The 67,951-nt window shown below is 44.0% G+C and overlaps 1 protein-coding gene across 1 annotated transcript; it reads left to right on the top strand.

Moving 5' to 3' along the window:
* Nucleotides 1-8,667: 8,667 nt before the first annotated feature.
* Nucleotides 8,668-57,926, top strand: LOC139578299 (uncharacterized). The gene is given in 23 exon segments (XM_071405706.1): nucleotides 8,668-8,869; nucleotides 14,398-14,496; nucleotides 14,608-15,455; nucleotides 15,563-15,696; nucleotides 22,636-22,822; nucleotides 28,667-28,816; nucleotides 29,706-29,867; nucleotides 30,691-30,798; nucleotides 31,256-31,495; nucleotides 32,971-36,586; nucleotides 36,589-36,959; nucleotides 37,114-37,236; nucleotides 37,779-37,901; nucleotides 38,793-38,972; nucleotides 40,514-40,593; nucleotides 41,745-41,865; nucleotides 43,407-43,453; nucleotides 45,046-45,144; nucleotides 45,427-45,499; nucleotides 46,696-46,787; nucleotides 50,080-50,153; nucleotides 52,582-52,597; nucleotides 52,599-57,926. Coding segments are annotated over 23 exon segments (7,110 nt in total). The 5' UTR covers nucleotides 8,668-8,727; the 3' UTR covers nucleotides 52,624-57,926.
* Nucleotides 57,927-67,951: the final 10,025 nt, after the last annotated feature.

The following is a 67,951-nucleotide window of genomic DNA, read 5'->3' as shown; positions in this document are numbered from 1 at the left end:
TGACTATAGACCTACAGTATCCTTAGCTATTGAAGTTGGATACATTATTGAATAGGTAGAATATGAATGACCCTAAATAGAGCTGTCTGGATATTTCCAGGAGGATATGGTGCTTGAAAGAATGTTGTATTGTTCAATTATTTTATCATATTTAACCAGAACCCTGTATATTTATCACTGTGCTTTATTCTCAGTTACCAGTGCAAGACATACTAGAATGACACATGCAGTATAGATTTAAATACAGTACGCCTACATGACATAATCCAAGTCCATTCAAGACTTTAGTCAATGTGATGATCATTAAGAACAAAGCACATTAATACCCTATCCTAAAATACGAGGCAAACGCTAAACTCAGAGATCAGTAACAGGTGGGGGGCCCTCTGGTGTGACGCAGCTCTCTCTCCAAATGAGAAAGGGCTGACTTTTTGGTAGTTTGAGCCCCCCCACCCTCTCTCCTCTCCCCTGCAGAAGGCTTTCAGTCAGCTCCCACGTTGCGTCTCCCGGCCAGGGTGCGCCCTGAGCAGAGAAAGCTCTTCAGCCCGGGCACCAGAGGAGGATGTTCACAAGCAAAGGAACCTAATCTTTCCCAGCAGGGATCCAAGCGGCTCTGTAAGTGTATGAATGGAGATAATATCTCTGTAATGAGTCCTGTTTGTACCCTCAAAGTCTTCAAAAAGGCCTGAAACTCGACCTCCCTCTTAGCACTGACAATCCCTCAGTAATAGATCCTATTATTAATTGTTTTCTCTCTCTTGCTAACTCCACTGACTCACTCCCTGTTTCTGTACTCTTTCTCTTTCTCTCTCTCCCTCTCTCTCTCCCTGATCTCCTTTCAGTTGATCACCCCTGACCTCTTGCTTTTTAAGCATATGATCATTCTGCTCTTTTGTTATTTATTCAAATATTAAAAGACAGATTTACATTCGTAGTATATAAGTCTCTTCACATTGCTCTAGTTAGCATATTTTTGTAGGCCTACCAGATTTAGGGATATGTACGAAATTCACAAAAGGGAAATACTGTTAAAATACAATGCCATGCCAATACATTATTACAACTTCTATGTTTATGCAATTAGTCTGTCGTCACTTGTCGACTTCCTGCCAGTTTGGACCAATGCAGGTGTTCTTGATATCTCTGTGCTGCACACCGTGGGTGACTGTGTAAACATCCGGGACTCATTCAGGAACTGACCAGACCACCACCATCACTGTGCCCTGGCCTAGTCAGAGCACGTTTCATTTGCATATCCTGCTTCATGACTATTGTCTATTGTCGGTGGCCTGGAGATAAGTGGGGCACGTATCTGATGGACTTTACTGTTCTGAGAGATCCAGATGGCGGGAGCAGATCCCGAGCGATACCACAAACTGCGGCTTTTTTAAGGAAAAAAAAGAGACATGCCAGGTGTGATTAAGTAGCCATGATTTTGCGCGTCAGTGATTCCAAAGCAGATAATCAGAACACTGATAAAGTGAGAGACAGAGATAGCAGTATGTAGACGTGGTTACTGTAAAGACCTCTGCTGGCTCAGCATTTTACAACCCCTCAAAGGGTTTGGACTAGAACCAAAAGGATGTTTTGAGTCTAGCATCAAATACAGTGATGGAAATAACTAAGCATCACAAAGGCTAACTGCTACAGTACATGTGGCTCTGTAGTCAGAGCCATTATTCCATTAAGTAGCACTTGTAAATACCAGCATGAAAAATCATTACAATATTTTCTTAGATGACTCCATCATTCAAGTCGTCTTAATGTACCTTCCCTCTCTGTGTGAGAAACCCTGTGAGAGTGGTATGAGTCAGTCAGAATGGTCAATATGTTTGTATTAATTCCCTGTTGACACTCATACTTTAAATATTTGCTCAATCTGTGTGGCAAACAACGAATCAAATAAAGTTCTGTCATTAAAACATTATTTATGGCAGTGTTGGCAAATAATCATGCAGGACCAGAGGTTAGGTAGAAATACTGATGTAATGTGACCGACAAAAACATAATTCCTACTGTATGTGGCTATGCATACGGTACATATACTGTCCAGTACACACAATCATTTCCTAAATATGTTTTCTTGACCATTTCAACATGATGACTAATATCTGACATGTCCAAGAACAACTCCTCTAGGATGTCATGCAGTTGGACAGCCGAAAGCATGCAGCTGTCTCTTAAAACACTAGCTTCTTTCCACAGGGGGAATGTCACATGATCCATCTGAGAGGCACACACATATATGCTCAAAGCATTTACCAACACAAGTCTTTCACAAAGCACCTCCGTCAAGTCTTCTTGGCCAGGTGAACTTTCAAAACAGCGTCCATCTGTAAAACAAAAAGGGAGCCCCTACAGAGGTGTGCAAAGAATCCATATGATCAAAGTCTGTGAGAATGGCAGCCTTGTCCTGGCCTGGCTATTATCAGGGCCATGAATGGCTGTCTTCTCCCCTTTTGTTGGCTCAGGCATTGACAGTCACTCACCCGGCAATGACTGTCACCAGCGCAAAGAGCCAGCCGCCAACAGAGGCCGACCACATCAAACGAGCTTGTCGAGGGGCCCTGCTCGTGAACCATAGCAACAAACACCTCCTGATCCTCACCTACATCTCAGCAGCAGACACCAACCGATGTGACTGTGATCCCAGCCACCACCTCCATTGAGAAAATATATACTGCCTGGACCTCATTTCCCAGCCTGACCTCTCAAGTAGTACTTATGTTAACTTCCAGCGCCTCACACAAAAGGCTGTACAAGTCTTTAGGAATGCTTTAGAGGTGACAAGCGGAATCTGACACTTGTTAGGTCAAACAGCATGCATGCTATTAGAACGATGTAGAATTTATGTTCTGCATTACTTAAATGTAGGATACAATGAAAAGGGCCTATGAAAAAAGATACCATTCAGTTTCATTTTAATTGTATTGTACTCCAGAAAGCACTGTGCATTTGTTTAAAATGGTATGCTGAGCATACTATTGAATAAACAATATTCAATTTTCCAAAGATGATATCTTGTAGACCTTCCGCTTCTAAAAATGACAAGACTCACAAGAGTATTTTGCAGTGCATAGTAGAGACTGGACAGTTTATATGAATCTCAAAAGACCAGACAATGTATCCTATTGGTTCCCTAACTAATTAGGAAGCTCAAATGAGCCAGATAAGGTTCACGCGCATCATTCATAATATGAAGTTATTTACCAGCAGAGATAATATGATTATTTTCCATAGTATCAGGTCAACATGGTAGCCCTATTAGGTTGTGTCAGAGGAAGACCCTAAAAATGTCTAAAGACTACAGCCACCCAAGTCATAGACTGTTCTCTCTGCTACTGCACGGGAAGAGGTACTGATGCACCAAGTCTGGAACCAACAGGACCCTGAACAGTTTTTACCCCCAAGCCATAAGACTGCTAAACAGTTCATTAAATAGTTAACCAAATAGCTACCCGGACTATATTCATTGACCCTTTTTGCACTAACTGTTTTGACTCATCACAGACACTGCTGCTACCGTTTACTATCTGTCACTTTATTCCTAGTTATATGTACATATCTACCTCAGTTACCTCATACCCCTGCACATAGACTCAGTACTGATGCCCCTTGTATATAGCCAAGTTATTACCTCGTACCCCTGTACATCGACTCAGTACTGGTGCCCCTTATATATAGCCAAGTTATTACCTCGTACCCCTGTACATTGACTCAGTACTGGTACCCCTTGTATAAGTTATTGTTTCTCATTATGTATCTATTATTACGTGTTTAACGTTCCTATTATTTCTCTATTTTCTTTATCTCTGCATTGTTGGGAAGGGACCTTTTTGTAAGCATTTCACTGTTCGTGTACACCTGTTGTTTGCGAAGTATATGACAAATACAATTTTATTTTATTTATTACATTGTAATTACACACTGACAACATGGAGAGTCAGTTCAAATGTGTTTTAAAAGTTGACCAGTGGCGGTTGGAAGCCATCCAAAAGGTTGTTAGTCTTTATATTATGTGGCAATTTCTCACTCAAACCAAGACATGAGAGTACCAGCAAGACCACTTATGTATGACCTCTAGTTTGACCTTTGTTCTACTTATTTTATGGTAAGGCTGCCACCTATAGGTGATATAGGTCACACACACATGTCACACACACCTTGTCCTTAGTTTTTTTCAGTGGTGTTCATAATTTCGATATTTGATAAGATATTCTTAAATAATGATAAAATAGAAATCTGACCAAACATAAAAGTTATTATTCTCCCTAGAGAATAAATGATACAGGTTAAATGCCCAATGCAGCCATTTTTACCTCAATATCAAATCATTTCTGGGTAACAATTAAGTACCTTACTGTGATTGTTTTCAATTAAAATGGTCAAAAATAAACAAAAATATCTTCTTAGCAAAGAGCAATTTCTCAAGCAAGAATTTAGCTAGAACTGTCTGGTAGTGGTCTGAGTGGGGAGGGGAAAACTGAAAACTAGCTGTTATTAGCAGCGAGGTTTGAAATTCTCTTTCTTATTGGTAAATCAACTAATTTACCGCCTGGTGATGTCAGCAGGCAGGCCAAAACTCCATCCCACCAAAAACTGTAATGTCTTATGTTTCACCGAGCCGTGGCTGAACGACGACACGGATAATATAGAGCTGACTGGGATTTCTGTGCATCAGTAGGACAGAACAGCTACGTCTGGTAAGACGGGGGGTACGGGTGTGTGTCTACGTGTCAATAAGAGCTGGTGCGCCATGTATAATATTAAAAAGTCTCAAGGTATTTCTCGCCTGAGGTAGAGTACCTCATGATATGCTGTAGACCACACTATCTACCAAGAGAGTTTTCATCTATATTATTCGTAGCTGTCTATTTACAAACCGATGCTGGCACTAAGACCGCACCCAACGAGCTGTATAAGGCCATAAGCAAACAAGAAAATGCTCATCCAGAAGCGTTAGTGGCCGGGGACTTTAATGCAGGCAAACTTAAATCAGTTTTACCTAATTTCTACCAGCATGTCACATGTGCAACCAGAGGGGGAAAAACTCTAGACCACCTTTACTCCATACACAGAGATGCATACAAACCTCTCCCTTGCACTCCATTTGGAAAATCTGACCATAATTCTACCCTCCTGATTCCTTCTTACAAGAAAAAATAAAGCAGGAAGTACCAGTGACTCGCTCAATACGGAAGTGGTCAGATGACGCGGATGCTATGTTACAGGACTGTTTTGCTAGCACAGACTGGAATATGTTCCGATTCATCCAATGGCATTGAGGAGTATACCACCTCAGTCACCGGCTTCATCAATAAGTGCATCAATGACGTTTTCCCCACAGTGACCGTGCATAAATATCCCAACTAGAAGCCATGGATTACAGGCAACATCCACACCGAGCTAAAGGCTAGAGCTGCTGCTTTCAAGGGCCAGGACACTAATCTGGACGTTTATTTGAAATCCTGCTCTCAGATGAACCATCAAACAGGCAAAGCCTCAATACAGGACAAAGATTGAATCCTACTACACCGGCTCTGACGCTCATCGGATATGGTAGAGATTGCAAACTATTATGGACTACAAAGGGAAACCCAGCCGCGAGCTGCCCAGTGAATCGAGCCTACCAAACGAGCTAAATGCCTTTTATGCTCGCTTCGAGGCAAGCAACACTGAAGCATGCATGAGAGCACCAACTGTTCTGGAGGACTGTGTGATCACGCTCTCCGTAGTCGATGTGAACAAGACCTTTAAACAGGTCAACATTCACAAGGCCGCGTGGCCAGATGGATTACCAGGACATGTACTCAGAGCATGCGCTGACCAACTGGCAAGTGTCTTCACTGACATTTTCAAACTCTCCCTGACTGAGTCTGTAATACCTGTATGTTTCAAGCAGACCACCATAGTCCCTATGTCCACCGCGCCATAGCATTCACGCCGGTAGCCATTAAGTGCTTTGAAAGGCTGGTCATGACTCACATCAACACCATCATCCCGGAAACACTAGACCCACTCCAATTTGCATATCGGCCCAACAGATCCACTGATGACGCAATCTCAATCGCACTCCACGCTGCCCTTTCCCACCTGGACAAAAGGAACACATATGTGGGAATTCTGTTCATTGACTACAGCTCAGCATTCAACACCATAGTGCCCACAAAGCTCATCACGAAGCTAAGGACCCTGGGACTAAACACCGTCCTCTGCATCCGGATCCTGGACTTCCTGACGGGCAGTCCCCAGGTGGTAAGGGTAGGCAACAACACATCTGCCACACTGATCCTCAACACTGGGGCCCCTCATGGTTGCGTGCTTAGTCCCCTCCTGTACTCCCTCTTCACCCACGACTAAGTGGCCAAGCACGACTCCAACACCATCATTAGGTTTTCTGACAACACAACAGTGGTAGGCCTGACAGCCTATAGGGAGGAGGTCAGAGACCTGGCAGTGTGATGCCAGGACAACAACCTCTCCCTCAATGTGAGCAAGACAAAGGAGCTCATCGTGGTCTATAGGAAAAGGAGGCCCGAACAGGCCCCCATTAACATTGATGGAGCTATAGTGGAGCGGGTTGAGAGTTTCAAGTTCCTTGCTGTCCACACTATCATTGTCCAAACACACCAAGACAGTTGTGAAGAGGGGACGACAATTATTTTTCCCCCTCAGGAGACTGAAAAGATTTGGCATGGGTCCCCAGATCCTCAAAGTTTTACAGCTGCTCCATCGAGAGCATCCTGACCGGTTGCATTACTCCTGGTATGGCAACTGCTCGGCATCCAACGATAAGGTGCTACAGAGGGTAGTACGTACTGCCCAGTACATCACTGGGGACAAGCTTCCTGCCATCCAGGACCTACATACTAGGCAGTGTCAAATGAAGGCCCAAAAAATTGTCAGAGACCAGTCACCCAAGTCATAGACTGTTCTCTCTGCTACCACACGGCAAGCGGTACCGGAGTGCCAACTCTAGGTCCAAAACGCTCCTTAAACCTGTTTGGGTGCATGAACCGCTAGCGGGACACCTACGACAACATCCGGTGAAATTGCAGAGCGCGAAATTCAAAATACAAAAATCGTAATATTAAACATTCATGAAAATACAAGTGTCATACATCATTTAAAAGCTTAACTTATTGTTAATCCAACCCCGTTGTCAGATTTCAAAAAGGCTTTACGGCGAAAGCATACCATGCGATTATCTGAGGACAGCGCCCCACATCAAAATACTTTTTCAACCAGCACAGGCGTCACAAAATCACAAATAGCGATTAAATAAATCCCTTACCTTTGAAGATCTTCATCTGTTTGCAATCCCAAGGGTCCCAGCTACACAATGAATGGTCGCTTTGTTCGATAAAGTCCTTCTTTATATCCAAAGTCTGTTTAGTTGGTGCCAATTATCTCAGTAATCCACTCGTTCAACATGCATACAAACGAATCCAGAAAGTTACCGGTAAAGTTAGTCCAAACAAGTCAAACGATGTTTCTAATTAATCCTCAGGTACTCTAATATCTAAAAAACGATAATATTTAAGACGGAGAGTAGTATGTTCAATAGGGAAGATAAATAACGAGGAGCGCACACCTCATTCACGCTTCAACAACACTACGTTTCTAATGAGAGACACCTTGGAAAAACTACTACTTGCTCATTTTTCAAAAAACAGGCCTGAAACCCTTTCTAAAGATTGTTGACATCTAGTGGAAGCCATAGGTACTGCAATCTGGATCCTATCTATTTGTATATCCCATAGGCTAGCATTGAAATGGCCTGTGACCTAAAAAAAGCTTCTACCCTCAAGCCATAAGACTGCTGAACAACTAATCAAATGGCCACCCAGACTATTTACATTGCACCCATACCTACATGTACAGATTACCTCGACTAACCTGTACTCCTGCATATTGACTCTGTACTGGTAACACCTGTATATAGCCTCGTTATTGTTACTTTACTGTGTTACTTTTTATTTGATTTTTTACTTTAGTTTATTTAGTAAATATTTTCTTAACTCTATTTCTTGAACTGTATTGTTGTAAGGAAGCATTTCACGGTAATGTCTACACCTGTTGTATTCGGCGCATGTGACAAATATTGATGTCATCTGTTAAAACCACTTCAATCAGTATATAGATGAAGGGAAGGAGACAGGTTAAAGAAGGATTTTTAAGCCTTGAAACATGGATTGTGTATCATTCAGAGGGTGACTGGGCAAGACAAAATATTTAAGTGACTTTGAACTGAGTATGGTAGTAGGTGCGAGGTGCACTGGTTTGGGTGTGTCATGAACTGCAACACTGCCGGGTATTCAAGCTCAGCAGTTCCCCATGTGTATCGAGAATGGTCCACCACCCAACGGACATCTAGCCAACTTGACACAACTGTTTCGACACCTTGTAGAGTCAATGCCCCAACGAATTGAGACTGTTCTGAGGGCCAAAGGGTGTTCAACGCAATATTAGGAAGGTGTTCCTAATGTTTTGTGCACTCAGTACAAATTGCACAAATATTATGTTTACTATTATATTTCCTTAACAAATAATGTTCTACACTCCTTTCAATACATAAAAAACCTAATTGTCTTGTTTCTAAATCGACTCTTCGATTAATTAGTAGTCGTCTATCCTTGCCTATACTCTGCTCCTTTCTGTTCGATTAGCTTTGTCTTTTTCAAGATGGCCGCCTAGCGTGCAGAAGTGTTGTGCAGTTATGTAAACATGTCACTATTGAGACTGTGTGCCTTATCGAAGTGTCTGAGTGGTCGAATATTGTTTGAAAGAAGTCTTCGTCGTGTGTCAAATGCTGGCCATTGCCACTACTTTCTTACACTCCGGAATAACGTTGAAAGACGAATATCAGGTAAATGTTGTTGTCCCTTGCGCTAGCTAACTTGTTAAGTCAACGGGACGAGTGCTCAAGCATGCAGGATTCATATTTCAGACAGTGTTGTCAGACCTGGAAAGCGCACAGAATATCACTTGTGATATGTCTCAATGTATACAGCTTGTTTGTAATGATGCATGATAAACGTTAGATAAATTAACTGACCAGCCACCCCCTAAATCCTGTCTTGATTTTTGTAGCCATGCAGCTAGCTAACGTTAGTTAGTGAACTTTGAAACAGTTAGCTAGCTATCATCATGGGTAACGTTACATTACTTAGACATCAGAGGTCGTTGGCTGATAAATGCCAATATATACATTTATTTTTAAGACGTTGCTAATCCATACTAAATGGCAAATGAATTGACTCAAGTCAACCATTTACCTATGAGTTGGAATGTTTTGAAATGGCACATTTTGTCCATGAGCCAGATCCCCCAGATTTGGGGCGTCATGTCTCATAGTGATTTTTTTTAAAGGTCCATGTCCCTAGAGTTGGAAAATGTGTGATAGCAGTGCAGCAATGGTAGCTTTCTGTGTTAACACTCTTTCATACCTCCATCCCATTCATTTTTCCAATAGGGATTTTAACCTATGAGAAAATGTCAGTATACAACAAGTTATTGCTCGCTTATTATACCCTTTAATCATTGGGCATTTTTTATTCACAACTATCCATCAGACACATTTTCAGGTAATTTCAGGTTAACAGAACTTTGACCTCTAGGGTATATACACAGTTGAAATCTGAAGTTTACATACACCTTAGCCAAATACATTTTAACTCAGTTTTTCACAATTCCTAACACTTAATCCTAGTAAAAATTCCCTGTCTTAGGTCAGTTAGGATCACCACTTTTTTTTTAAGAATGTGAAATGTCAGAATAATAGATTTATTTAATTCAGCTTTTCTTTCATCACATTCCCAGTGGGTCAGAAGTTTACATACACTCAATTAGTATTTGGTACCGTTGCCTTTAAATTGTTTAACTTGGGTCAAAAATTTCAGGTAGCATTCCACAAGCTTCCCACAATAAGTTGTGTGAATTTTGGCCCATTCCTCCTGACAGAGCTGGTGTAACGGAGTCAGGTTGTAGGCCTCCATGGTCGCACACACTTTTTCAGTTCTGCCCACAAATTTTCTATAGGATCGAGGTCAGGGCTTTTTTAGACATTTTGCCACAACTTTGGAAGTATGCTTGGGGTCATTGTCCATTTGGAAGACCAAGCTTTAACTTCCTGACTGATGTCTTGAGATGTTGCTTCAATATATCCACATCATTTTCCTCCCTCATGATGCCATCTATTTTGTGAAGTGCACCAGTCCCTCCTGCAGCAAAGCACCCCCACAACATGATGCTGCCACCCCCGTGCTTCACAATTCGGATGGTGTTCTTTGGCTTGCAAGCCTCCCCCTTTTTCCTCCAAACATAAAGATGGTCATTATGGTCAAACAGTTCTATTTTTGTTTCATCAGACCAGAGGACATTTCTCCAAAAAGTACGATCTTTGTCCCCATGTGCAGTTGCAAACCGTAGTCTGGCTTTTTTATTGCGGTTTTGTAGCAGTGGCTTCTTCCGTGCTGAGCGGAATTTCGGGTTATGTCGATATAGGACTCGTTTTACTGTGGATATAGATACTTTTGTACCTGTTTCCTTCAGCATCTTCACAAGGTCCTTTGCTGTTGTTCTGGGATTGATTTGCACTTTTCGCACCGAAGTACGTTCATCTCTAGGAGAAAGAACACATCTCCTTCCTGAGCGGTATGACGGCTACGTGGTCCCATGGTGTTTATACTTGCGTACTGTTGTTTGTACAGATGAACGTGGTACCTTCAGGCGTTTGGAAATTGCTCCCAAGGATGAACCAGACTTGTGGAGGTCTACAATTGTTTTCTGGGGTCTTGGCTGATTTCTTTTCATTTTCCCATGATGTCAATGCAAAGAGGCACTGAGTTTGAAGGTAGGCCTTGAAACACATCCACAGGTACACCTCCAATTGACTCAAATGATGTTTATTAGCCTATCAGAAGCTTCTAAAGCCATTAGATAATTTTCTGGAATTTTCCAAGCTGTTTAAAGGCACAGTCAACTTAGTGTATGTAAACTTCTGACCCACTGGAATTGTGATGCAGTGAGTTATATATTAAATAATCTGTCTGTAAACAATTGTTGGAAAAATTACTTGTCATGCACAAAGTAGATGTCCTAACTGACTTGCCAAAACTATAGTTTGTTTACAAGGAATTTGTGGAGTGGTTGAAAAATTAGTTTTAATGACTCCAACCTAAGTGTATGTAAACTCCCGACTTCAACTGTATCAGAATTACCTGTTTAAATGGCTTTAAATCAGAAACCCTGATACATTTTAAACGTATAACAAGTGGTTCCGAAAGGTCATGAAATCACATTTGAAATGATATGTATTATAACCAACTTTGATAGCACCAGCTACAACTATTGTTTTGTAAAATCACCCATATTGTGCCATTTAATATTAGAATGTTTGGAGCTTAGCCATAGAAATCCATGTAATGAGGCAGCTATGTTTTTGGATTGTAACTTGTGTGCAATTTGGTGCTTATTTCACTTAAGTTACAATCCAAAAACATAGCTGCCTCATTACATGGATTTCTATGGCTACACTTCAAACATTCTAATATTAATGGCACAATATGGGTACCATTTTGTATGGGTGCTCCAGCTCCTTCAAGTTGGATGGGTCCCGCTGGTGTACAGCAGTCTTTAAGTCATACCACAGATTCTCAATTGGATTGAGGTCTGGGCTTTGACTAGCCATTCCAAGACATTTAAATGTTTCCCCTTAAACCAGTTGAGTGTTGCTTTAGAAGTATGCTTATGGTCATTGTCCTGCTGGAAGGTGAACCTCCGTCCCAGTCTGAAATCTCTGGAAGAGTGAAACCGGTTTCCCTCAAGAATTTCCCTGTATTTAGCACCATCATTCCTTCAATTCTGACCAGTTTCCCAGTCCCTGCCAATGGAAAAACACCCCCCACAGCATGATGCTGCCACCACCATGCTTCACTGTTGTGATGGTGTTCTCGCGGTGATGAGTAGTCTTGGGTTTGCGCCAGACATAGCTCAATTTTAGTCTCATCTGACCAGAGTACCTATTCCCATATGTTTGGGGAGTCTCCCACATGTCTTTTGGCGAACACCAAACGTGTTTGCTTATTTTCTTCTTTAACCAATGGCTTTTTTCTGGCCACTTTTCCGTAAAGCCAAGCTCTGTGGAGTGTACGGCTTAATGTAGTCCTATGGACAGATACTCCAATCTCTGCTGTGGAGCTTTGCAGCACCTTCAGGGTTATCTTTGGTCTCTTTGATGCATCTCTGATTAATGCCCTCCTTGCCTGGTCTGTGAGTTTTGGTGGGCGGCTCTCTCTTGGCAGGTTTGTTGTGGTGCCATATTCTTTTTGGAGAGCTCCTTGGTATTCATGGTGCCGCTTGCTTAGTGATGTTGCAGACTCTGGGGCCTTTCAGAACAGGTGTATGTATACTGAGATCATGTGACAGATCATGTGACACTTAGATTGCACACAGGTGGACTTTATTTAACTAATTATGTGACCTTTAAAGGTAATTGGTTGCACCAGATCTTATTTAGGGACTTCAGAGCGTAGGGGGTGAATACATATGCACACCCCACTTTTCCATTTTTTATTTTTTTAGAATTTTTATTATTCTTATTTATTTCACTTCACCGATTTGGACTATTTTGCGTATGTCCATTATAGAGGTCGACCGATTAATCGGAATGGCCGATTAATTAGGGCCGATTTCAAGTTTCCATAACAATCAGAAATCTGTATTTTTGGACACCGATTTGGCCGTTTTTTTTTTTTACTCCTTTATTTAACTAGTCAAGTCAGTTAAGAACACATTCTTATTTTCAATGACGGCCTAGGAACGGTGGGTTAACTGCCTTGTTCAGGGGCAGAACGACAGATTTTTACCTTGTCAGCTCGGGATTCAATCTTGCAACCTTACAGTTAACTAGTCCAATGCTCTAACCACCTACCTCTCATTGCTCTCCACGAGGAGCCTGCCTGTTACGCGAATGCAGTAGAAGCCAAGGTAAGTTGCTAGCTAGCATTAAACTTATCTTATAAAAAACAATCAATCAATCATAAATACTAGTTAACTACACATGATTGATGATATTACTAGTTTATCTAGCGTGTCCTGCGTTGCATATAATTGATGCAGTGCGCATTCGTGAAAAAGGACTGTCGTTGCTCCAACGTGTACCTAACCATAAACATCAATGCCTTTCTTAAAATCAATACACATAAGTATACATTTTTAAACCTGCATATTTAGCTAAAAGAAATCCAGGTTAGCAGGCAATATTAACCAGATGAAATTGTGTCACTTCTCTTGCGTTCATTGCACGCAGAGTCAGGGTATATGCGATAATAATAAACGTTTTGTTTTCGAAATGATAGTTTCCGGATTCGACCATATTAATGACCAAAGGCTCATATTTCTGTGTGTTATTATGTTATAATTAAGTCTATGATTTGATATTTGATAGAGTAGTCTGACTGAGCGATGGTAGGCAGCAGCAGGCTTGTAAGCATTCATTCAAACAGCACTTTCGTGCGTTTTGCCAGCAGCTCTTCACTGTGCTTCAAGCATTGCGCTGTTTATGACTTCAAGCCTATCAACTCCCGAGATTAGGCTGGTGTAACCAATGTGAAATGGCTAGCTAGTTAGTGAGGTGCGCGCTAATAGCGTTTCAAACGTCACTCGCTCTGAGACTTGGAGTAGTTGTTCCCCTTGCTCTGCATGGGTAATGCTGCTTCGAGGGTGGCTGTTGTCGATGTGTTCCTCGTTCGAGCCCAGGTAGGAGCGAGGAAAGGGACGGAAGCTATACTGTTACACTGGCAATACTAAAGTGCCTATAAGAACAACCAATAGTCAAAGGTATATGGAATACAAATGGTATAGAGAGAAATAGTCCTATAAATACTATTTTAACTACAACCTAAAACCTCTTACCTTGGAATATTGAAGTCTCATGTTAAAAGGAACTACCAGCTTTCATGTTCTGAGCAAGGAACTTAAACGTTAGCTTTTTTACATGACACATATTGCACTTTTACTTTCTTCTTCAACACTTTGTTTTTGCATTATTTAAACCAAATTGAAGATGTTTCATTATTTATTTGAGGCTAAATGGATTTTTATTGATGTATTATATTAAGTTAAAATAAGTGTTCATTCAGTATTGTTGTAATTGTCATTATTACAAATAAAAATAAAATCGGCCGATTAATTGGTATCGGCCTTTTTTGGTCCTCCAAGTATCGGTATCGGCGTTGAAAAATCATAATCGGTCGACCTCTAGTCCATTACATGAAATCCCTTTACAAACCATTTAAATTACAGGTTGTAATGCAACATAATAGGAAAAACTCCAAGGGGGATGAATACTTTTGCAAGGCACTGTATATAGTAATTCTCACAACAATCTTACAGATCCTCCATGGACATCACAACGAAGCCATTTCTCAGCTCTGATCCCAAAGAAAGAGGGTGGGAAAAAACGAGTATGGGAACCATATCAGCTGTTAGATGGTATGTAATAAATTCCTTTCATCATGCATGTGATCCCTCAAATGCTTTTACATGTTTGTTTTCTATTATATCACAATGCTAGTATTTTCTCTGTCTCGTTCTTTTTTCCAGTGCTTGAAGCCAGAATCCAGCAACTCCAATCTGACATTGTTTTAGATGTCCAACATGCAAAGGTACAATTTGTCAACGCTTCCAAGTCGGGGAGAGGGGCTTCTTCAGGGCAGAGTCACAAAAATGTTTCTGGGGTGAGGACTGAGTTGCCCAAGGTGGGACAGACTATTAGTAAGGGAGGGGGCAAAGATGCTTCAGCCTCCAAATCCCGCTGGATGGAGAAACTGATTCAGGAGAAGACGACTAAAACAAAGAAACTGAACCTGAAGCTAGGCATAGAAGATAAACCTGTGAAAAGCAGAAAAGGAAAACTGATGCTACCAGGTACCGCACAAAAAAACATATCGACAAAAGCAGGAAAAAAGACTGCATCGACCTCTAAAAAGAGCAAGACTCTGAAAAACCAAGAGCCAACTGCAAACCAAGCACACACTATGGCAGATGCACCGGTTGCTGCTGCAACTGTGCCTATTAGAAAAGCCAAAGGAAAGGGGAAAGCCTCAAAGGAGCCGGCTCCTGAGTTGTCTGAGGCCAGGGACCAGGAGCTGGCCGAGGTGGAGAGGAAGGCGGAGGCCAAGGCCCAGGAGCTGTCTGAGATGGAGAAGTTGGAGAGGAAGCTTAACCAGTGGGCTATGTCGGCCAGCCCGGAGCTCGTGCAGGATAACAGCGAGGCCAGGATGTACGAGGGTGTCCAGCTTAGTGTGCATTGCTACCTGGAGGCCTGTGTGGTCTGTGGCGACATTGACCGAGCCCAGCGCCTCCTGCTCACTCACCACCGCATGATCAGCCGACGCAACCTGCTCAACATAGGACTCTACAACGTCATGATGAGGGTCTGGGCCAAGAAGGTAAGTGCTGCTCACTCTTGTATTAGAATTCTACAATTCTAATACTTTGTCTACACAAGTCTCTAAATTCTGCATTACCTCCTTATTCTCCATGTGGACAACTGCAGGGCTCTTTGAACCAGATTGGACGTATGTTCATTCTGGTAGAAGAGGCAGGTCTGAAGCCTAACCTCACCTCCTACTCTGCTGCACTGGAGTGTATGGGTCAAACCCATAACTGTTCTCCAAAGGTCATCAACAGGTAGGCTAACCCACAGACAGCCATTTACAGAACCTAACTTATAACTGTAACTCTAGGTTCATCTGGAACTTGTTGACATTAGGTAAATATGATAATATTTGACTGTTAAACAAAACAATGCCTAGACTGCTTTAAATGTGTATGAGAATTCGTTGTGGTCTTGGATGATTTATTACTAGATGGCCAGTGCATTTGTAGCCTGTGTTTCCCACTAGATGTCAGACTCTCCTATTAGCTTTGCGGTTAATATTTCTCTTTATTCTAGCCGCCTCTGTGATCCAGTGTTAACGAGCGTGTCTAGAGATACTGGGATTTCAACACTGTTTAAATATGAGATCATCGCTATTTCTACCCAGTCAAGCACCAGGCCACTCAATACCCTCTAGTCTAGAGGATGCTGCCATTATATTTCCTGTAATACGTTGTTGCGTGGGGCATTTTTTGAGGGCTGAGCACGTAGGCCAGCTGTATGTGGAGAGGTGTTATGGGTGCCAGCGAAGCGTCTTTCCTGGAAGTGAGGAGGCGCTAGGCAGGCATCCTGAATGAGAAGTCTCCATTGATGAGTGATATTGCATTTAGGCCAGTGGTGGTGTCGGTGACTGCATGCTTCCTCCAGACAGATTTATTGCATGACATTTAGCATGGCGGCACACATTGTGTATACTGATATGTGTATTGATGTGTTTACAGGGCTCATCTGTGAAAGAGACCATGGTCTCAGCATGACTCACTGTCAAAATAAATGTTAATATAGACCTAGTCCTGGAAGAGGGAGAGAGATCTCGCTATATCTTAATGAATGTCCCTATCTGATGTAGGCCAGGACAATCTGCTGGCTGACTATACAGAGACCGGGCCAAATGGATTTCAGTCAGGCCAAATGGATTGTGATTGATACTGTATGTGTTTGTATGTGTTAACTTCTCTAGGGTAGGGGGCAGCATTTGGAATTTTGGATGAAAAGCATGCCCAAATTAAACTGCCTGCTACTCGGGCCCAGAAGATATGATATGCATACTGATTTGGCAGGCGAAAACCTGAGAAAAATCCATTCAGGAATTAGTTTTATTTTTGGTTTTGTGGTTTTCTATGCATTGCCATGACAGTATCCATTGACTTATGACTCAAATTGCACGTCCTGTGGCTTCCACTAGATGTCAACAGTCTTTAGAAATGGTTTCAGGCTTGTATTCTGAAAAATTAGGGAATAAGAGCAGTCTGAATGACTGGACCTGCAGTGTCACAGAGATTTTTCATGCGCGCGACCAGATAGAGTGCCTTTCTTGTTTATCTTTTATATTGACAACGTTATTGTCCGGTTGAAATATTATCGATTATTTAGGCTAATAACAACCTGAGGGTTGAATATAAACATCGTTCGACATGTTTCTATGAACTTTACGGATACATTTGTCTGCCTGTTTTGACTGCGTTTGAGCCTGTGGATTACTGAAGAAAAGGTTTTCAAACCTGAGGTTTTTGGAACATTTATTGAGTAAATGAATGTCTTCTGAGTGCACCCATATGAAGATCATTAAAGGTAAGGGATACATTTTATCTCTATTTCTGACTTGTGTAACTCTTCTACTTGGCTGGTTACTGTTTGTAATGATTTGTCTGCTGGGCTATGTTCTCAAATAATCGTAAGGTATGCTTTCGCCGTAAAGCATTTTTTAAATCTGACACCGTGGTTGGATTCACAAGAAGTTAATCTTTAAACCTATGTAAAATATGTTTTGTTTTCTGAATTTTTACAATTAGTATTTTTGTATTTGAATTTGGCGCCCTGCAGTTTCACTGGCTGTTGAAGAGGTGGGACGCTAACGTCTCACGTACCCTAGAGAGGTTTTAACAACCTGCTGTCAGTAATTTGATTATGCTTATTGGACAAGGAAATAACAGTCTGTTTGGAGGCTTGGTGGAACTCAATTTGTCAATGTCAATATGCTGACTAGAACGTTAGGCTAATTCATTCAAAAGAAGATTTAAAAAAATATCTGCAAAAACTGGCTGGTAATGGATTCATGACACAGACTGTTCTATCAGATTTGGTTTCTAGCCTTGTTGTGTAGAACTGCAGGTTGTTTGAATACAGAGTCACGGCAGAGAATCCTGAGTCAGTCTTGGTCAGTATGCGGTTGTGGTGAAAGTGATTTCCTTTCGAGTGGTCTTTCAGACTATCATGACGCTGACCCTCTTGTCTCTGGCTATCCCGCCCTACTCTGCTGTCCCCCCTGAGGATGTCACCCTATGCAGTGTGGCCCAATGACAGAGCATGTTGCAGAGCAGTAGGGGTGGATAGGGCCAGCTGGTTGGTCCATCGATCACTGTATCGTGATACCAATGACATTGTCAAATCAAATCAAATCAAATTTTATTAGTCACATACACATGGTTAGCAGATGTTAATGCGAGTGTAGCGAAATGCTTGTGCTTCTAGTTCCGACAATGCAGTAATAACAACAAGTAATCTAACCTAACAATTCCACAACTACTACCTTATACACACAAGTGTAAAGGGATAAAGAATATGTACATAAAGATATATGAATGAGTGATGGTACAGAACGGCATAGGCAAGATGCAGTAGATGGTATAGAGTACGGTATATACATATGAGATGAGTACTGTAGGGTATGTAAACATAAAGTGGCATAGTTTAAAGTGGCTAGTGGTACATGTATTACATAAAGATGGCAAGATGCAGTAGATGATATAGAGTACAGTATATACATATACATATGAGATGGGTAATGTAGGGTATGTAAACATTATATTAAGTGGCATTGTTTAAAGTGGCTAGTGGTACATTTTTACATAATTTCCATCAATTCCCATTTTTAAAGTGGCTGGAGTTGAGTCAATATGTTGGCAGTGGCCGCTAAATGTTAGTGGTGGCTGTTTAACAGTCTGATGGCCTTGAGATAGAAGCTGTTTTTCAGTCTCTCGGTCCCTGCTTTGATGCACCTGTACTGACCTCGCCTTCTGGATGATAGCGGGGTGAACAGGCAGTGGCTTGGGTGGTTGTTGTCCTTGATGATCTTTATGGCCTTCCTGTGACATCGGGTGGTGTAGGTGTCCTGGAGGGCAGGTAGTTTGCCCCCGGTGATGCGTTCTGCAGACCTCACTACCCTCTGGAGAGCCTTACGGTTGTGGGCGGAGCAGTTGCCGTACCAGGCGGTGATACAGCCCGACAGGATGCTCTCGATTGTGCATCTGTAGAAGTTTGTGAGTGCTTTTGGTGACAAGCCGAATTTCTTCAGCCTCCTGAGGTTGAAGAGGCGCTGCTGCGCCTTCTTCACAACGCTGTCTGTGTGGGTGGACCAATTCAGTTTGTCCGTGATGTGTACACCGAGGAACTTAAAACTTTCCACCTTCTCCACTACTGACCCGTCGATGTGGATAGGGGGGTGCTCCCTCTGCTGTTTCCTGAAGTCCACAATCATCTCCTTTGTTTTGTTGACGTTGAGTGTGAGGTTATTTTCCTGACACCACACTCCGAGGGCCCTCACCTCCTCCCTGTAGGCCGTCTCGTCGTTGTTGGTAATCAAGCCTACCACTGTAGTGTCATCCGCAAACTTGATGATTGAGTTGGAGGCGTGCATGGCCACGCAGTCGTGGGTGAACAGGGAGTACAGGAGAGGGCTCAGAACGCACCCTTGTGGGGCCCCGGTGTTGAGGATCAGCGGGGTGGAGATGTTGTTACCTACCCTCACCACCTGGGGGCGGCCCGTCAGGAAGTCCAGGACCCAGTTGCACAGGGCGGGGTCGAGACCCAGGGTCTCGAGCTTGATGACGAGTTTGGAGGGTACTATGGTGTTAAATGCTGAGCTGTAATCGATGAACAGCATTCTCACATAGGTATTCCTCTTGTCCAGATGGGTTAGGGCAGTGTGCAGTGTGGTTGCGATTGCGTCGTCTGTGGACCTATTGTGTCGGTAAGCAAATTGGAGTGGGTCTATGGTGTCCGGTAGGGTGGAGGTGATGTGGTCCTTGACTAGTCTCTCAAAGCACTTCATGATGACGGAAGTGAGTGCTACGGGGCGGTAGTCGTTTAGCTCAGTTACCTTAGCTTTCTTGGGAACAGGAACAATGGTGGCCCTCTTGAAGCATGTGGGAACAGCAGACTGGGATAAGGATTGATTGAATATGTCCGTAAACACACCAGCCAGCTGGTCTGCGCATGCTCTGAGGACGCGGCTGGGAATGCCGTCTGGGCCTGCAGCCTTGCGAGGGTTAACACGTTTAAATGTTTTACTCACCTCGGCTGCAGTGACGGAGAGCCCGCAGGTTTTGGTAGCGGGCCGTGTCAGTGGCACTGTATTGTCCTCAAAGCGGGCAAAAAAGTTATTTAGCCTGTCTGGGAGCAAGACATCCTGGTCCGCGACGGGGCTGGTTTTCTTTTTGTAATCCGTGATAGACTGTAGACCCTGCCACATACCTCTTGTGTCTGAGCTGTTGAATTGCGACTCTATTTTGTCTCTGTACTGGGACTTAGCCTGTTTGATTGCCTTGCGGAGAGAATAGCTACACTGTTTGTATTCGGTCATGTTTCCGGTCACCTTGCCCTGGTTAAAAGCAGTGGTTCGCGCTTTCAGTTTCACGCGAATGCTGCCGTCAATCCACGGTTTCTGGTTTGGGAATGTTTTAATCGTTGCTGTGGGTACGACATCGTCAATGCACTTCCTAATGAACTCGCTCACCGAATCAGCATATTCGTCCATGTTGTTGTTGGACGCAATGCGGAACATATTCCAATCCGCGTGATCGAAGCAGTCTTGAAGCGTGGAATCAGATTGGTCGGACCAGCGTTGAACAGACCTGAGCGCGGGAGCTTGTTGTTTTAGTTTCTGTTTGTAGGCTGGAATCAACAAAATGGAGTCGTGGTCAGCTTTTCCGAAAGGAGGGCGGGGGAGGGCCTTATATGCGTCGCGGAAGTTAGTATAACAATGATCCAGGGTTTTACCAGCCCTGGTAGCACAATCGATATGCTGATAGAATTTAGGGAGTTTTGTTTTTAGATTAGCCTTGTTAAAATCCCCAGCTACGATGAATGCAGCCTCAGGGTGTGTGGTTTGTTGTTGTTCTGCACTGGTGCTCTCCTGCTCCCTCTTCAGCCCAGCCATCTCTCTCTCACACTTCTTCCTCCCCTTCCCCTGTTCGTCTCAAGTTCCCCCTCTCTTTCTGTCTCTAGTCATACTGTATCTCCTGGCCTGATGTGGGTTCCATTGTCCACAGTGACACTGTGCCTGGTGGCTAGCATCCTTTTAAAGCACATCTCATTCCTACAGAACTAAAGTTTATCTTCAGCTTGCACAATTCAGCTATGTCGCTCTCTTGCTCGTCATCTCCCTGCGAGCTGATAGCAGTGTAATCCCCGCCCCTGTCTCTTTATTCCTCCAGACCACACTGAGAGAACAAGCCCTAATCTCCTCTTTGTTCAAGAGACACTGAGAAAATGACATGTTAAACAGTACAGGGAGTCTTTAATGGCCATTCCAACCTCTCTCCCGGATTCCGTTTGGTTCTGTGAATGCTATTTAATTACTGTCTTGCAGAAAGCTGTGGAGGGCAAAGGAATACTCTCTCATTGATGACAAATCTTCCCCCCTCCGATACCTCATCCCTTTGTCACTGTCGCAGTATTCTGTTGTTCTCCATTAGAGGGCAGTGCTAACACAAGGCCACCAGGGACCTCTGTTACCTCGGTTACATCGAGGTGTTACACATCACATGCCACAGCATAACTTTTCCTTCCTACTGACAGACGGCATTCATACAGTGCTCTGAAACAGTCACATATAGGAGCAATTGACCTCAACCCCAGAGTAGAGTAGGGTAGACGACTCACCTCATCATGGTCTAAGACACTGCATCTCAGTGCTAGAGGTGTCACTGCAGTACCTGGTTCGAATCCAGGCTGCATCACATCCGGCCGTGATTGGGAGTCCCATAGGGCGGCGCACAATTGGCCCAGCGTCGTCCGGGATTTGCCGGGGTAGGCCGTCATTGTAAATAAGAATTTGTTCTTAACTGACTTGCCTACTTAAATAAAGCTTTTTAAAAAAAAAAATTGTTTAATCCCATGAGTAGAGTAAAATAGATGAATTCTTGAATCTATAGTAACTAGACTGGACTAGAATGAAATAGAACAGAACACTATTTCCAGCATGCCATGCGGCCATGCTGTCTGACACACAACATGCCCTTTCTCAGACATTCAGGTTGACTTAGCTTCGTAGTACACTTCAGCTTTGTCTCTTGCTTAGTTCCCAAAGGCTCCATCGGTTATCCAACGGGCCGCTTTGAATTAGCCAGGCCTTAGGTTCCTCAATCCCTCTTCAGCTTCAGTTGTTGCTCCATACACTACATTTTGTATTCCACTGGCTGTGTGCACATCGCTATCTCCTGAATTCAACAGTCCAGTCATGGCAGGTATGGAGTCTCAGGATGACCATCATTTGAATTAAAATGACACAACGTGCTCTGTGACCGGTCTGTGGACTGCCTGATATTTCCAATGCTTCTGGGGCAAAAATTATGTTTGTTATGCTGGCATTGTCAATCAGCATAATAAAGCCATGCATATGATATCGGAGCCGAGGTGCTTTAAATATAATTAAGTCACCATGGGGCCACAGTAAACTAGATCCGACATTAGGCCTCGTTCACCTTCTGAAGACCAAGGTCAAAAAGTTGACTTCTATGTTTTTTATGCTGATGAAAGTACATGCCTAACTTTTTACTTCAAGCAAATAAGATAATATTACCAGAAGATTATCAACACTTGTAATCCATCCATTGCCTTTATCCGTCCCCAAGGCACTCATCTGTAAGTAATGGCTATTTGAAAGAAATATGCTAAATGCAACTTTGTAGGGAGTACTGACTGAGGTTTGCTATCTTGTCTCTGACATTTTTCCCCCTGTCTGTCCTCAGGGTCCTGCGTCAGATGAAAGAAGATGGCCTGTGTGTGGAAGAGCTGTTCAGATGCTGTGTGTTCAGGCAGGATGAGAGGGACATGGTGCTGAGGGCCATCCACACCGTGGAACCAGACTTTCAACCCAGCATCAACACTGTCCTGCACACTTGCTCCTCACCGCTGGTCAAAGACTTCTACACAGAGGTAGGACACATGTCAACATATGAGTCGAGTAGACAAGTCAACCCATCTGCAGAGGATGCAGAATTCAGAGACTTGGCTTTTATTACTTGATCAGACCTGTCCTTTATGTTAGTGTTTTGCTTATGAAGCGTTTTGAGAGATCTATTGTGAAAAGTGCTATATACATCAAATAAATTATTATTTATTATGAATCGAGTAAAATATAATCATTATTGAATCTATAGTGACTGGACTAGAAAGAAATAGAATAGAACACTCTTTCCATTGTTGGAGACAGAAATGTGTCTCTCTGTCCCTCTCGCTGTCATGCAGCCATGCTGTCTGACACATAACGTGCTTTTTCTCAGTCTAGGGGTGTATACGTCTTGCAACAGAAACTGTTTATGAACCAAACAGAGCAAATTGAACGAAACGTGGAGGGACCTACCTGAATTTGAGCAATATAAACTCGTTTTTGTTGCAAAACGTTTCCGTTTGGAGTAAACGGTTTTGCAACAGACTAAACGTTTCGCAACAATCAGCGTAATAAATTCACCCCAGGCCTGGAGGGTTCTCTGGAAGCAGTGGTTGGACTGTGTCATGTGTTTGTCCTATAACAATCTCTATGTAATCATGGTGCAGTATCCAGCAGCATACCACCCTGCATCCCACTGCTCGCTTGCCTCTGAAGCTAAGCAGAGTTGGTCCCTGGATGGGAGATCAGATACGTCTGGAAGTGGTGTTGGAGGGCCAGTAGGAAGCACTCTTTCCTCTGGTCTAAAAAAATAAAATCCCAATGCCCCATGACAGGGACTGGGGACATGACCCTGCGTAAGGTGCCGTCTTTCGGATGGGACGTTAAACGGGTGTCCTGAATCTCTGTGGTCACTAAGGATCCCATGGCACTTATCATAAGAGTAGAGGTGCCAACCCTGGTGTCCTGGCTAAAATCCCAATCTGGTCCTCCTACCATCATGGCCACCTAATCATCCCCAGCTTCCAATTGGCTCATTCATCCCCCTCCTCTCCCCTGTAACTATTCCCCAGGTTGTTGTTGTAAATGAGAATGTGTTCTCAGTCAACTTACCTGATAATAAGGGTTAAATAAATAAAATACATTTACAGAGCGACTTACAGGAGCAATTACAACCAAATCAAACTTTATTTGTCACATGTGCCGAATACAACATGTGTAGACCTTACTGTGAAATACTTACTTACAAGCCCTTAACCAACAATGCAGTTTGAGAAAGTGTTCAAATATTTACCAACTAAAGTAAAAAATAATAAAAAGTAACACAATAAAATAGCAATAACGAGGCTATATACAGGGGGTACTGAGTCAATGTTCTGGGTTACAGGTTAGTTGAGGTAATTTGTACGTGGAGGTAGGGGTAAAGTGACTATGCATAGATAATAAACAGCGAGTAGCAGAAGTGTTAAAAACAAATGGGGGGATGGCCATTTGATTAATTGTTCAGCAGTCTTATGGCTAGTGGGTAGAAGCTCTTAAGGAGCCTTTTGGTCCTAGACTTGGCGCGGCGCTACCGCTTGGCGTGCGGTAGCAGAGAGAACAGTCTATGACTTGGGTGACTGGAGTCTTTAACACATTTTTGGGGCTTTTTTCTGACACTGCCTAGTATATAGGTCCTGGATGTTGTTGCCTACCCTTACCACCTGGGGGCGACCCATCAGGAAGTCCAGGATCCAGTTGCAGAGGGAGGTGTTTAGTCCCAGAGTCCTTAGCTTAGTGTTGAGCCTTGTGGGCACTATGGTGTCGAACGCTGAGCTGTAGTCAGTGAACAGCATTCTCACATAGGCATTCCTTTTGTCCAGGTGGGAAAGGGCAGTGTGAAGTGCGATTTGAGTCATCTGTGGATCTGTTGGGGCGGTATGTGAATTGGAGTGGGTCTAGGGTATCCGGGATGATGCTGTTGTGAGCCATGACCAGCCTTTCAAAGCACTTCATGGTTACTGACGTGATAACTACGGGGTGGTAATCATTTAGGCAGGTTACCTTCGCTTCCTTGCGCACAGGGACTATGGTGGTCTGCTTGAAACATGTAGGTATTACAGACTCGGTCAGGGAGAGGATGAAAATGTCAGTGAAGACACTTGCCAGTTGGTCAGTGCATTCTTTGAGTACACGTCCTGGTAATCCATCTGGCCCCGCAGCTTTGTGAATGTTGATCTGTGTTAAAGTCTTGCTCACATTGGCTACCGAGAGCGTTATCACACCATTGTCCTGAACAGCTGGTGCTCTCATGCGTGCTTCAGTGTTGCTTGCCGCGAAGTGAGCATAAAAGGCATTTAGCGTGTCTGGTAGGCTTGCGTCACTGGGCAGCTCGCGGCTGGGTTTCCCTTTGTAGTCCGTAATAGTTTTCAAGCCCTGCCACATCCGACGAGAGTCAGAACCGGTGTAGGAGTCAATCTTAATCCTGTATTGACGCTTTGCCTGTTTGATGGTTCGTCTGAGGGCATAGTGGGATTTCTGTTAGGGATAAGTGGTGCTGCTATGCTTTCTCACACGATTCACTTTTTGCCATACAGGATGTATTTTTAGCTGTGCTTGTACCATGGGGAGAGAAGGAGTTGTTTTTTAACTCAGTGCCAAGTTTTCATAACACCGTCTCACGGGAAGTCGAAACTGCACATTAGAATAATATATATACTAGTACTATTTGCAAATTAGATGTGCAGAAATGCAGTTTGATCTAGTGTTAGGAGATGCTGTGTTCTCCTGTGAGGGGGATATTACATTTCTATCATTATGAGCCAACTCATTAATCTTGGTGCCCTACTGCACTTGATCTATGGTTTAGCTGACAGTTCTGCCTTTGCCAGGGGTCCTAGCTAGAAGAGAGAGTGAGAAGGAAAGGGAGGGAAGCTTGGTAGTTGTCCCATTCCGGTCCATGCTGGCTCTGCTCCGTCTCTGGACAATCTCTGCCCCTGGGCAGAAACAAGTGTCTGACACACTTCTACACACGCAAACAACAATACACATGAACATACTTATTATTCAGTCCTCTCTCATGGCCCAGCATGAACTGCCATAGAAGCACTGAAACAGAATGTTATAACATAAGAGTGTCCGCTAAATGACTAAAATGTAAATATATGCGTCCAAATACATCAGTGTATATACTGTAGTTCCTCAGCAGCAAAGCTTGCTCTTTAAGTAAGACTAGTATTGTGCCATGCTTTAGTGCCTTAGAGCCAGTGACCAAGTGACTTATCACCCGCGGAAACTTTAGTTTTATTTTCGCTGCCGTTCAAGCGGCCTCTCCTTTGCGGACATATTTAGTGTCTCTTCCTGTGTCTCCCGGGTTAATAAAGAGACACCGTACATCAACCCTTCTATAAAGTGTTAACTGATAATACCCAGATGTCCTTGCACAGGTCACGGACGCCCACTTTCAATAATAAATTACAACATGAAAAAGTACACAGGCCCTCTCAGTACCCTTCTCACTGGACCACTTAGCCAGCTGTGTGTTTATATAATGAGATATATGTGCCGCCACTTTCTATGAGCTTTTTAATTGGGTGCCAGCCAGACCTTTGGTGTGGGTTAAGCTTAAAGCAGCAGCATGTAAAGATGCAGTATAAGCATATTTATTTTTTAATTGGCCACGAGAGGGTGATGGGATGGATGTTAATTTGCATAGCTACTGGCTGTTAATTGAGGCTCTGGGTTTGGTTTGCGTTAGTTTGGGCCCTCGTGTCCTCTTTATTTCTCTCTGTCAGGTGACTGCAGGCACAGGGGGAATGGTGGCGTGGGCCTGCCTTAGTCCATTTAGTGCCTTTACTCCAAGCACCAAACACACAGACAGAGACACACACAGAGACCGACAGACAGAACTACACTGACCTTAAATGTGTTACCATCCAATTATAGATGTAAACATAGGAATATTCATACTCCTTTGTAAACGCATATCATTTGATTTTCAGTTTGATCTCGGAAATGAAATGCCAAGCAGTCAAGGTACCAGCCCACAGTAATTGATGGAGCACACAGATGTGACTACACCTTATTACGCCGAGCATAATGAGCCATCTGTTTACTTTATAGTCTTGTGGAGCTGAATGTCTAGTGATTAAGCCTGGGTCATGTTCTGTGTGTTGGCAGCAGACTAAGCGTTTAGTGCAGGGTTCCCCAACTGGCCAAATGTGGCCCGCGGGGGATTTTATTTGGCACCCCAAGTTTTCTGAGCAATTTTTGTGGGGTGTAAATACACCAGCACATCAGCTCCAAGTGATTTTGAATTTTGGAAATCTGTTCCAAAGTTTTCCCACACATAATAGAGAGGTATACACTCAGTGGCCAGTTTATTAGGTACACCCATCTAGTACTGGGTCGGACCCCCCCTTTGCCTCCAGAACAACCTGAATTATTCGGGGCATGGACGTGTTCCACAATTGGTATCAAGGGACCGAACGTGTGGCAGGAAAACATTCCACTCACCATCCTGTACCGTTGACACCAGGCAGGATGGGTCCATGCACTTTGCTTACTGCTTACGCCAAATCCTGTCTCTGCCATCAGCATGATGCAACAGGAATTGAGATTCGTCGGACAAGGCAATGTTTTTCCACTCAATTGTCCAGTGTTGATCGTGTGCCCACTGGAACCGCTTCTTTTAGTTTTTTAAAAACATTTTTGTCATTTAGCAGACTCTCTTATCCAGAGTGACTTACAGTAGTGAGTGCATACATTTTCAGATATTTGTTCGTACTGGTCCCCCATGGGAATTGAACTCACAACCCTGGCGTTGCAAGTGCCATGTTCTACCAACTGAGTCACAGGACTGACTTACCGACTTAGCTGATAGGAGTGGAACCCGGTGTGGTTGTCTGCTGCAATAGCCCATCCGTGACAAGGACCGACGAGTGTTGCGTTCCGAGATGCCGTTCTGCACACTCCTGTTGTACTGCGCCGTTATTTGCCTGTTTGTGGCCCGCCTGCTAGCTTGCACAATTCTTGCCATTCTCCTTCGACCTCTCTCATCAACAAGCTGTTTTCGCCTACAGGACTGCCGCTGACTGGATGTTTTTTTTAGTTGGTTTCACAATTCTCAGTGAACCCTAGACACTGTCGTGTGTGAAAAGCCCAGGACGATCATACCACGCTCAAAGTCGCTTAGGTCACTTGTTTTTCCCATTCTAACGTTCAATCAAACAGTTACCGGAGGCCTGTCTGCCTCCTTTTTATAGCAAGCCATGGGAACGTGACTCACGGTCTATAGGAGCGAACCATTTTTGTGAACAGGGTTGTGTACATAATAAATTGGCCACTGAGTGTATGCGATTGTATACAAATGTAAGAAAAGTTTGAGATTATGGTTTAGTCAAATATTATATATGTTTGGGCTTCTTGCGGTCAATTTGCAGTCTACAAATGATTTGTAATTGTGTTCCTGCCCCTTGACCATCCGCTAAAGAAAATATCTACCCTCGGCTGAATCTAGTTGATAATCCCTGGTCTAGTAATTAAGGCTGCGTAATGCTCTGTGTGTTGGCAGCTGACTGCACAGTCAACACACACTTAGCGACGCACCCTGACCTGACCAAACCCTCCCCATCACCACACACTCATATTATTCAGAATACACACACGCACTGGCTAGGACTGTACACACACACACACAGAGAGCCTGGACAAACACGCTCGAATGTGCACACACGCATTCCAAAATAGCTATGTGAGTATTCTCAATGTATCTAATATTGATTCTGATAATAGACATTAGGTCTAATGTATGCTCCCTTCCAGTGTCTCTCTCCTGTGATGTAAAAGTCTCTCCCTGGAAAACCCTGTCTGTGTACGGCCTCTCTGAACCCTCTGACCTGTGTGTGTTTCAGAGGGCAGATGCTAAGTACCCCAAGTTGGCCTTCAGCCTGGAGGAACTGCGGGAGAGGTTCAGCCGTCAGCTGAGCATGGAGCAGGCCAGCACCATCACCATTCACTCTGTGGAGGCCATGAAGCCTGTTACCCCACACATGGCCAAGATGGTAAACAAACTGCCCCACCCACCTAGACGTATAGTTTGGCCAAACTGAAATATACTACTATAGTTGTATGGGATAGTTACACACTGAAATATACTATGCTTTGTTTTGTTTTTAATGGCCCTGAAATGAGCAATTATTGGAGTTGTATAAGATCTCAAATCGCTTTACATTGAAGGGGTGGAATTGTATTTAATCCATTGCCAATGACAAAATCATATTTTCATTACGTTGATTTTTATTTTATTTTTTTATGTTCCATCAGTGTCAGCAGAGAGAGAAGTTTATCTCCAGACATCAGTCAAAACTTTAAATGTAATGCTTTGAGGCCTCTCCTGTTATCTCAGTGATCTGGGGCCAGGCATTTACGGTTTAAACTCTCCCTGCATCTCCAGACAGTGTTTCAGACTGGGAGCAGGAGGACGAGGGTCCCTGGTGGTCTGCAACATTTACAGCGGAATGATAATGTACAGCAGAATGATAATGTATTTTGATGGGGCTCTCCTGAGGAGGGGGCGGAGTCATCTAGAGTCCAGGTCAGCCTATCTGCTCTGTGTCAGCTGGGCTCTCCTCCTGGCATGGTCAGGCAATATGACAGTCCCCTAGATGGAGGGTTGACCCAGTTTCACAACCTGGCTGGAGACCTGTTCTGTTCGATCACAATATCTGAATCGGAACACATGCTGAATACCACAGATGGTTATTGGCTAGCTAGTCGAGTCCAAATGAGTTATAAGGTGTGTGTTGTTTAACTTGACATCAACTTTGAACTCATATCCAAAGTGGATCTAAGGCAGAACTTGCTTATGGACCATAGTTCATCATGTTTTCGTCCACCAGAACCACACAGTACCATGCAGTATTACCGTGCTGATGGTGGTGTATGTTTCAGAGGGCTCTACTGGCAGAGCAGCGGATGGTGTGGCACGAAGCCCTAGTTGGGGCCCTGAGGGAGAGCAATATGATCCTGGCCAGCATCACCCCGAAGGCCGTCAGACTCAGCCCCTACCTCTGTCTGAAGGACCAAAAGGACTATGTAGACATCATGATCCAGGTATAAAGCTATTATTATCATCATTATTATTATTATATAACCCACTTAATCCTCTCAACTATCTCTGACCTTGGGTCATATACACTGAGTGTACAAAACATGACATAGACTGACCAGGTTAAAGCTATGATCCCTTATTGATGTCACTTGTTAAATCCACTTCAATAAGTGTAGATGAAGGTGAAGAGAAAGGTTAAAGAAGGATTTTTAAGCCTTGAGACAGGGATTGTGTGTGTGTGACATTCAGAGGGTGAATGGGCAAGACAAAAGATTTAAGTGCCTTTGAACGGGGTGTGGTATTAGGTGCCAGGTGCACCGGTTTGTGTCAAGAACTGCAACGCTGCTGTTTTTTTTCACGCTCAACAGTTTCCCGTGTGTATCAAGAATGGTCCACCACTCAAAGGACATCCAGCTAACTTATCACAACTGTGGGAAGCATTGGAGTCAATATGGGCCAGCATCCCTGTGGAACGCTTTTGACACCTTGTGTGCAACTCAATATTAGGGAGGTGTTCCTAATGTTTTGTACACTCAATGCATATACTGTGTCTCTGTTGGTTCAATTCTTATTTTTCTGAGTGGTGTCAAATTGTCTGAGCTGGTTGACAAATTATATGAACGTTCTAACGTTTAATTTGGCGTTCTGTGTTTGGACCCTTCAGGTAAAGCCCACTGCATCCCAGCAGAATGTTGGACCTTGACTCGTTTACACCTCTGATGTATCTAGAGTTCTAAAGTCAGGTTTATTTAGCATCTTTGTAGCGTGATATCAAATGTAATGCTATAAAATACAGATGATCCTAATAATGTTGATATTTGTCAGAGTCTGTCTAACTTGCCATCCAGTGGGGAGTGTCTCCACATCCTGGCCAAGGAGCTGGGAAACCATATCTACAATGAATATGCTGAGCTACTAGCCAAAGACTCTAAGGTATGACACTCCACAGAAATAGAATGAATAGAACAGGTGTCCCCATTCAAGTCAATGATGGCATAATGGGTGGACTGGTGGCGATTGCGAGAGTACCCATAGGAGCAAAGCAGGAAGTGTACCCATCAATATGTGCTGTGATTTGTTGTTTCAACTGACATTACAAAAAATACATTCCATAGCATGAGCCACATCAGTTAACATAATTTGAATGAACATTCTACATTACCATAGAAATGTTGCATCACAAGGCAGGCAGCCATTGCGAGTGTACCCATGAGTTTACCAGTCATATTGCCAGCGGTAGAGGTTCCAAGCCCATTCTATTCATTCTATTTCTATGTGTCACTCTTCCACCCACATCTGGTCTTTATCTGTTTTTACAGATAAATTACAAGATGTATTAAATCATTGACCTACTGTTTGACTTAAAGAACTTCCTTACTGTGCGGTGCAGGAATTTGACGTATTGCCTAGGGAGCGATGGTGGAAGCTGGAGTCGGAGCATAGCTCTGGTCGCTCCCTGCTGGGGGACAATACCCAATGGCCCCACACGGTGGTGGTGGAGCTGGGCACGTACCTGGTGGACCTCATGGTCAAGCACATGAAGGTGAACAGCGACATCCTCAACCCTGCCTATGACAGGAAGTTCATCCCTGTCCTCTACCACATGTACACTTTCCGCAGTAACAAACAGGTAAATCGTACACTACATTTTGAAGTGATTTATGCCAGTAATTTTTTTCATCAGATTTCCAAGGCTTCGGGTCATTTTCGTGACATCTCATTTTGGTGTCATGACTTAGTCTTCACATTGATATTTTATGAGCGAAATCAGTTAGTGCAGCAGTGAGAAGGTGCCATAACATAACAGGCTACCTTGGTTTTGGAAAGGGCTGTCTGTTATAGCTGCTATGTCTGTCTCTTCAGCTCTCCTCTCACAGCCCAGCTCCCTCATATTATTCTCTGCCTGCACGGTCCGGGCTCATAAGCATATGAATAATAAAACCGCTTTCCCTGCAAGAGTGGACGGCGGTGCAGTTGACTAAAAGCCAATTTATGCTTCGTCTGTAAATGTGGTCAGAGGCTCCGTATGGAGGGTGTGATGCAGTTGCTCCGTACCACATCGCTGTGTGCCTCCCACATTTGTTTATAATGCGGAGGGCTCCGTATCGCTCCGCATTGACTTGATTGGTTGACGGTAGGTGGGGGCGGGAGGTCCTGTATAAACACAAACTCACTTCCTTGACAATTTTCTTCACAACAGCTCTACTCAACAGCTCTGCGAAGCGTAATAATTATGAATTCCCTGACTTCTGTACAGGATGTGTCACTGTATAGGCTGCACAGCCAATGCAGATGTCGGATTGACCATGCAGCGCATTTTAGATGTGTGGCTTCCGAAATAATCACTTTTTTTACTGTCCCCTTAATTGGCTGGCTGATTGACTGCTCTGGGATAACTGACAAGGAAATTAAGACACTTTCTATTTTGTCCTCTGAGCCTCGTTCCTGGTGTAAAAGAAGTGCCTGCCGGCATCCTAATCCGCTGTGGGTTTCAAAGCTGGTCTCTGGCCACTCCTCCCTCTGCTGTGCTGGCTCAGGGGGGTAGAGGGTAGGGCAGCAGGGGTGCAGCCTAATGATTTTTACAGCATGCAGAGTTGTTAGGCTGCACAATGCTTCTCTCATTTATTTTTCATGGAATATCTGCTTGGTTGATGGACTGGATTTGTTATATCTCTGGTTGAAGGACTGAATCTGTTGTCTCTCTGTGTGTGTTAGACTACACTGTTGGTTTATACAGTATGTTTTCTACAATGATGTGTCTCTGTGGGTTTGGTTGGTGAAACCTTTCAGGTAGTAGCTAATTAGTCTCCGGCTGTCACACGTGATTAAAACTGCTATGAACCAGTTGCCTTAGCTGGTAACCACAGTATTTACATCATCACAATTACACTTAGTCAGGAAATAAATCAGCCGCATGCGCTCTCCACCAGAAGCCATGGTTAATGTGGTGGCGTTGTCACAGCAAATAAGGCTGCCTGTTTTACTGAAGCTTAATTAAAATGTTCAGCTCTGCTTTTGAGCAGACATTTGATTGGACTGGTACTGTACCTGTGTTTTTGTATTTCATGTATTTAATTGGATCTCTCGTGTTGTGATTGGCTGCAGGTCGGCTTCATCAAGCCGCACCCCATCCTAACACAGATGCAGCAGGAAGCCATGGAGACCACGCTGACCTTTGACTCCTACGTGATGCCCATGCTGTGCCCGCCCGTGCTCTGGACCTCGGCCAAGTTCGGCGCCTACCTCCTCACCCCCACCAAGATGATGCGCACGGTGGTTGGCGCCAACCAGCATGAGATCCTGCTGGAGAAGTGCCAGGACGCTGACCTGCATGCCGTGCTTGACTCCCTCAACCAGCTGGGCAACGCGGCCTGGAGGATCAACCAGCCCCTGCATGCCGTGCTTGACTCCCTCAACCAGCTGGGCAACGCGGCCTGGAGGATCAACCAGCCCCTGCATGCCGTGCTTGACTCCCTCAACCAGCTGGGCAACGCGGCCTGGAGGATCAACCAGCCCCTGCATGCCGTGCTTGACTCCCTCAACCAGCTGGGCAACGCGGCCTGGAGGATCAACCAGCCCCTGCATGCCGTGCTTGACTCCCTCAACCAGCTGGGCAACGCGGCCTGGAGGATCAACCAGCCCCTGCATGCCGTGCTTGACTCCCTCAACCAGCTGGGCAACGCGGCATGGAGGATCAACCAGCCCCTGCATGCCGTGCTTGACTCCCTCAACCAGCTGGGCAACGCGGCCTGGAGGATCAACCAGCCCCTGCATGCCGTGCTTGACTCCCTCAACCAGCTGGGCAACGCGGCCTGGAGGATCAACCAGCCCCTGCATGCCGTGCTTGACTCCCTCAACCAGCTGGGCAACGCGGCCTGGAGGATCAACCAGCCCCTGCATGCCGTGCTTGACTCCCTCAACCAGCTGGGCAACGCGGCATGGAGGATCAACCAGCCCCTGCATGCCGTGCTTGACTCCCTCAACCAGCTGGGCAACGCGGCCTGGAGGATCAACCAGCCCCTGCATGCCGTGCTTGACTCCCTCAACCAGCTGGGCAACGCGGCCTGGAGGATCAACCAGCCCCTGCATGCCGTGCTTGACTCCCTCAACCAGCTGGGCAACGCGGCCTGGAGGATCAACCAGCCCCTGCATGCCGTGCTTGACTCCCTCAACCAGCTGGGCAACGCGGCCTGGAGGATCAACCAGCCCCTGCATGCCGTGCTTGACTCCCTCAACCAGCTGGGCAACGCGGCCTGGAGGATCAACCAGCCCCTGCATGCCGTGCTTGACTCCCTCAACCAGCTGGGCAACGCGGCCTGGAGGATCAACCAGCCCCTGCATGCCGTGCTTGACTCCCTCAACCAGCTGGGCAACGCGGCCTGGAGGATCAACCAGCCCCTGCATGCCGTGCTTGACTCCCTCAACCAGCTGGGCAACGCGGCCTGGAGGATCAACCAGCCCCTGCATGCCGTGCTTGACTCCCTCAACCAGCTGGGCAACGCGGCCTGGAGGATCAACCAGCCCCTGCATGCCGTGCTTGACTCCCTCAACCAGCTGGGCAACGCGGCATGGAGGATCAACCAGCCCCTGCATGCCGTGCTTGACTCCCTCAACCAGCTGGGCAACGCGGCCTGGAGGATCAACCAGCCCCTGCATGCCGTGCTTGACTCCCTCAACCAGCTGGGCAACGCGGCCTGGAGGATCAACCAGCCCCTGCATGCCGTGCTTGACTCCCTCAACCAGCTGGGCAACGCGGCCTGGAGGATCAACCAGCCCCTGCATGCCGTGCTTGACTCCCTCAACCAGCTGGGCAACGCGGCCTGGAGGATCAACCAGCCCCTGCATGCCGTGCTTGACTCCCTCAACCAGCTGGGCAACGCGGCCTGGAGGATCAACCAGCCCCTGCATGCCGTGCTTGACTCCCTCAACCAGCTGGGCAACGCGGCCTGGAGGATCAACCAGCCCCTGCATGCCGTGCTTGACTCCCTCAACCAGCTGGGCAACGCGGCCTGGAGGATCAACCAGCCCCTGCATGCCGTGCTTGACTCCCTCAACCAGCTGGGCAACGCGGCCTGGAGGATCAACCAGCCCCTGCATGCCGTGCTTGACTCCCTCAACCAGCTGGGCAACGCGGCCTGGAGGATCAACCAGCCCCTGCATGCCGTGCTTGACTCCCTCAACCAGCTGGGCAACGCGGCCTGGAGGATCAACCAGCCCCTGCATGCCGTGCTTGACTCCCTCAACCAGCTGGGCAACGCGGCCTGGAGGATCAACCAGCCCCTGCATGCCGTGCTTGACTCCCTCAACCAGCTGGGCAACGCGGCCTGGAGGATCAACCAGCCCCTGCATGCCGTGCTTGACTCCCTCAACCAGCTGGGCAACGCGGCCTGGAGGATCAACCAGCCCCTGCATGCCGTGCTTGACTCCCTCAACCAGCTGGGCAACGCGGCCTGGAGGATCAACCAGCCCCTGCATGCCGTGCTTGACTCCCTCAACCAGCTGGGCAACGCGGCCTGGAGGATCAACCAGCCCCTGCATGCCGTGCTTGACTCCCTCAACCAGCTGGGCAACGCGGCCTGGAGGATCAACCAGCCCCTGCATGCCGTGCTTGACTCCCTCAACCAGCTGGGCAACGCGGCCTGGAGGATCAACCAGCCCCTGCATGCCGTGCTTGACTCCCTCAACCAGCTGGGCAACGCGGCCTGGAGGATCAACCAGCCCCTGCATGCCGTGCTTGACTCCCTCAACCAGCTGGGCAACGCGGCCTGGAGGATCAACCAGCCCCTGCATGCCGTGCTTGACTCCCTCAACCAGCTGGGCAACGCGGCCTGGAGGATCAACCAGCCCCTGCATGCCGTGCTTGACTCCCTCAACCAGCTGGGCAACGCGGCATGGAGGATCAACCAGCCCCTGCATGCCGTGCTTGACTCCCTCAACCAGCTGGGCAACGCGGCCTGGAGGATCAACCAGCCCCTGCATGCCGTGCTTGACTCCCTCAACCAGCTGGGCAACGCGGCCTGGAGGATCAACCAGCCCCTGCATGCCGTGCTTGACTCCCTCAACCAGCTGGGCAACGCGGCCTGGAGGATCAACCAGCCCCTGCATGCCGTGCTTGACTCCCTCAACCAGCTGGGCAACGCGGCCTGGAGGATCAACCAGCCCCTGCATGCCGTGCTTGACTCCCTCAACCAGCTGGGCAACGCGGCCTGGAGGATCAACCAGCCCCTGCATGCCGTGCTTGACTCCCTCAACCAGCTGGGCAACGCGGCCTGGAGGATCAACCAGCCCCTGCATGCCGTGCTTGACTCCCTCAACCAGCTGGGCAACGCGGCCTGGAGGATCAACCAGCCCCTGCATGCCGTGCTTGACTCCCTCAACCAGCTGGGCAACGCGGCCTGGAGGATCAACCAGCCCCTGCATGCCGTGCTTGACTCCCTCAACCAGCTGGGCAACGCGGCCTGGAGGATCAACCAGCCCCTGCATGCCGTGCTTGACTCCCTCAACCAGCTGGGCAACGCGGCCTGGAGGATCAACCAGCCCCTGCATGCCGTGCTTGACTCCCTCAACCAGCTGGGCAACGCGGCCTGGAGGATCAACCAGCCCCTGCTGGACATCATCATCTCCATCTTCAACGATAAGGGCAATGAGAAGCTGGACGTCCCGCCGCCCAACTCCGAGGCCCCCAAGATCATCCGCTACAGCCAGCAGGACTTGGCCACCTACTCCTGAAGAGGGAGCTGATCATGGCTAAGAAGAAGTGCAGTGAGATGCACAGCCTCAGGATGGATGCCCTCTATAAACTCTCCATCGCCAACCACATGAGGGACGAGGTCTTCTGGTTCCCCCACAACATAGACCTCCGCGGGCGGACGTACCCGTGCCCGCCCTACTTCAACCACCTGGGCAGCGATGTGACCAGGGCCATCCTGGTGTTTGCGGAGGGGAAGCGCCTGAGGCCGGGCGGTCTGAAATGGCTGAAGATCCACCTGGTCAACCTGACAGGCTTCAAGAAACGCAGCTCGCTGGCCGGCAGGTTGGAGTACGCCAACACAATCATGGACAACATCCTGGACTCTGGAGACAACCCCCTCAACGTCAGTCTGCTAACAATGTGTCCTGTTTGTTATCATACTGTTACAGCTCATAGATTGTGGTTGTAATATTCTACCCACTGAGAGATAATCTAAACATTCATCTGTGGTATCTGATACTGTATTGTCTGTGGTTGTGTGTGTGTTTCCACGGCAGGGTAAGAAGTGGTGGCAGAATGCAGATGAACCCTGGCAAGCCTTGGCCTGCTGTATGGAGATAGCCAACGCTGTCAGATCACCTGACCCCACACACTTCATCTCCCACTTTCCTGTACATCAGGTAATGACACTGACCTCTAACCCCCACCCCTTGACCCTCCATTTAGATCTGAAAGGATTAGATAGGTATATACAATACGGTCATAGCTCCATATTACCCTCTGAATAGGTGAAAGTTTTGCTATATTGCATACTCCTAGGGTCTAGGGGTCCATTTTGTTTAGCTCCCCTCTAAAGGTTCTCCAATTTACAACCTCTTAACAGGCGGTGTCTCACTTACGCGCTATACTGTTATTTTAGAGGCCTCATCAAAGTTAACAAGGCAACAGCTCCCCTGACACCATTTTGGTGAAATGGTTGTTTTGTCACTTGACTTTGTGCTCAGTCACTGCCCTGTCTGATCCATCCTAAACGGTGTGTTCAGACATCAGTTAACCTTTCTGTTGGTTGGGCTCTAGCTATGTAGAGCTGAGCAGCTCCTTGACCTCGTCTGTCTGTGCTTCTTCAGGACTCATCCATGGCCTCGATTAAGCTTGTATTTGCCACCCCAATAAAAGTGTCTTATTTATATTTCTCTCGTCACTCCCTCCTTCCTCCCCTCAGGATGGTTCGTGTAATGGTCTCCAGCACTACGCAGCCCTGGGTCGGGACGTGATCGGTGCCACCTCTGTGAACCTAATTCCCTGTGAGGTGCCCCAGGATGTCTACAGCAGGGTGGCACAGCAGGTCAGTCAGCCTGGGCACCAGAGGGCGCCAGTGGGCAGTGGCGGGGAGATTGTATTGCTCTGCCCCTACCACCTATAATGTACAATTAACACACAAGGTCGAAACAGTTGCTGAAATCCGTAGTTTATCAATTCATAAATAATGTTGTACTTGAAGAGTGTCTCATTACCGAGCTTGCTTCTTTATTTATCTGGGTGATTGGATACCTAGTGAACAACAGTGTACCTTTTTCCTTTGCACTTAGCACAGTCTACAATAACAGCACCTGCTCTCCTCAGACTAGTCAGAGCAGGCTTTACTTTACCTCTCACCCCAGGCCTCCCTGAGCCCCAGTCCCTGCAGCGCAGAAGGCACAGCCCAAGGATTTTGCGCTGACCAAGCTACATATTTTAGATGGGAGACAATTTGAGCCTGTTGATTTAAGCACCGGTGAGAGCGGAGAGCCACCCCTGAGGAGCGCTTATTAGAAATCAGATGATGAAATCAGCTCCGCTCTGAGTCTTGGAGGACAAACACCTCCAGTACATACAGGGCACCAATCATCAAGGCAACAATGTTTACAGGAAGGATACACCTGGTGTGTCTTTAAGGTGATTGCAGTTCATTGATTTAGACTGTTCACTTGTAGAACTACTACTACAGCAGGTTCTGTACAGGCTATACAGCAAACTGCTGCTAAAGCCACTGGCCCGTTGAGTCAGATGTGTGATAACTGTGTCATTCACTGACAGTCTAAATCAATGTACTGTCTGCAGCACAATGTGGTTCTCTTATGCTCCCATGTTATGCTATGGGACTGTCAGAGTTAATGTATGATACTCTTGAGTACGTGCGGTTCCCTTTGAACAAGATGACAGTCATACTGTGTTTGGTGCTCTGTGTGTTTTATAGGTGGAGGAGTTCCGTGCGCGCGACTCAGAGAAGGGTCTGAAGATCGCCCAGGTGCTGGAGGGCTTCATCAGCACGAAGGTGGTGAAGCAGACGGTGATGACGGTGGTGTACGGCGTGACGCGCTACGGAGGACGCCTCCAGATAGAGAAGAGGCTCAAGGAGGTCGATGACTTCCCCAAGGTACGGCCTACCAGTCATCTTTGTAATTGTTGGTTTTTGATGTGACTAGCTGTGGCCTTTCTGGATGAATAGTATCACATAATTATCTCCTATAACATACGACTGTGTTACGAGAAATGTGACACGTGCCATACTGACGGCTGTGAGACGTCTTAAACTGTATCTGTCTATATTAGCCATTGATTTTATTATTCTTTAGCTACGTCACATAAGCACACAGACCTATTATAATATGGTAGTAACCTAATCTTATCTTGTGTGTTTCCCGTCTAACAGCCAGGGAAATTGTCTCATTAGTTGAACAGGGAATCTGGGAACAATGTAGTGGGACATTTTTATTACTGTGAAAACCGCCTTATCCCATTGAAATGCAGTTGTTTGGCAGCCATATTGGAAAAAGGCTTCTGTGGGGTTGGAGTGAATTCTGTGATATACCTGTATCTACAAATCTTTTTAAAACGCTGTTTATTTTTTAAATCTTTATTTAACTAGGCAAGTCAGTTAAGAACAAACTCTTAATTTCAATGACGTCCTAGGAACAGTGGGTTAACTGCCTTGTTCAGGGGCAGACCGACAGATTTTTACCTTGTCAGCTCAGGAATTTGATCTTGCAACCTTTCGGTTACTAGTCCAAAGCTCTAACCACTAGGCTACCTGCCGCCCCAATGTTCACAAAGCACTGTAATGTGACGTTCATACTTCTGATATCCATTTAGTTGAGCGCAGCAATATCATCATGAATTTATACCTTTTCTTTTCAGTCGAATTTTACACCAAAATCGTTTATCTATAAAAATGGTGATGGTCATAACCTACTGCAGCCATGCTCAATAGGCGGACCGCAGGCCGGATCCAGACCCCACAATGGGGTCAATACGATTCGGTTCGGGATTTGACTCCTGGTATCATATGAACACACATGTAAAATTGCAGGCAATATGTAACTTTTTGGGGGACACGACCAGTTCTTAACTGACTTGCCTAGTTAAATAAATACATTCTCATTGAATGCAAGTCTAAGAAGCGACAGATCTGTTCTATGTGCGCTATTTCTATGCTTCCCATTTAAGTTTCATTTTTGAGTCTTTTACTTTCAGTTTTGTACACCATCTTCAAACAGCTGAAAATACAATATTTTTGGTTATGGAAAATATATTTCACAACGGTTTAGATGGTACAATGATTCTCTACACTATACTTGCTTGTTTTGTCACAAACTACATTTAGGCGAACTATTAGAATTGCAGCAACCAGGAAATGTCAGAGCGATTTCTGCATAGTGCATCTTTAAAACTGCAAATGTTTTCTCTTTGCAAACAAGAGGGGTGTGAACAGTTCGGGGTGGCGGTTTGTTACCCCCCCCTATTCAAATCAACCCAGGAATTATTTTATGGAACAGCACATAATTTACCTTGTGGAGTTCCTCTGGATTCTGTGCTTGGTCTTTTACTCATTTCGATTATGTGCCTATAAATAAATATACATGTGTTGCATTTGGATATATGTATTGTCCTGCCATTGAGATTGTGTTGTGATTGCAGGAGTACGTATGGGATGCCTCTCACTACCTGGTCCAACAGGTGTTCAGCAGTCTGAAGGAGATGTTCACCGGCACCAGAGATCCAGGTACCCTGCGTTGACACACATTACTAATATATCCATTTACCTGCTGCATATACCAGCTCCACAGTTGACCCAGCACTTATTATTAACGACTATAGTTTGCTTTACTATTAGCACAGTAGCCGTGCTCGTTCATCATATGCATTAAATGCTCATAGTCATGCATTAAAACCATTAGAGAAAGAATGATCCGGGTAGCTTTACGGTGAGGGCACACAGCCCCAGCTCAAATGAAATATTCCCCCTTCATCTTGCTCCAGCTCCCGGTTCGTCTCTAAATTGGTCAGGTCCTGCTGGGTCTACACAGCAGTCTCAAGAAGAGCGCAGCGGTGGCAGGTTACAGTACATGATCAATCCCTCTCTCTTCCCCTCCTCCCTGTACCTGGCTGGAAGTTCCTGGATGAAGGAGGGGGAGAGGAGAGGTAGGATGATTAGCAGGGGAAAGAGGGCCAGAAAGCAGGCAGACAGTCTGATTAATGGGCCAGCTTTGGGCCTGCCTGCTAGCTGGGTCGTGTGGCTCAGTTGGGAGAGCATGGCACTTGTAATGCCAGGGTTGTGGATTCGATTGTACATTTTTATACTGGTCCCCATGGCAAACTCACTACTTTAAGTCTCTGGATAAGAGCGTCTGATAAATGACTAAAATGTGAAATGTAAATATTAGTCTCCTACACTGAGGCTGTGGATGAGGACCTCTAGGACTCTAATGCTCTCTCTTGAATGGAAGCGATATATGTCAGGCTCAGCAACAGCCAGGCCAGCACTGTTCTGTTATATCTATGCTAGAGTTATATTGTCTGCAAGCAACAACGTTCCACCTGTTTCTTTGAAAACTCTCCATTTGTTTGCACGGATAGATATAATCACGGAAGAAACTGCATCTAAGTTTAAACTGATCATACTTCCAAGCTGCTGAGTGAATGTAATGTGTCTATATTCTCACATTTTCCTCAATTTCACAAACATCTTTATTTGAGCACAAATGTACTGTGGGTGATGGAAGTGAATTGAATCCCCTAGCTCTGTGTATCTACAGTAGCTGGCAGCAGAGGAGTAGAATGCTGTGACCTGTGAGTGGTGTTTCAAGTATCCTACTTTCACTCAGTAGCTCCCTCTCCTTCCATTGGCTGACCCGTGGCGGTGCACTCTGTTTCAGGACTGGCTGACGGAGAGCGCCAGGCTCATCGCTAAATCGGGCAACACGGTGGAGTGGGTGACGCCCCTGGGCCTGCCCATCATTCAACCCTACCACCGGACCCGGACGCAGATGGTAAAACTAAATGTCGCTTACTCAAGATGTTGCTTAGTTAGAGCACAGAGAAGCATGAAAGTAACTCTCAAGTGTTTCCAGATATCTGGATATTAGATATCTAATATAACCTAAATTAATGACAATATAAAAAAAGGTATTTAAGTATGTTCTAAAGCAGCTTTTCTGTGTTGGAATGGTGTGGGCGTACTTCAACAACAGCATGGTATGGGCGTCTAATGGTCATTAAAAATATTCATGCGAGTAGGCCGCTGATTGGCCAGCTCATCCTCCATAAGGAAATAGTAAGCATTTTTGAAACTGTCTGTTTGAGATACAAGTTTGAGGTGGGGTTTTTGAAGTGTTTTTGTTTTCTCCAATGTATGCTTTGACCACATACGAGTATAGGATGAGTCAACAACATTATTTGGCTATGAGTTAACAGAATATTAACTTTTAAGTCTTTCACTGGACAGTTGAACGTCTTACACCCAAGCAGCGAGCCTTCCTTTTTTGTCCCGCTACACTTGTCCACAGTAACGTTACCCTGTACCGCTGCGCTGGTATACGAGCGCGTACATGTCAAACATAGTCCATTTCAAAGGGAAATATGAGAGTATTTATACATTATATGTTTTATAGCTTAATCAATCTGGCTGTGGTCACCATTAATGCCAGTCACATGTCCACTGGAGAGATCATGAAAATAACAAGCAAACTAAGGTCCCTTTCCCCCCTAATTGACCCACCTGGCAGACAGCTTATTGTTTGGCTATTGGTGTGTCTTGAACTGGTAGAGGGGCCTGAAAGCAGTAACCAATTACAGGGCTCTCTTCACCTCACTTGACCTCTGCTGACAGACAGGGGGAGGAAACCTCTGAAAGCTCCATCTCTCAAGTTATCCTCGGCACTTCAGGTCTCTATCAGCTGTTTCCTGGCCTGTCTCTGTCCCGGTTCAGTGCACTGCCACCTTGAGCAGGGCACCTCGCTCCTCTACTGCTCTGTGTGTGTGTGTGTTTCTGTATAAGCACTTTGTGACATCTGCTGATGTAAAAATGGCTTTAGAAATTGATTTGAAAGTGATGGGCTCCATTTTTCACCTCAGCCTGGTCAAAAGCCTCTCTTCTGTGACAGCGCCTAAAGTTGCTAGCGGTGTGTTTCTGCTCTGTCAATAGATGTTGTTGAGATATTGAGCACTAGTTAGAATCACTCCTAGGGGTCAAACTCTTTCTTAACATGTCTCAGTAGGCTTGTATTTAGCATACTAGCTCAAGTCAGGTTTTTACCAGTAATGAATGTCCTATTGTCATGTCTGTTACCTCTGAGCACTTGTAGGTCAATCAGAGGCATTCAATTAAAATGGACTCCACATTAATTTGATCTTCCATCAATTTGTTAGAAATAAGGACCAATTTGGGTGGTGGAAGTCTACCCTTTGTAGACAGAATGTCTAATCCTAATCCAGTGTCCCCACCACAATTTCATTGAGTGAAATGACATCATCAAACCTACCTGACTCACTCATGTCCTCCCTTTTCCCCTCATGTCTGCTGCGGCTGAAGGGTACCATCCAGGACCTAAGTCTCCAGATCACCCATGACTCTAAACAGTAAGTTCTTCTCCATCCCACTGTTTTCCACCAGCTGCCTTATCTGCTTGGTCTGTTTCACTAGCGTTCCCGGAAATCTCGCAATGTTGTACCTCTGGGTTTAGGAACTATGTGGCATGATGCTCCTTCATTGTCTCTGTGTGAATATCTGGGCTCTACAGTGCGACCATTTTACTCATGTGCCTAAAAATAGATGTGTGCGAACTGAAAAAGTAGCGTGAGCACATGTGTGAGTTGTGATACAGCATATAGCAAAAACATCCTGCCGTAACTATTTTCAAACAATTTCTGCTGTTTTGTTTTATAGCTGGTAGCTAATCACACAAAAAATCACATAAATAAGAATGATTTCTTATTTCTATGCAAAGAACTACGTAGAGTCCCATATATCCCACCTCGCACAGCAACAGTGCCTGGGTCACTGAGTGAAACACTGAAATATGTTTTTTTAAGAAGCGCACAGGAATAGAAGTTGATATAATTTACACTAAAGTCTACTAAAGTGTGAATTTATCCTTGTATTTCTTGGCTATTTACATCATTTGTTCACTAGGTTGTTCAATGTTAGTTTGAGCTTGCTCAACTGCTACAAGCAAAGATGGACCTCTCAGACAGACATGCGAATCCCACGTTACCAAGGTAAAGGCCCGCACCTTAAAGGGGGAGATGAACATTTTTGTCTCACCCAGGTGACTCAAATGTACTTTCGTTGTGCTCCTAAATGTGGTCCTTGTTAAAAATGTCAGCGTAGAGCCTTGAATTTGCACATGTCATGTAGCCTAAGCGTTAATGATGAGTCAAAATCCACTTAGCCTTATTATTTTTTTCTGGTATATTCATTGATTTTCTTTCGCATTACATATAGCAGCTCCCTTTTGAGCGTTAAGCTGTTTAATAGTTTTATTCATATCGGCCACAGAAAGCGAGATCACACAGTGATCCGGAACAACAGGGGCTTTCATGCAAGACTCAGTGTTATTTTCTTCGACACGAGTATAAAAGGCATTTAGCTCGTTTGGGAGTTCTGCGTCACTGTGCATTTCACGGCTGGGTTTCCCTTTGTAATCCGTTATCGTCTTCAAGTGTCGGAGCCGGTGTAATAGGATTCCACCGGAGGAAAATGTCCATCGGAGGTCGTAGCGGACTTTCTTGTATGCGTCCGTGTCCCATTCCTTGTAAGCGGCCCGTGACTGATGTGGTAAAGTCCTCAATGGACATTTACATTTCTCCAACCTTTCAGTTGGAAGACAGTAGCCAAAACAGCTGCAAAGACGGCAATATGTTTTCCTTTCTCGCCCACACCCAATTAGCTGTGGGCTTACACAGGACATCTAAAGGAAGTGGAAGTATAGAGTGCAGTTGTGTTTGCGAGCTGCCTTTATCAGTTGAACATCAGATTTCTTTCCCTTTGTTATTAATTCATACTGACCTACCTGTGCACTGATCCGTGGACTAAGACACTGGCTTTTCAGGTGCTTGCGTCATCAGGTGCTTGTGACTTAATTGTGTGTGGGTGCACGAGAGAGACCCACTATATGTGTGTGACTGTGCGCTTTCTCTGTGAACAACTGTTTTTTGTTTTCTGTCCACAGGAAGCCAGACACGGTGAAACAGAAGAATTCCTTCCCTCCTAACTTCATCCACTCTCTGGACTCCACACACATGATGCTGACTGCTCTCTACTGCTACAGGTACACTAAGTACTGACCCCCGCCACAGAGGACGGACCTCTGATCAAATTCCCTACCACACTCTATCACCATTCAGCTGATGCACTGTCTGCTCTCAAGACCCATCTGAATAACAATTTCTGTTTGATCCCATAAACTGTTGTCATAGTATGTCACGTTGATTCAAATCTCAGTATGTCTCACAGGCTGTGTAACCTCATATTACCGTGTCCAATTTCCACCACGATTACCTTCCACGGCGTCTAGCCCTATGTCTCATGTTTCTACTCTGTGCTCCTCTAGCGCCGGCCTGACGTTCGTCTCCGTCCACGACTGCTTCTGGACCCACGCCCTTACAGTCGACACGATGAACAAGGTACTTTAGTACAGTACAATCCTCACCTTCATTACTGTGACTTTTACGGTCTTAGCACACAGCTCCCCTGTATCCTACCTTTTTATAGGCCTTCCCTGATGTCAATTACTTTACACCACTGTCTGCCTGGCCCTTAATACATGCCGTTACAGCTGTTGGCAGGCAGCGCCATATGTCCCGGTGTTGCGTCCTATCACAGAGGGCCCTTACGGAGTGGCTGTGTTTCCCTGCCCCTCAGGACATCGAGGTGTCAACAAGACTAAATGGTTTCCACTAGATAATACAGCCACAAAGTCTAAATTTACTATATCGTCAAAAAATTCTGAAAACAAAGAGTTTATTTAAGCTTAGATTTAGGCTTAAGGTTAGCAATGTGGTTAAGGTTAGGTCTAAAATCAGATTTTAAGAAGATAAATTGTACAAATAGGCAAGGTTTATGACTTTGTGGCTGTGTTAACTAGTGATGACCAGACTATTGAGATGCTCCGGTTCTATAAAGATCCAAATTGTCTGAATTACCATAATGGCATTTCTGTATGAATTATGTGAAGAAAATAGCTTCCAACTGTTATTTCTTCATCCAATCTCCAGTGATTAGTATTGAAGAGGTTATTTCACAGTATTGTTATTTCTTGTCATGTTTAAATCTCAGTGCTCTTCCCTAATTTCATAGCCAATTGAACAAACAAAATAACTAGGTCAGCACCTCAACATATGACATGGGATTTTATTACCCCTTAAAGATGCACTCCAGAATCTGAAACAACTAAATTTGTCACGAATTGGATTTGTAACATATCATATGAATTGAAGATTCATTGAACAACAAAAAGAAGAAATTCAGGATGTAACATATCACGCTAAATGGATGACGTACTGTAGTACACAATTTGATAACGTAGTACACACAAAACGTGGCCCACTTTTGGCTCGTGACCACCACCTTCGGAACTACTGGCTGAAATATTACAAAAGTTTGAGTGCATCTTTAGGTCATTCTTCAGGAATGCATTAAATTGGTCCTGACCCGACAGCAGTAATGATTGGCACCAATCACTCTAGCTAGTCTTCTATCCCCTCCCTCCTCCTTTTCCACCTCTGCTTCTCTCCCCCTGTCAGTGTTGAATAGAGCGGTTGGTTGCGTGTTGGGAGTTTAGTAGAGTGGCTGAGCATGTTGTGCTCTCTTGGGTTGCCAGGTTTGCCGGGAGCAGTTTGTGGCACTGCACAGCCAGCCCATCCTTCAAGAGCTGTCCAACTTCCTACTGCAGAAATACTGCTCTGGGCTATCGTAAGTTTCTACAACACACACTTACACACAAACTAGACCACTGGCCCACCTCACTGGCAGAGCAGTTTGGTTTCATTTGCATTTAAGATAAGAACCAGACAGGAAAAGTTAAAACCCCCCACACTTTTATATAAATAAACATCACACTATTTTATCTCAGAATGTATGTCACTGTGCATATTTACTGAATACGTAGCTCAACAAAAAGTACATACAATGGCACCGACAATCCCACTGTCTCTCAGCCATGTATGCATAAAACAGCGTTTCCCAAACTAAGGAGTCACGTCGCCTGATTTTAAAATAGGGTTGTGAGAGAAACTTAAATATATATTTGGTTGGTTCAAACAAGCTTGGTTCTTAGAACCGGGAGTAACCTACGGTAGCGGTTAAATCTGTTTGTAATGAACACAGCGGGTTCAGTTTTCTTCCTTCAAATGTGCCCACATAAAAAAAATACTCTAGTGCTGAGTATGACCTCCGTGTTGCACTGTTAAAAACTGAGTCCAGAATAGACCTGCTTGTTGAAAACTTCAACCAGCCACACACACCTAATTAGGACTGTGTGTTTTCTGGTCTACATCTGTGTGATGCGATCAATTAGTTTATTCTAGTTCAGAATAAAAAAATATGTATTCTATTTTAAACAGCAACAGTTCCAACCTAGATTTTCTTTCAACAATAATTTCTACAGTAAGATGTACACTGAATTTTTCTTCTGTACTGTTACTTCCACCCTGCCCAAACCGGCTGCGCGCGTGCGCCATCGTGCGCTATCGTGCATAAATGTATTTTGCCCCCCCACACCAAACGCGATCACGACACGCAGGTTAAATTATCAAAACAAACTCTGAACCAATGACATTAATTTGGGGACAGGTCGAAAAGCATTAAACATGTATGGCAATTTAGCTAGTTAGCTTGCACTTGCTAGCTAACGTTAATTTGTCCTATTTAGCTAGCTAGCTGTTGCTAGCTAATTTGTCCTGGGATATAAACATTGAGTTGTTATTTTACCTGAAATGCACAAGGATCTCTACTCTGACAATTAATCCACACATAAAACGGCCAACCGAATCGTTTCTAGTCATCTCTCCTCCTTCCAGGCTTTTTCATTGTTTAAATTATATGGTGATCGCATCTAAACTTTCATTGTATTACCACGACTACCGGCAAAACAGTTCGTCTTTCTATCACCCACGTGGGTATAACCAATGAGGAGATGGCACGTGGGTACCTGCTTCTATAAACCAATGAGAAGATGGCACGTGGGTACCTGCTTCTATAAACCAATGGGGAGATGGGAGAGGCAGGACTTGCAGCGCGATCTGCGTCAGAAATAGGAACGACATCTATTTTAGCCCTTGGTGTCGCAGATGCTCGTTGGCGTGCGCAAGCAGTGTGGGTGCAATAATTGAATAACATGGATTTCTAAATTGATTTTGCGACGTGTCCGGTCTGGTCAGCATGTTAGGGTTGCACTATCAAAAAGCCTGTGTGTGTGTTCTGTTACTCATCTGTGTGATGTGATCAATCCGTTTATTCCAGTTCAGAATTAAATTATTTATTGTATTTTAACAGCAACAGTTCCAACCTAGGCAGATATATGAGTGTTTTTAATGGGGTGAAATAAACATGAATATATATTGATATTAATTTTTCATTTCATTTTATTGTTATTTGTTTTTGTTTATATTGCATTTGTTTTAGGCATAAGGGCAATGAAATGTATCGATATTTACATATAGTTGCATTTTTTCCGATGCTTGGGTCCCAGGAAAACACCACATTTCTAATTTGGGTCCCAGGCTGAAAAAGTTTAAGAACCCCTGCTATAGAGTATTCACTAGTGTTTTTGCAGACTTTACTGTAGTATTCACTGTAGTGTATACTGTAGTATTCACTGTAGTGTATACTGTAGTATTTACAGTTAACTATAGTATAAATACTGTAGTAAAATAACTATTATATACTAGAGATGCACCGATATTACATTTTTGGCCGATAACGATATCTGATATTTTCCTTGCCCCCCAAAAAACGATACCGATAACCAATTATATATATATATATATACCCGCCATGCACTATCCTTTGAACACTAAGCTACAGAATATTATGACCCCATAATAAGACTCTCAAGCACTTGTGTTTTCTGTTTCCCTCTACAATGCCCACAAGCCAGAGTGGAAAAGACCAGGCTCTAAATCCGACTGGGGGGAAAAGAACAATCAGTGTATGTCCTTTTCTACACAGAAGACCATACAAAATGATTAACCTCCCAATTCCTTTCTGTTGCATTTGTCACTTCAAACCATACTTCCTTCAAATTGAAATACTGTCAAAAGTACAGTCATACTGATTTGTAATAGATTGTAATAACCCCAATTTAAAAAAGCAAACATTGGCCGTTGATTACTTTTATTTACTTTGATCACTTTTTTTACATGGTGGGGTCGCAACATTTCTTTGGTCAAAATGGGTTCGCTGGCCAAACGAGTGTGTTAACCCCTGGCATAAACTGTAAAAACAGACATGTACAGTAACTATGGTAGATAAATGGTTCTAAAACATGTGGAGTTTCCTGCTGCGATCAGTCCCTCTCAATTCAATTCAATTCAATTTTATTTTATATAGCCCTTCGTACATCAGCTAATATCTCGAAGTGCTGTACAGACACCCAGCCTAAAACCCCAAACAGCTAGTAATGCAGGTGTAGAAGCACGGTGGCTAGGAAAAACTCCCTAGAAAGGCCAAAACCTAGGAAGAAACCTAGAGAGGAACCAGGCTATGAGGGGTGGCCAGTCCTCTTCTGGCCTCTTCTGGCTCTCTCTGGCCTCTCTCTCTTTTAACTATGCCATCAAATACAGAAATGGCTTTAAAAGTGCACAGATTCCCAGACTATACCTTTAAAACTGACTGTTTAGAAGCTTGACAGACCACTAGTGGTTACAGTAAAAATAGTTTTTACGGTTAGGTTGCTTGTAAAAAGTTATGTTTTTACAGTAATCACTTGGTGTTGGGTTAAGTGTACATAGTATCCACGCTGCTCCTTCAGTAGGGTAATTGGGCATCCAGGCCAGCCCCTCATCTCCTGTGCCAAGGCCCCGTGAGGTCATAGCCCCTAGGAGGAGAGGCGAGATGAGGCAGAGAGGAAGGCAGGAGCTTAAAGAGATGAGCCTAAGGAGACTGCACCACTGCCCTGCTCTCCTCAATAACAGGGACTCCTGATCAACCTCTCACCACAACAACAACTTAATAAGCACTTAATCTGTCATCCTTTCTCCTCCAGGAGCGAGGTCAAAAACAATACGTTTTTGGAGTACCGGAGGATGCTGCTGCTACTGGCCAAAGTGCCCCAAACAGGTCAGTGTTTCTCTCTCTGCATTGTGCTCTCTCTCTTTCTCTCTTTGTCTGCACCCTACAGGACCTGTGTATTCGGTTCATCAGATCCATGGGATAATCCCGACAGCACAGGGGTTGATTGATTAAAGTGTCAGCACCACACCCATCATTACTGAAGAAGGCTTTTGTGGTTGTTTAACCTCTCTGTAAACCTGAGGCTGGTTGGTACCAGCAGCTCCACCCGCCATGCAAAGTCTCCTTACATGACTCGGGCAGGTGTAGTGGTGTCTGAACCACACAGAGGCCATCACTACGGTAACCCCTGGCTGTCTCCTCTAACAGAATACAGTGGAGTACTAGCTGAATAATAGCTAGACTTTGTTATACAACAGGGGTACTCATGTACTATTTGAGAAGGTCCGGTCACGCAAAGGTCCGAATGGATATAGTAATTTATCGGCGTAGTAACAAAGCCCCACCTCACAACCCATGCGACCCCAAACTGTTCACACCCCTCTTGTTGGCGGAGAGTAAATCTTTTGTAAATATACATACTAGTCAAAAGTTTGGACACATCTACTCATTCAAGGCTTTTTCTTTATTTTTACTATTTTCTACATTGTAGAATAATATTGAAGACATCAAAACTATGAAATAACACATATGGAATCATGAAGTAGCCAAAAAAGTGTTAAACAAATCAAAATATATTTGAGATTCTTCAAAGTAGCCACCCTTTGCCTTGATGACACCTTTGTACACTCTTGGCAATCTCTCAACCAGCTAAACCTGGAATGCTTTGACCAACAGTTTTGAAGGAGTTCCCACATATGCTGAGCACTTGTTGGCTGCTTTTCTTTCACTCTGCGGTCCAACTCATCCCTAACCATCTCAATTGGGTTGAGGTCAGGTGATTATGGAGGCCAGGTCATCTGATGCAGCACTCCATCACTCGCTTTGGTCAAATAGCCCTTACACAGCCTGGAGGTGTGTTGTGTCATTGTCCTTTTACAAAACAAATGATAGTCTAAGCAAACCAGATGGGATGGCATATCGCTGCAGAATGCTGTGGTAGCCATGCTGCTAAAGTGTGCCTTGAATTCTTAATAAATCAGACAGTGTCACCTGCAAAGCACCTCCACACGATCACATCTCCTCCTCCATTCTTCACGGTGGGAACCACACGTGGAGATCATCCGCTCTCCTACTCTGCGTCTCACAAAGACACGGCGGTTGGAACCAAAATCTCAAATTTGGACTCATCAGACCAAAGGAAAGATTTCGACTGGTCTAATGTCCATTGCTTGTGTTTCTTGGCCCAAGCAAGTCTTCTTCTTATTGGTGTCCTTTACTAGTGGTTTCTTTGCAGCAATTAGACCATGAAGGCCTGATTCATGCAGTCTCCTCTGAACAGTTGATGTTGAGATGTCTGCTACTTGAACTCTGTGAAGCTTTTATTTGGGCTGCATTTTCTGAGGCTGGTAACTCAAATGAACTTATCCTTTGAAGCAGAGGTAACTCTGGGTCTTCCTTTCCTGTTGCGGTCCTCAAGAGAGCAAGTTTCATCATAGCGCTTGATGGTTTTTGCGACAGCACTTAAAGAACCTATAAAAGTTTTTTGAAATTTTCCGCATTGACTGACCTTCATGTCTTAAAGTAATGATCGACTGCCGTTTCTCTTTGCTTATTTGAGCTGTTCTTGCCATAATATGAAATATGGCTTTCTTCTGTATACCACCCCTACCATGTCACAACACAATTGATTGGCTCAAACGCATTAAGAAGGAAAGAAATTCTACAAAATTAACTTTTTAAGAAGGCACACCTGTTAATTGAAATGCATTCCAGGTGACTACCTCATGAAGCTGGTTTAGAGAATGCCAAGAGTGTGCAAAGCTGTCATCAAGGCAAAAGGTGGCTACTTTGAAGAATCTCAAATATAAAATATATTTTTTGCTTACTACATGATTCCATATGTGTTATTCATCATTTTGAGGTCTTCACTATTATTCTACAATGTAAAAAGAAAGAAAGAAAAACCCTGGAATGAGCAGATGTCCAAACTTTTGACTGGTACTGTATGTAAATAAGGTATTGCTGGGGTTTTTTAACCTTTTTTTTTTTTTTTGCTTTGTCACTTTGGGGTATTTGTGTGTAGACTGGTGAGGGGTCTGAATACTTTTCGAATTCACTGTATATAATGGTAGGGAGAACATTGACTCCTCCTATACAGTGTTCTGTAGAAGTCAACAGCCATATGTCAGGGAAACTTTTCAGAGTTGAGTTCACTGCAGCTCCGAAGAGAGATGGATATTAGACTTGATCAATCACTCAGAATTGGACCACAATATTTGACCGATCAAAACGTAGACAATCATCACCCAGTAATGTATCCTCTACTACGTCCTACCCCTTTTCCCTGACATGAGGTTGTGTTCTGGTTTCCCAGGCGACTTTGATCTCCAGCGAATCCACTTACTTCTTCAGCTAAGAGGAACAGACTGACAATCAGACCAACAGGATGCAAAAGCCAATGGATGAGATGAGTGGGATTGACAGACTGTGAGGCTGAACACAGAGGGCTGTGTGGGGACTGGGAGGGCTTGTCTCCCTCAGGCATCAGATGATTGATCCACTGCCCACTGGGTGAAGCCAAGGCTTTCTGCAGCAGCTCCATCACACATAATGACCCACCCAGACAGACAGCCACAGACCAGTGTGGGAGGAGAGGCCTCCTCTGGAGAGGAGACAAGGAAATGAGAGCAGCTTCCCCACTGGACTGGAGAGGATCTCAACAGTGCACATTTAGGCTTTGACATTTCCCCTTTTACTGCTGTGTGTGTGTGAGAGAATGAATGATATCCCTTGTCAGAAAATGTGAGCGTTGTTATACGCGCAACTCTGTGTCCTCCCATAATGAACACCTTCACTATAAAGAGACTTCTAAGAGTGTGATTGATCAGTGTGTTCCCTAACTCCCTATCTCTCCACAGTGTTCTGATCTGCCTGTTCCCTCCCTCCAACACCTGGCTGAATAAGCACATGATACTGCCTCATTGATTGGGGCGCCCAGGAAGAGATGCCCACTCTGACATTTAGAGCCACACCTCATTTACCTCGCAAGTTTCCACTGGAGACAGTTACTCTCACTCACAGAGAGAGGGAAGAAAAATAGTAATAATGGATGGGAAGGTGGCTGTGAGGGAGGATGTCATGAATTGTCCTTACAAAAAAAGACCATGTTTTAGAAAAATATCTGCAGCTGTCATCTGTCTCCTGAGATTGTTTAGCAAGTCCTCATAATGTTCACAAGTGATTACAAAAAGATATTTACTCTATAGGTGTGGATACATCCTCTTATTCTGAGAATAACTTTAACTCCAATGCCTTGTTTCATATCAGAGCCATCTGTATTCATGCTTCCTGCCACAGTTCTTAGATTGGGTCCATTTTCTAATTTAAACTGAACCGGCTGGTTTTTATTCGCCCGTCCCCGATATGCCTCTCGCTGTGCTATAGACCTGTTGATTGTGAAAGGTCTGTTACCACTGACATTTCAATGACAAAGCAAACCAAGTGAGGGTCATCGAATGGCATAAAGCACTCCCCTACATGTCTCTTCTCCCCAATGTTGAGGTTCAAGGAAACAGCTCTATTTGTTACTGTGAAGTGCTTTCAGGTTCTCAGACACTTACGCGTATCCCCTTTCACAAGTTGGTCACTGACGCATAGCAGGGAGCTCTGTCTGCAGGACCTGAGCCGAACACTATGGAGTGGATAGTGAAAGGGTTTAAGTCGTCAGATCAATAGTATTGACTCATACAGCATTGAGTTACTGAGGCCTGGACAACTGCAGGAATAGGATGTTGAACAGAACGATTTGCAAGGCAGAGACAGGTACGCTGTTAGGTTTGTGTTGTGAGGGGGGGAAATGGTTCACTTCTGAGAGGGATTTTTTTGTCATTGAGCATTTCTCCTTTGCCAAAATAATCCATCCACTTGACAGGTGTGTCATATCAAGAAGCTGATTAAACAGCATGCTCATTACACAGGTGCACTTTGTGCTTGGGACAATAAAAGGCCACTAAAATGTGCAGTTTTATCACACAACACAATGCCACTGATGTCTCAAGTTTTGAAGTAGTGTGCAATTGACATGCTGACATGCTGCAGGAATGTCCACCAGAGCTGTTGCCAGATAATTGAATGTTAATTTCCCCAACGTCGTTTTAGAAAATTTGTCAGCACGTCCAACCGGCCTCACAACCCCAGACCACGTGTAACCACGCCAGCCCAGGACCTCCACATCCGGCTTCTTCATGTAGCCTGGCGAAAGTAAACACTGCACAGGACACAAACTAATATGGGGTTTATTCTGTCGAAGCTTAAAATTTAAATAGGATAATGTAGAAGGGAAATATCCACAAGATGAAGTCGCCAAGTAAAGTTCAGTCTAAATTACAACCAAGTGAAATAAATCTGTTTTAATAAAGTGCATAAAACAATCTGAGTACAATAAGTACCAAGTGAAATGCCTAAACGATAGTGGCTCTGCTTTCTATAGAAAAACAAAATACAGGGACTACAATGTCCAGTTAGAATGTATTTTCTAACATTTCAAATATCTGGGTACAAGATGTCTATAAATTAAATGATATTGTGCATGACTTTATACATGTTTTTGTCATAAAAAAAATATGAATACTTAAACACACTGTCCACATGATACCCTAACCCCATATGGAACAGTAGATCCTCATCTCACCCATACTGCACTGGGAGAAATGTCATATCAACAGAAGTTAAAATACAAAAATGAAACACAATACAACACCCTGAAGCTTTACATGAAATAGAATGTCATTCTGATAATTACTCACGCTTCAAATAATGTTATCAACTCCACAATGTGGTTCTGAGAGCACTGGTATTCAGCTAGCAAGAAGCTAACATCCTCATGTCAATCTGAAAGTATCAACAGGTTAACATGACCGTCTGGCATAAATATTACAAAATAAACTTATACAGTGCAGGTGATGCAAAATCTGATATATTCCGGTACAAGAGTAAGACAAAAAGTATTATTTACCCATCTAAAGTAACGTTGGACATACGATGGATCTCAACAGCGCTCCAGTGTAATTGTTTGCTCTCACTCTTACGCACTGAGCATGCGCAATCCCATAACCGCTTGCTCACCTTATTTATGGATCTCTTAAAGGAACAGTGCTATCTAGTGGATATAACTGAATACAGGCTCTCAAGTGGGTGGGCCTATGCCCTCCCAGGCCCACCTAAGGCTGCGCCCCTGCCCAGTCATGTGAAATCCGTAGATTAGGGCCTAATTTATTTATTTCAAATGACTGATTTCCTTATATAAACTGTAACTCAGTAAATTTGTTGAAACTGTTGTATTTTGTGCTCATATTTTTGTTCAGTATGCAGTGCCCTCGGAAAGTATTCAGACCCTGTGACTTTTTTTCCACATTTCGTTTTTTTTTCTCAGCAATCTACACACAATACCCCATAATGACAAAGTGAGAAAAAAAAAATCCTAAATTTTGGCAAAAAAACAGAAATACTTTATTTAAACCAAAGTATTCAGACCCTATGCTATGAGACTCATTGATCTCAGGTACATCCGGTTTCCATTGATCATCCTTGAGATGTTTCTACAACTTGATTGGAGTCAACCTGGGGTAATTTCAATTGATTGGACATGATTTGGAATGTCACACACCTGTCTATATAAGGTCCCACACTTGACAGTGCATGTCAGAGCAAAAACCAAGCCATGAGGTCAAAGGAATTGTCCGTAGAGCTCCGAGACAGGATTGTGTCGTGGCACAGATCTGGGGAAGGGTACCAAAACATTTCTACAGCATTTTTGGTCCCCAATAACACAGTGGCCTCCATCTTTCTTAAATGGAAGAAGTTTGGATATGCCAAGACTTCCTAGAGCTGGCCGTCCGGCCAAACTGAGCAATCGGGGGAGAATGGTCAGGGAGGTGACCAAGAACCCGATGGTCACTCTGACAGAGCTCTAGAGTTCCTCTGTGAAGATGGGAGAACCTTCCAGAAGGACAACCATCTCTGCAGCACTCCACCAATCAACCATTTGTTGTTGAGTGGCCAGACGAAAGCGAAAGGGACATGACAGCCCGCTTGGAGTTTGCCAAAAGGCACCTAAAGACTCTCAGACCATGAAAAACAAGATTATCTGGTCTGAAGAAACCAAGATTGAACTCTTTGGCCTGAATGCCAAGTGTCACGTCTGAAGGAAACTTTGCACCAACCCTACGGTGAAGCATGGTGGTGGCAGCATCATGCTGTGGGGATGTTTTTCAGCGACAGGGACTGGGAGACTAGTCAGGATCGAGGGAAAGATGAACGGAGCAAAGTACAGAGAGATCCTTGATGAAAACCTGCTCCAGGGCGTTCAGGACCTCAGACTGGAGCAAAGGTTCCCCTTCCAACAGGACAACGACCCTAAGCACACAGCCAAGACAACGCAGGAGTGTCTTCGGGACAAGTCTCTGAATGTCCTTGTGGCCCAGCCAGAGCCCGGACATGAACCCGATTGAACATCTCTGGAGAAACCTGAAACTAGCTGTGCAGCAATGCTCCCCATCCATCCTGACAGAGCTTGAGAGGATCTGCAGAGAGAAATGGGAGAAACTTCCCAAATACAGATGTGCCAAGCTTGTAGCGTCCTACCCAAGAACACTCGAGGCTGTAATCACTGCCAAAGGTGCTTCAACAAAGTACTGAGTCAAGGATCTGAATACTTATGTAAATGTGATATATATATATTTTTTAATGTTCATAGATATGCAGAAGGAAAAAAATAACTTTTTTTTGCTTTGCCGTTATGGGGTATTGTGTGTAGATTGATGTGGAAAGTGTTTGTTAATCAATATTAGATTAAGGCTGTAATAAGGCAAAATGTGGGAAAAAGCAAGGAGTCTGAATACTTTCCGAATGCACTGTATTACTGAATCTCATCTGGGCCAAGGCACAGGAATTGTAATTACTTTGTAATGCATCCCAAAAATGTTTTGGGATGCATTTTGCATCATCATAATGATGTGGTCAGTGACACTTTGCTTCTTGAAAGTCCAATATCTTGAAAACTTGACTGCTGACATGTAAAACATTTTAGGACTATCAACAGTGGACTAGTAATAAAAATACAAAATAAATTGTTTTTGATTGGAGTTCCCCTTTAAGCAGTGAGAGTCAGTGTTGGTTGCTACCTCGGGATATTTGTGTCTGAATTAAAACTAGCTGGGGGAAATGGCTATATTTTCTGTCCCCAGAGCTTTTTTCAGCTCCTCTGGGCTATAATACTGTACAAGCCTCATAGTGACAGTTCTTCTTGAATGTCACATGTCACTTCCAATAACAGACTTGTTGTCATTATACAATCTTCATTTGTCCTGTGTAGGAGCTATGACTGTTGACTTGTCTGGAAAGCATGTATTTCAATCATTGGGATAAGACCTATGATTTCAAGCATGAAGCATTCCCAGTCTGGCATGATCCAAAATGGTGAGAGATCACATCAATACAGACAATTGTTAATTGGGGCGGCAGGTACCCATCCTAGTGGTTAGAGCATTGGGCCAGTAACAGGTTGCTGGATCGAATCCCCGAGCTGACAAGGTGAAAATCTGTCGTTCTGCCCCTGAACAAGGCAGTTAACCCACTGTTCCTCGGTAGGCCGTCATTGTAAATAAGAATTTGTTATTAACTGACTTGCCTAGTTAAATAAAGGGTAAATTAAAAATGAAAGATACTATTGTTAAGATACTTTAGATATATATTGATAAGCCTGTGGGCTTGTTACCTACGTGCTTCAGGTTTGCAATACAGCTCAATGGTAAGTACAAATCCTGCTTTTGGAATGGTTATTGGTTTGATTTCTTTTTCTTGGTGCCATCTAGTGAGCATGGTTGGGAATTACAGAGATCTTAGCAATATATTAGTAGCAGTACTGGATCAGAACAGGTGATGTCGCTGTGGTTCCACGGTATGCAGTCTGGGGAGGCAGTAGACACAGGTATATTTCTACATTCATCAATATACATTTTATGATGTCTATTTTTTTCCCTTTGGAGAGAGTGTACATCTAAGAATAAATATTCATACACTTTACTCAGGACAGTATTTTGAACCAGTTCCTATGGGGCAAAACAATCAAACAATCAAAACAAGCTCTAAATGCATCCAACAAGTTTGTAGTCACAAGCTTGATGTAGTCATTGCATGCTAGGAATATGGGACCAAATGCTACACTTTTTATTACTTTAATACACTAGAAATTAATTTGTCAAAATACTGATGACTTCTTCAAATAGGGGGACTGGATACATCAAGTGCTTTCATTTCTAAATGGTAAAACAGATATGTATGAAAATACCTTAAAATAAAAGGTGACATTTAGTACTGCCCCCTCATATGAAACATTTGATCACAAATCCAAAATCCTGGAGTATGGAGGTACAACCCCTGACATCTGGACTGAGCTGAAGAACCCGAGAGACATGGTGGTGGGACAGAGAATAGAGCTGAGGCCAGACTGAAGGACAGCTTAGGCTGACCTTGAACGAGCGTCACTAAGAGTGTCACTAAGGCTGAACTGCTGCTCCAAAAGCTCAAGGTGGAGGAGCAGTTATCTGAAGACAGATAACACAGCCAGACCAAAGGTGGCCTTCTCTGCTAGTTTGGCTAATTTAGGACATGTTGGACCCTTCAATACTGACATTACATTGGTCCACAATAGAGACTTCAACAAACATTGGCACAGCCTACAACCCTACTTCAGATTCACTGACTATGATCCCTGCACTCCTGCATACATTAGTGTATTCCACAGGAGGCTGCTGAGGGGAGGACAGCTCATAATAGTGGCTGTAATGGAGTTAATGGAATGGTATCAAACACGTGAGGACGGGCTATTACTATGAGCCTGTTCTCCCCAATTAAGGGGCCACCAGCCGCCTGTGGTGGATTCATTTATCACAATACCCAGAAAGTTATGTTTAATGCCATATACGATTCTAATGGATAGGATGCACCTGCGTCTAATACATTGTCTTCAGAGCTAGAGAATGGGGATGTGGTCTACATGCTTCTCTCCCCAAAGGCTACAGGCTCTATTGTGATATTGATTCCCAAACCCCCTTCAGTGGCTTGTAATGGGAATTTCAATGTGCTTTCCTTATAACTCATTTCTGTGTTCTATTCATGGGTTGTTCTAAAAACCAATTTCTGTGTTCATGCAAGTGACTGATTTAACGAATCCTCACTTATCAGTATCTGCAATTTGGCAGTACGCTCAGACCTTGTTTTGAGAACTACAAAAGATATCTCATTTTCAAGGTCTCAGCTTAGAGAGAAGAAGCCTCGTGAGATATTGGTTTGTCACATGTTATGAACCAGTATTGGTCGGTCACATGAATGAAACAAAATGGTAATGATTCATTAATTATGCTAAATCATGCAAATATAACTTGTCTGTGTATAGCCGTATATAAGACAACTGCTGGGGCTTCCAAAGGGGAGATTCATATGTGTACTATGCTGTATTGAGTTGGTTGGAACCTCGCCAGCGCTCTGACAAATAAAGGAGTATTCATTTACGATTGACTTCTGACTTAGATTATGTGGACAACTACAAATACCTAGGTGTCTGGTTAGACTGTAAACTCTCCTTCCAGACTCACATTAAGCATCTCCAATCCAAAATGAAATCTAGAATCAACTTCCTATTCTGCAACAAAGCATCCTTCACTCATGCTGCCAAACATACCCTCGTAAAACGGACAATCCTACCGATCCTTGACATCGGCAATGTCATTTACAAAATAGCCTCCAACACTCTACTCAGCAAATTGGATGCAGTCTATCACAGTGCCATCCGTTTTGTCACCAAAGCCCCATATACTACCCACCACTGCGACCTGTATGCTCTCGTTGGCTGGCCCTCGCTTCATATTCATCGCCAAACTCACTGGCTCCAGGTCATCTTCAAGTCTCTGCTAGGTAAAGCCCCACCTTATCTCAGCTCACTGGTCACCATAGCAGCACCCACCCGTAGCACGCGCTCCAGCAGGTCACCCCCAAAGCCAATTTCTCCTTTGGCCGCCTTTCCTTCCAGTTCTCTGCTGCCAATGACTGGAACGAACTGCAAAAATCACTGAAGCTGGATACTCATATCTCCCTCACTAACTTTAAGCACCAGCTGTCAGAGCAGCTCACAGATCAATGCACCTGTTCATAGCCCATCTGTAAATAGCCCATCCAACTACCACATCCCCATACTGTTATTTATTTATTATTTATTTGCACCCCAGTATCTCTACTTGCACATTCGTCTTCTGCACATCTATCACTCCAGTGTTTAATTGCTATATTGTAATTATTTCGCCACTATGGCCTATTTATTGCCTTACCTCCCTTATCCTACCTCATTTGCACACACTGTATATAGACATTTTCTATTGTATTATTGACTGTATGTTTGTTTATTCCATGTGTAACTCTGTGTTATTGTTTGTGTCGAACTGCTTTGCTTTATCTTGGCCAGGTCGCAGTTGTAAATGAGAACTTGTTCTCAACTAGTTTACCTGGTTTACCTGGTTAAATAAAGTTTTTTTTGGGGGGGGGGGGGGGGGAGAGGATATTCGATATACAATATACTTGCAGTGAAGCCGCTCAACAACCACATCATACTAGTCATCCAACAGATTCCCATTCAGAGCAACACACAGAAGCATCGAGGGTCAATGCCCTGCTCAAGGGCATGTTGACCGATCTACCACCAGGCCATAAAACGTGAACCTGAACCCTCCAAGATCCCCCCACAGTTCTCCAATAGCTGTCCCTCAACCATTCGAGTCCCCTCCCACAGTCCCCCCTCCGCCAGGAAGCAAAATAAAAAATACAATTAATTCCATTCCCCAGCCCCAAGAACCCCCCAATGCACCAACAACCAAGAGAATGAACTAAAGAGAAAAAAGGAAAAGACAGAAGAAAACAGCAAACAACAATGCAAAAAAAAATATATATAATAATAAAATGAATTTTTTAACAAAGGACATCAATGACAACTAAAACCATAACAGCAATGTCAAATGTATATGTTTGTGTGCATGCCTGGCACTATTACATGTATGTGTGTGTTCTTGTATGTGCTTATTTGAATGAGAGTGTGTTTATATGCATGTGTACAAACACCTGAACGCCATCAGCCTCAGGCAAACCGACATTAGTTGTAAAAACACTGCCACTTAGCGTCATTCAAATGTACTTTTTATTATGTTTTATTTTGACTTTTAAAATTTTTTTTGCTTTCATCTTTTACCATCATTCTCTCTCCCACACAGCAACTCCACTCCCACTTGTCTCCAATTCCACATACCAACCCTCAGCTTCCCTCAGCCCATCCCATCTATCTCTGCTGGCCACCCACTTTGGGTTTCTACCAACACATATCTTTCAACTATGCTGTGATGTTTAACGTACAATTTCAATTTATCTAATCGAATAGAATCCTCAGATTGCGAGTTGAAGATACATACTTTTACTAAGAGTATTAGTATATTAGTAATTGACTGACCCGGTCTCTCCAGATCTCCTAACAGTACTATTTCTAGGGCCAATTTTAGATCAATGCTATGCATTTTCAGCCATTCCTGAACCTGAGACCAGAAACAGGCTACCTGAGGGCAATACCAAAATAAATGGTCAATTGATTTTGTCACAACAAAATCTGCAGAGCTTCGATGATTTTATTTCCCAAATATTCAATATTTTGTTGGTGACAAGAATTCTATATAATAATTTTAGCTGAAAAGCACGAAGTCTTGAATCTTGCGTTGTTTTATACAGTGGGGCAAAAAAGTATTTAGTCAGCCACCAATTGTGCAAGTTCTCCCACTTAAAAAGACGAGAGAGGCCTGTAATTTTCATCATAGGTACACTTCAACTATGACAGACAAAATGAGAAGAAAAAAAATCGAGAAAATCCACATTGTAGGATTTGTAATGAATTTATTTGCAAATGATGGTGGAAAATAAGTATTTGGTCAATGACAAAAGTTTATCTCAATACTTTGTTATATACCCTTTGTTGGCAATGACAGAGGTCAAACGTTTTCTGTAAGTCTTCACAAGGTTTTCACACACTGTTGCTGGTATTTTGGCCCATTCCTCCATGCAGATCTTCTCTAGAGCAGTGATGTTTTGGGGCTGTTGCTGGGCAACACGGACTTTCAACTCCCTCCAAAGATTTTCTATTGGGTTGAGATCTGGAGACTGGCTAGGCCACTCCAGGACCTTGAAATGCTTCTTACGAAGCCACTCCTTCGTTGCCCGGGCGGTGTGTTTGGGATCATTGTCATGCTGAAAGACCCAGCCACGTTTCATCTTCAATGCCCTTGCTAATGGAAGGAGGTTTTCACTCAAAATCTCACGATACATGGCCCCATTCATTATTTCCTTTACACGGATCAGTCGTCCTGGTCCCTTTGCAGAAAAACAGCCCCAAAGCATGATGTTTTCACCCCCATGCTTCACAGTAGGTATGGTGTTCTTTGGATGCAACTCAGCATTCTTTGTCCTCCAAACACGACGAGTTGAGTTTTTACCAAAAAGTTCTATTTTGGTTTCATCTGACCATATGACATTCTCTCAATCTTCTTCTGGATCATCCAAATGCTCTCTAGCAAACTTCAGACGGGCCTGGAAATGTACTGACTTAAGCAGGGGGACACGTCTGGCACTGCAGGATTTGAGTCCCTGGCGGCGTAGTGTGTTACTGATGGTAGGCTTTGTTACTTTGGTCCCAGCTCTCTGCAGGTCATTCACTAGGTCCCCCCGTGTGGTTCTGGGATTTTTGCTCACCGTTCTTGTGATAATTTTGACCCCACGGGGTGAGAACTTGTGTGGAGCCCCAGATCGAGGGAGATTATCAGTGGTCTTGTATGTCTTCCATTTCCTAATAATTGCTCCCACAGTTGATTTCTTCAAACCAAGCTGCTTACCTATTGCAGATTCAGTCTTCCCAGCCTGGTGCAGGTTTACAATTTTGTTTCTGGTGTCCTTTGACAGCTCTTTGGTCTTGGCCATAGTGGAGTTTGGAGTGTGACTGTTTGAGGTTGTGGACAGGTGTCTTTTATACTGATAAGTTCAAACAGGTGCCATTAATACAGGTAACGAGTGGAGGACAGAGGAGCCTCTTAAAGAAGAAGTTACAGGTCTGTGAGAGCCAGAAATCTTGCTTGTTTGTAGGTGACCAAATACTTATTTTCCACCATAATTTGCAAATAAATTCATTAAAAATCCTACAATGTGATTTTCTGGATTTCTTTTCCTAATTTTGTCTGTCATAGTTGAAGTGTACCTATGATGAACATTACAGGCCTCTCTCATCTTTTTAAGTGGGAGAACTTGCACAATTGGTGGCTGACTAAATACTTTTTTACTTTTTTTTATCAACTCATGGAATCGGTACATCAAAATTCTCTTCCCAACTATTTTTCAATCTGTATGGCACAGTTGTCAACATCCTGGTCCTCAATGATACATTACACAGTTTGTGTCGCACTGCTTTGCTTTATCTTGGCCAGGTCGCAGTTGTAAATGAGAACTTGTTCTCAACTAGCCTACCTGGTTAAATAAAGGTGATAAAAAAAAAAGTGTTTTAAATGATGGGTGTATGTACAGTATGTACTTAGATGACAGATTCAATTAATTCAGAACAATGACTGCAGCTTCAAAACCACACATGTCAGTATTTATTCAGCATGGGGTTATATTTTATTTATCTTATTCGTGGGTCTTGTAATGGCTTAGCTTTGCAGTGTTACTGCAGTGCAGTGCCTGCCTGCCTCCCCTCCTCTGGCTTCCATTGTGTGGGTGTGCACAGAGCTCGCTCCCTGGCCCTCACACTGAAAGGCCCCGACCATTCATCCTCCACACTGAAGCTCATTAGAACTCTATAGAAGCACAATTGTGAGCCCCACATTAGACACTTCCTCGCTGCTGCCACAGACACCACACAAAGTGCCAGTTTGCTGCTAAGCTAAGCGCATTGTCTTCTGATTCATAGAGTCTGGACCTCCATTCATGATATTAAGTTTGAGTGGTGGAATATCAATTGAGTGTGCAATGGCCCAGTATATTTTTTAGAGACCAGGGACAGAAAGGAGCTCAGCTGGTCTGCAAAGTGCTGGATCTCAACAGGACCATTGTGGAGCTCTGAATGGGGGACCCCGCTTTTTCTCTCCAATAGAGAGCAGAATGGACATCAAATGAATTCACAGGAACTTGTTTTCAGGGTATTTTCAAGAGCCGCATTCCCAATGTCTCAATTATACCTCCTTCCCTTGGAATGCTACCTTGGAATCGGTCCCATTAACAAGTTGTGAATCCTAACGATGCTTTTCATGCCAAATATCAAGTCTTACAAGATTACAATCCATGTACAATCCATTTGTTGATAAGCACAGTCAATATCATCAAGGAAATAATCATTGTTGTTAATTAGCAGGGGCATAGCCTTTTACCCCCTAGATTTATCCAATGCGTTCAACACAGTTGATCATGAAATATTATTTGCTAAATTACATTATTACGGTTTTCATGATCTTATATAATTATGTTTATGATAGAGAACAATTTGTATATGCAAATGGTTGTGCACCTACCAGGGCCAGGATATTCTGTGGCATTCCACAGGGTTCGATCCTTAGACCTGTGTTATTCCTAATCTATATCAATGACCCATTCTCTTTGCTGATGATACCAACTTGGTTTTATCACACAAGAATTTCAATTCACTAATCAATGAAGCCAACTGAGGCATGACCAAGTTTTCTGAATGGTTCCATATAATCAAATTATCTTGAAATGTAAAAAAGAATACAACTTCGTTGTATTCACTGGTAAGAATAAGAAATAAAAAAATGTAAGAATCTCAATTGGTGGGAATGAAATGGACCAGGTTTAATTCATTAGATTCCTAGGTGCTGTAGATGATGAAAAGTTATCCTGGAAAAAGCATATGCAGCAAATTTGTATCATCAGAAAGATTAGTGGATTAACATCAGCCTTGCTTCCTAACACTATACTACAGCTTAAGTTACCCATATCTCATTTACTGCAATATTGTCTGGGCTATTACACATGCGTCCTACCTACACAAACGACTCATCACACAGAAGAAATTTGCAGGACTAGCCACCTCCTCTAACTACTTGGCTCCATCTGCCCCCCTGTTTAAGAAACTCAATATATTGTCCATTAATATACTCCATGAACCTTCATCTACAAATACATATACCTCCCAGACAGCCTACCTAAACTTTCAATGGATTCTACCAAGTTAATTCCCAAAACCATGCATACAACACATGGCACTGCAATAACCTTCACTCTTCCGTCTGCCGCACCTCCACATTGCTCTAGCTAGCAGATACAGAGGTTCCATACTCTGGAATTCCTATCTTCACATTGACAAAACGTCATCATCACTCAATAACTTCAAGTGAAGACTAGGGGTCAGCCTGATGATCCAAACTACCCAGTAGTCTCCTCCATGTAGCCTAGCTCTCACTCACACACACACATGCACACATACACATAATCAAACATGTTTTTTCTTGTATATTCAGTATACTATCAACATTTGTAATTAGTATTCTTTGTTTAACTGATTGAACAATCTTTTTTTTTTACTAATATTTGTATATTGTTTTTTGTGGTGTGGTTTTCAAGCCCTTTTGGGTTTCCAACCTCACCTGCACACCCGTTTTTTATCTGTACTGTTTTGTCTTTAACTTGTTTTCTTTGGTGCAAATATATTAAACCTAAAACCCCCAAACCCAAAAAAGAACAAATTGTTTATCCCTTAAACTGAACAATCTTAAACACATTCCAGACAAAAACAACATTGCACTCATCTTGCAGGCAGTATCATCAGAGATGCAGCTTATTGTACTCTATGATTTTTTAATTTGCAAGGTTTACTTATTTAGAGATAAATAGTCCCACACTGCTGCCTGTGGCTCACTGTGTCATGAACAAATGGTTCCTGTTGGCAACAGACAAAAGCCTAGGGCAGCATCACAAACAGCGGCCAATGTGGAGCATGTAAACAGGCATTATGTACACACAGAGGTAGATAGCACAGCCTGAGCCCACTAACACCCCTCAAACAAGACACCACAGTCGCTTTTTCCACCAGTCTGGAGAATATAAAACCTCAAATCTGATTACAAGCAACCTTTGGCTCCCTGGCGGCCAGACAATGGGCCTGGCTGTCTGGGGCATTTTCCATGCCCAGCATGAGGTGTCCCCCGAACCGTGCACACCCTCGCCTCGCTTTGCCTGGACATGCTTGTTTACTGTTCCACAATTTAATTTCCTCCTTTCCCCCAGCTCCTCTATTATGAGGCTGAGTATCATTAGCCGGGGCAGTCAGCTCAGGGTTATATGGTTACACATGATGCCAGCCACCCATTGGCTAATATATACCACACACGCACACACGCACTCACGCATACACCCCCCCCCCCCCCCCCACACACACACACAAACATACACATATAAAATCATGCTCCACACATATCACAACTATTGCTAATACTGCAAAATGTAAACACTTGCCCCCCAATCCCCCCTCCCCCAAAACACGTGTAAATATTGCACTATAAATTGTGCCTTCCTGTATTATACTTATTCTAAAATGTCTAGTCTATTCTACTGAACCATTTACTTTATGTTCATATTCTCATCTTTTATTATTTCTTGCTGTATTTGCATTGTCGAGAAGGAACCTGCAAGTAAACATTTAATTGGACAGTGTATACAGTACTTTACCATGTATATCCTGTAAAGCTTCAACTGTGCCTCTGAAATTCAATAAATCTATAACAACAAACCCGGGTTCGAGTTCCAGTTCGGCTTCCCCTGAATCAGTGGAGGCTGCTGACGGGAGGACGGCTCATAATAATGGCTGGAACAGAGTCAATGGAAGGTAATCAAACACATGGAAACCATGTTTTTGATGTATTTGATACCATTCCACTCATTCCTCACCAGCCATTACCAAGAGCCTGTCCTCCCCAATTAAGGTACCAACAACCTCCTGTGCCCTGAATTTGTTGTAGTATTATATACAGCTGCTTCTCACATAACCAATAGTATTTCAACTACACAGTTCTATCAATGTTTACCTCTTACATTGTCTCTCCCTTTCGTCCACATCAGACCCTAACGTTAACTGCTGTAGATCCTTCACAGCTTTTTTGTGCATATTTCTGTCAAGCTGGACGGAATGTATTTTTAAAACAGACGGAATCGATTCTCTATCTCAAGTAGGAACCAATAGGCCTGTCAAGTCTGTGAGTGACAAACCATAGCAGGCCAACCAAGTCACTAAAAAGAGGAGGAAAGTGGTGGGAGAATACCACTTAGACCATTACAGAGGCAATCTGAAAGACGTATTAATTGGGTTTGAATTCATAGAGTAAAAAATGAAATATGAATGACCTGATGAATCGGTCATTCACAACATTCATATTCTGTATCTGGTGGTCAATTAAAGTTAAGTGTAATTGCGATCAAATTCCGTTCTTGACCAAAACATTTAATTTAAAAAATGTAATAGATATTTAAATTCTACGTCAAATTTGCACAGTATTACTCAATCAGAATAATTATAAAATGATTAACTCTTGAAAAGTAAAGACATGAGAAGGCAATGTACAGGATCACATTCTTTGTTGGAATTCACTTTTTTTCTAGTTCTG

This window comes from Salvelinus alpinus, chromosome 6, assembly GCF_045679555.1.
Source record: "Salvelinus alpinus chromosome 6, SLU_Salpinus.1, whole genome shotgun sequence".
In the NCBI taxonomy this organism is placed as follows: Eukaryota; Metazoa; Chordata; class Actinopteri; order Salmoniformes; family Salmonidae; genus Salvelinus; species Salvelinus alpinus.
This window is presented reverse-complemented; position numbering and strand designations above follow the sequence as displayed.